This window comes from Pollicipes pollicipes, unplaced genomic scaffold, assembly GCF_011947565.3.
Source record: "Pollicipes pollicipes isolate AB1234 unplaced genomic scaffold, Ppol_2.1 Scaffold_7231;HRSCAF=8579_pilon_pilon_pilon, whole genome shotgun sequence".
NCBI classification, from domain to species: Eukaryota; Metazoa; Arthropoda; class Thecostraca; order Pollicipedomorpha; family Pollicipedidae; genus Pollicipes; species Pollicipes pollicipes.
The window spans coordinates 32,038,323-32,105,611 of NW_023597034.1; the positions used below are offsets into that span (position 1 = coordinate 32,038,323).

The window sequence follows — 67,289 nt, forward strand, 5'->3', positions numbered from 1 at the left end:
GGGAGCGGGAGGTAGGCGATTGCGCAGATGATCTAGGTGCTGACATGAGGATTGTTCACTGTCCACTTCCCATGCAGTCTGGTAAAACATTAATCTGTAGAAAATGTGATAATTACTCGTCAAATCTTTCATCTGATAATCTTCTGATAAGCGGTGAAAAGAAGCAATTTTCTGCCTCTAATTGTTCCGGTTGTATCCCAAGTGCAAGTGGAATTTGGCCAGAGCTGTCAAAATTTATACTGGCAGCGAAGCTTTCGAAAACATCATCTTAACCATCATAAAATCCAGCAATTGTTCATTAGAAGCATCGATTTATGTCTGGTCGGCGCCGATCGCTGAAGATTAAACCAGATTATCTCGTTATATGCAAAAATTCAATGTTTTTTAATGAAAATGCGCTAACCGACACTTCTTTGTAACTTTTCATTACGCAATTTTCATTTCCTTGGTAGACTTTGTGGCGCTTAAAGGTTACAACCAAGTTACGACTAGTTGAATGTTTGAAACATGCTGATCGTGCCGAGAGTTCTTTTAATGCAATGAATGGGTTTATACGAAATCCGCTCCTTCCACGCAACGCAAAGAGCAATATTAAAGGCGCCTGTCATCTGAAGGTAATGAATTATAGCTTGTTAGTGCAATACACGTGGGCACGGCTCTTTGCAGTCTGTCGTTGTGTAAAGTGAGCTGAAACGTGGTTTCAAAGTCTCCTTTTTTCTTTCTTTTTTTTTTGGTTAGATTTACAAAACCAATGGCTTGACTCATGAGAGTTCGCAGGCGGAACCTCCAACCCAGGATCCTGCTTGGGTCCTCGTGTCTGGAGTAAATGGGTAAGAGGCAGCCACCATCCTCCTTAACACATTGCTGTTCAAAGTAACTTGAAAACGGTATGAAAAGGCAGTCTTCGTGTGTAAGACTTGCTTTACCCAATCCAGGCGCTCCCCAGGGGCCGTGCCCATATCCACCAGTTGCGTATTCCTAGTCAAAAGTACCCAACCGTCATCCACCCATCCAGCATTTGAACTCCACGTTATAAGCGTTTCAGAAATGTATGGAGTTACAGAGTATACAGTAACGCAGAGTTTTGGGATCATATGTACGTTCCGCGAAGTCTCTAGTTCCAAACGTGCCTGTAATTGGTCTTTCATGCTTCCTTTCAAAGATTTCCTGTCACTATTGCATTGGAAGGTCGCATGTTACGTAGCGTCACTCGTCATTTGCGATAGGATCTTTACAAAACCAGCAGATTGTCTGTCATGTTATGACAAAATGTATTACACATCGAGATCAGATGCAAGAACAGGAACTAACCGGGTGGCTCATGCTCACCCCCCGGTTCGCAGATTTGGCATTCGACAAGGTTTTGTAGGTCGGCGCAAGGCTTCTCCAGAAGTTGAGACACGTGAGGTGTGCGCCGTATACGGGAGAAAATGACGTATGTGGTAAAAAGTGTGAGCACGCCAGCGTTCGTGCGGCTCAATGAGGAAGTCGACTCGCGTGAGCTGCGTGCTGTTGGCTCCCCGTTTTACACATGCCACTCAACGCAAGGTTCCTTTGTATGATTGCGTCGGAAGCGGTCTCAACACGTCTTTTTGCGGTAAACAATTATGCAGAAGCCTTGCGATGCGTTCATTACGAGAACCAGGAAAGACGCAGGGGCATTGCAGGTGCGGCACAATATATTTTTAGCTGGTCTCATTACACATGTCTGCCAAATAAAGGCGAATAAAGTGGCGATTGTGCAGGGATACTGACATTGTATGCCATCGTTTTTATCATCTGCACGCATGGCATTATTTTGTCTAAGTAGTAGTACGTATTTTGTTGTTCAAGCTGACAACGGTAGGGTCCGTGAGAAGTGGGGAGGTGCGTTTATGCATACACGTCGAGCCGACGATGCCTCAGACCGAAAGGTTCTCTGCTCATTTCCAGTGCACTGCTCACTGCACCCCTTATCTCGAACCGCCGGGATGGCAGGTGGCGAACACCTGCCGTGAAATCCTCGCTCTCTCCTCCATCCCACACCCCACCACTCCTTAAGCCAGTTCTGAAACGGCCTCAAACCCAAGTTCATCCTATGCTCTCGTCACCCGACTGCCCCTGAGCGCCGCGCCCGGTCGGCGCCCGGCGGCACAGGTGTAGCCGGCCGGGTGCCGCTAAGTCCATGTCAAGGCGAGCAGAGCGGGCGGCGCCGGTCGGCGACGTCGCCGCCCCCTGGTCTGGTAGCAGCCGGCAGCCGGCCCGCGCCGGACGGCTGGCTGGCCAAGCGCCGCACGCGCCTCCGGCGGAAACAGGGACCGGAGGTGAGGTGGGATCCGGAGATGAGGTGAGATACGGAGGTGAGATGAGATAGGGAAGTGAAGTGAGACCCGGAGGTGAAATGTGGACGGGGCCAGGAATCATGAGTGGAACACACCACTCACAACAAGACGAATTGTCGGGGTCAAGTGCCCGGGAAGTGGCCATAAAGGTGGCACGGAGGCCGGCGCGCATGCGTTCTTCAGAGAGTGCCGTCTTCGGGGCCAGTTGCAGCAAAAAACATATGCAATGAATACACTTTACAAATACTGCAAGTGAATGAAGACTTCATATCGATGTACGTTACACCGAAATGTGTGCCTGGGTTACCCACGGCACGTGGTACGTATTCCACTTGCATTAAACTTTTATCACAAAAGGGCTTGCCAAAACTGCAAAGAACATTTTTCCTCTGATGGTTTCGAAATTTCGAAATGTAAAAATTTCGAAAAGAGAAGTGCTGGAAATAAATGTCAACAACCCAACGAAAGCGCTGCATTCGTGATTTGAACGGCCAACGGTGTTTGTCTGGTATACTGAAGCGTTTGTCGTCACTCTTCCGCTGCATCGGAATATTTTTTGATGATATATTGCCATCGAACTAAGATGGCCTTGCTCTTTCATGCAAGTCATGAAGATTTGAATGTTGTCACAGAGTCGACTGAACAACTTCTTCTGCTGCACGAGAGTAAAATCGAACTTTTCTCGCAGATCAAGAAAGTTTGAAAATAATGTCGTGTCAGGAGGCCGAAGAAAGCACTTCGAAGAAAGATCTTGAAAGAATGAAGAAAGCGCATTACCACTTCTAGTGGAAAATCTAAGCCGTCGGGAAGAATTTGGGCAAAGTGTTTTTGCAATGCAAACCGGACACACGTAATCTATTCACGCATGTGCACGGTGAAATTCGTACTTGGAGAACGGCACTCACTCTTCAACGCACATGGCATTTCCAAGTTTTGGAAACGGTCAAAAGGATAGCGGGCGCCCACTTGCAAAAATTCTTAAAGGTTCTTAATGGACTTAGTTTTGGCCGCGAGACGCCATAAAAGCAATTGTAGGAAAGCGCTGTACGTTTTGTAAACAGTACAAGATTGCACTCGTGTGTATGGTGCTCTACAGCATTGTTGTGAGCATTATGTTCCTGTTTGCAAGATGCAAACGAATTCCGTTCTTATGAAACCATCACAAAATAAAATTGCCCGCGTCTGTAACTGCCAGTCCTAGGTGATTAAAATGTTACTGGCAAACGGAATCCCAAACATCGTAAAGATGTAATTTAAATACACAACCTAGATGGCAGTTTTACCATACCTACGACGTGCTCTTATGTTTACATCACTCGAGAATCTCATAAGCACTATCCTAGAACCGATTATTTAGCTGTTCGCACAAATCTTCACGAGCTCTTGAACCTTTTCTGAGCACTGAAATATTTCAGACGATATATCACGTTGCATAGTTAAAAGCTGTGTTGACATTGAAATGAAAACTGATCAGCCTGCCAGCAACCTGTTTTTGCTCCCTAGTGCGAGCAAAAAGTTGGGGATAATAAATCTACTGTCTTTTCACCTCCTATCGGATTGACTACAAACATAACCATTTGACATTACATAAACTGCAAGGTTCATGTATCTGGCCACAAAGTTTTGCGGATGAACTCAAAAAAGTTTTTCCCTGTAGATTTAGTCATTTTTCGAGATTTTCTTTAACACTTCGGTATAGCTATGAGCCATGTTTGCGATATTTTTGTCCGAAATTATGATCGCTGTTCCTTACTAGCAGAAGAACAATATGGCGCGATAAAATGCATCTGCCATGGAAGCCTCTACAACAACTCTGAACAGACAATAGCTTGGGTCCCAAACATAACTGCCGGCCTTATAAGAACGTTTGACGACATGGATCCAGATTCCAAATCCTGGAACCGTATTTGAGACCCAGGCACATGTCTGATTCTGCTCCAGCCCATTCGCATATTTACAAAGAAATGCAGAGCAAAAGCATGACTGTATTGGCGCTTCTTTTGCTTGTTAGTGAGTACACGATCTTACGATTTTTTCCATGTCGTCATTCAGCTTTGAGGCCTTTGAACTCCACCCAAAACTAACGGTAACAACTGCATTGCAATCATTGCCTCATTTGACGAGATTCACGCGACAAAGTAGTTAAGCATCTTCGAAGGACATACCAGCGGGTATACACCGGTTTCAACTAGCGGTAAACGGTACGGTAACGAAGCGATGAATGCAGGGGACCAGCCGGAGTGCGCAACCGATGCGCCTTCGCGTTACGCAACTCTAACGATACAGCGTTTTGGCTGGATCGGTGTTTGGATTATCCCATGATCTGTGGCCGGTCCTGATCTTCAGCGAACACTCCGGAGTGGCGAGAAATGCTGTCGCCACACCTGACCCCGCCTGACGGCTATCATGGATTACCGGCTGGGTAGAGTTCCCTCGGCGTACTGCGCGTGACGATTAAGGTCATCTGGCTGACGAGTTTGGCTGGTTTGGAGCTGAGGTATGCAATCGTGGCTGGGGGCAGCATGTGTTTGGTTGCCTTTGAATGCGTGTTTAATGTGAAACCACATTGCATGCCAGTAGGATACAGTCATGCGTTCATTTGTTGGCCGCACCTTCGGCAAGTAATGAATAAAACGCGCGGCTCACAGAGTACATGTGAGCGACTCAGAATTTGGCAAGGTAGGGAATGATATGCCCCATTGTATGAAGAGAATAGATATGGTGATAGATGTTGTTTCATGCTGGCAACTCACCCAAAACTTTTGACTTGACACAGAGTGGGCGGATTCCTTTATACAAAATATTGGAATGTGAACAAATATTAACGTCGTGTGTTGTTTTCTCTACACAACCTTCAAGCATTAACTGACTCGCGCGCTGTGTCCATTGAGTCTATGACAATAATGAAGTGGATGTAATTTATACGATTCTAAATGGGGAAAAAACGATTCATGATATCCACACATGAATCTCTAATATCCCAGCTTTGGAATGTGCTTGCTGGCAACAAGACGCTCGGTGCTGGTAAGACATAGATGACTGCTTGTGCAATATCTCACGATCTGTCAGCTTTTGGGTGCTCAATAGGTCAAACCTGTCAAAACCTGTCACTTGTTATATTTCGGCACAGATCCGACATGCGTGCAAAGAGGTCATATAAGTTCTGACATTGCTGGCATTACCCACAAAGCCACCTGTCAATGCAGTAGAAGTCAAGCCATCTGACAAACTTTGCGATGCAAGTGAATGACATAATAAATAGGCGTTAATATCCAGCTGCTCAGACTTCCAGACTTAAACGCTAATCTGAACCTCATATCAAGCCTCCAAAGTTTTGGACTCACAGATTCCAAAACAAAACCGCCGCATGAGATGCCCCAGCACGCAACTCAGATCTCTCTCCACTCCACACTCCTTACTCCGGCAGAGACTCACCGAGGCAGACGGGCTCGCCGTTGCTGACTTTGATGATGCAGGTGGCGTTTCCGGCGCAGACGACATCGGCGCACTGGAGGCCGATCTCGAGCGGCGCGGCGGCGGCGGCCGGCGCCGGCGACGCCAGGCAGGCGAGCAGCAGGATGGCCCACATGCTGAGCTGCGGAGGACGCTGGGGTGGTCTGCCCTGACGCGGCGACCGGAGGCGTCTGAGCGGGCCGGCGCCGCGCCGCCGGCCGGCTCCCGTGTCACCTTGGGGAGGAGCCAGTGCGCGCTGCGCCGGCCGCTTCCCCGAACGGAGATGAGCCGCGACCGCGGCCGCGGCCGGGGATGAGCCCGTGCCCGGCGGCGGCGGCGCGTCCCCCGGTGGTCGGACCCTCCCGGACACGGAGCCGGCTGGCCTCCCGCCCAGCCTCCCAGCATCAGGGCGAGGCTGCCCTCTGGGGGGTGAAGGTCCAGGCCGCGGGGGGTCAGGCGACCGCCGGCACGGCGGGCTCCGGAGCTGCGGTGACTTCAGCGCAGGGCGTGGGATGCAGCTCGCCGATTAGCAGCATCCGGAAACTGGGCTGGTAAGCCTTGACATTCTTGGCCATCGGTGCCCGCAGACGGCGACCTGCGGTACGGGCATCGTTCATGCCACCTCGATAAACGCTTCATTCGTGACCCACGTGCTGCCCGTCCCCAGCTGACTGTATTACACGTTGCATGCGATGCATAATAATGTGGTCTGCTGAAGTAACAAGCCTTCCAGAGGAGTTAGCCCAATGCGCCTCTAATAGGTCTTCGTCCGTATTTGTACACACGTACACAGCAATTTTGACATGGATAGATCAAAAGATGACGTATCAAAAGGACGAATACTTTGCGAGAAATTAATAACATGCTGCCTAAGAAGATCCAAGCAATGATTCCTTACAGCAGAGGACATGAAATAGACAGACAATATGGTTGATAGTAATAATTAGCATTGAATTTCAATTCAACATGATTTAAATTTTTACCACCTTTTGAAAAAATGCCGAAGAAACGATAATTTTACAAATATCAGGCAGCATGATAATGATGCACATATCGAAAAATATTTGTCATTATTACATAGCCTCATACTGACGGGGCCTCAAGTCAGCTGAGAACTAAGGGTTCACCTGTCAGTTCGGTACAAGCTATTACACATAACCCTCACAACGAGGCACCACGCTTCTTTAGAAGTGAGGAGTTTCCTGTCAGTTCGGTACAAGTTATTACACATAACCCTCACAACGAGGCGCCACGCTTATTTAGAAGTGAGGGGTTTCATGTCAGTTCGGTACAAGCTATTACACATAACCCTCACAACGAGGCACCACGCTTATTTAGAAGTGAGGGGCTTCCTGTCAGTTTGGTCCCGTTATTAAACTTAACCCTCACGCTGCTGAGGTACCACACCAACTTAGAGCTCAGGGTCCCACGTTGTCAGTTCGATTGCATGTTATCTCGGGATGGAATGATGATAAAGAGACGAGTGGAATGTTTCTAGATAGCGTACACAATCTTCAACAGCTTTACGTTGAGGCTTGAAGCCATGCTCATGTTGGGTCGTTTTGCATTCTCCGTCTAAGCTGCATAAGCATAATCCAGAAGTCTCCTCCGTAGTTACAATTTGGCGTCGGCTGAACAATTTGCCGAATTTATTAAATAGTGAAATTAACGAGAGTAAACTCAACTCGCATCATTGAAATTGAGCTCGGCCAAACAGTCGTCAAGCCAGTTACGTTTCAGGGTTTACGTAGGTCAGTGACCTATGATAACCTTACGTGACAGAATAGAGAACAAAACCATTTGTAAGACTGAATCTGAACGTTTTGAAGAGATGGATTTGTGGATCAGCTCTCGCGTTAAGCAATGCTTGGTGTGTAAGCCCTGACCCCTAACATCCTATCGTGGCATGACAGGTCAACGGCAAAATTTGGTGGCAAAATTTAACAAAGTAAAAGCGCGTCACGGTCCTTCCTGCCCTCTGACGTCAGCTAACCTATAGTGCGGCCGCTGCCACTGGCCGCAGGTCATACCAGTCAAGAACAAACAGCGAACGCCCACCCCGCGAGCGATTCGAACCCACCCGAAACGAAAATCTAAAGACAAATGAAACAGCTAATTGCGTACTTGGGGCGCTAATTTTAAAATATGAGGTAGTTTTACCTCAAGTCGGTGACCTATGGCAACCTTAGGGGTAAATATAGTCTACATTTAAGATGGTGGCGCTGTTGTGTCTGAAAGTGAATTGAAAGCGCATTATGCAACTAAAGAGCAGGTGTTTGAAAACTGGGTGGAAATGTCATCTAAGATTAATCACCTATGATGACGTCAGGGTACAGCTTAGAGATCAGATAGTAGCGCACTGCGAAGGAAATTTGGCAGGAAATATAGGCTATCACCTTCATCCGTATGCTAAGGAATAGCGTGTCTAACCTGCCCGGGGTCCGACATGATCCTTCTTAGCCCATGTTACCGCTGCTAAATATAGGTCATTGATCTGGCAATGCCGGCCGACCGTCCGTCAAAGCTTTGCTTGCTGGAGCTTAAAAGAAAGCTTATCAAAGCAATGCCGACCAATGGTCCGAAAGGCCGTCTTTATCAGACTTTCAGCAGACAGGTGTTCACTGACGAGGCGTTCGCGTGATAAAGGAATGTTGCATACAAGTTAGCTGGTTGTGGTATGACAGAGGACGGCTAATTTGAGTCGACGAAATCGAGCAGGTATAAGGGAAAAAGCTGTGCGGTGATTCACGCCGCATTTTTGCTTAACGTTGGCGTGACGTCATTGGTGTGGATATTTCGCTGTGCGGCAGACCGCTTGGCCTCGGACGTCATGCCGAGGGACAACCAGAACATCGAAATACTCGAACAGCCAGCGCAAACGCCGTTGGTTGACGGTGGGTGTATATGACCGGTGAGTGAATACGTGTTACTTCATGAGGACATGATGATGTGCCTTGCAAGCTTATGCCGCAAATATTAAAATGCAATGACCTGAAAAAGGAAGACGCACACGCGAGGCTTATTTGCAATAGGGTGGCAGGAACTTAAGGCTGTCTTCTTCCCGATAATGAGCAAATTGTTAGTGGCAGATGACTATGACCAGCAAGCCAACTGTACACACTTCAGCGACGAGTGTGATAATGTACTTGGCAACCTCAAGCGGCAAGCTATTACAATGCGCTTCGACATCACACGGCCTCGCACCCCGTGGTCGTGTCGCCGCCGGTGTTACCAGTGAGTGACGAGCGTGGCGAGTCTGTTGTCTGCTGCGGCTGAATGTTTGCGCTAGATGCGCCAGATTCACGCCAGATGCGCCGAGCTCGCTCCGTGCCTATCAACATTCCGCGGTTCTAGGTTTGTATCTGTCTGCCATGCTGGCATGCTGGGTCCGTACCTCCCCACACTCAAGCGCACTCCGTCCGTACCTGTGTGCAAAGCCGATCGTGCCTGGTTCGTGCCTGTGCGCAGGCCGACAGTGTTTGGTCCCTACCTGTCTGCTTAGTCACCGTGAGTGTCGAGCGACGTTTGCTGTGTTTTTAAGAGATGGTGCACGTTGCTATGTTTTACGTCAAGGGGGATGTGGGTAGAATTATGAATGGCGAAACCTACATACAGAGCACGCTATGTAACTGTGAGTCCTTTCTTTTTAGCCGGACCCACCTTACCTGTACAGTTGACGAATCCCTGTGTTTCATACCAGTGATAATACCCCTTAGTAATTGCATTTTACTCCACCCCTGGGCATAGTTTGCTGGCCACGGTCGCCACCAGAAATGATGCGGACACAGACTATCATGCGTACAAAGTCTCATTGGCAGCACGCGCGCCTGTGTGAACCTGGCTTGTGACTGGCTGTGTTTCGGCGTTGGTCACTGCTTGCTCAGCCTTCCGTGGCAAAATTGTTGCCTCGCAATAAAGAAGAGGCCTTTCTGCTTACTGCAGCTTCTCGTAACGCTGCTACCTAACATCGCAAAAACATTTACTATCAGCGCTTAGCGCAGGATGTTGACCGGTCCCCGCTCAAGCAAAGAGCCAATGAGAGGTGCCCTAAGTTGCGGGGATAGCCATTTTGGTTACTCCTTTCGAGTCACTCCTTTTGGCCCATTTGGTGAATGCATAATTTTAAGAAAGCTCGAGGCTCTCCTCTTGGTTAGTTTCCGCGCACCTGCGTACGCGTATTCACTTCCAACGCCCACTGAATTTTAACGCGTTCCTGGATGCAAGGTCGCAAAGCACATACTTATACTCGCCATGTAATCCTATCTGATCGGTTCGTGGATATACGCACCTACCACACCACTGATAATCCACTTGTTTCTGGCAAGAAGATAGTCCAATGTTCAGACCGCTTATCTCCAAGAGTCCGCGCGGGTACGTTTGGTTTTAATGTCATTTGCACATTAAGCGCTAGGCTTAAATTTATAACTAGCACATCATCATACTACCTATTAAACTCTACACATTTGGCCCCTAGTTACATGCACCTGCCTCCAAAAGTTTTATCGTTGTCGGTACGAAGGCAACCCAATATCCCGGCCACCCATCCCTGCAGGAGGTATTGCGTAAGGATATTCAATTTCAACTCCGATTTCATAGTAATGGTTGACCTCATGAGCTTGCAAGGCACATCATCATACTCGCCATCAAATTCGACGTAATCGGCTTGCTGGCCACATGTGCCTCCTGCTAACAGCTGTTCATTATCTGCGCGATGATTTCCGATGTTCCTCTGCCCTGCAGCGCTACGCCCCACGGTTGGTGGCCGCGCCGCATTGAAGTCTCGGCACCAATGACGTCACCGTCCCGTCTATAGCCCGTGAAAACTCAGCTCATGACAAAGCTTAGGAATTTGTAAGTACTTATTCAGTTAAATACCCTGACCCTGGTCTCTATGACTATGATTAAGGTATATACATTCATCATAACCCTGTTAAAAACATGACCATGTTTTTATATATATATATATATATATATATATATATATATATATATATATATATCTCTCTCTCTCTCTCTCTCTCTCTCTCTCTCTCTCTCTCTCTCTCTCTCTCTCTCTCTCTCTCTCTCTCTCTCTCTCTCTCTCTCTCTCTCTCTCTCTCTCTATCTCTCTCTCTCTCTCTCTCTCTCTCTCTCTCTCTCTCTCTCTCTCTCTCTCTCTCTCTCTCTCTCTCTCTCTCTCTCTCTCTCTCTCTCTCTCTCTCTCTCTCTCTCTCTCTCTCTCTCTCTTTCTCCCTCTCTCTCTCTCTCTCTCTCTTTGTATATGGCATCCGATGTCTCGCACCTATTAGGCCCCAGGGTGTTGTGTGTTGACCATTTCAAAGTGGTGACATCACCAGCCACCCAGTCAATTATTGATGCATCTAGGGGTTGAAGCATTGAGATCGCTAGGTGAGTTGAAGACGGGTTAACCGCATACACTGTGAGGTTTTCGAGTATTTATCTTCCTTTGGTTACTGAACTCGTCACGTCTTTTCACGTTCCACGTCGTCATCTTGCTCTGGTTACCAAATTTTTACATGAATCCTTGAACGATCTCGCACACGATTAGACCCATATTGTCCAGCCGTTCGCGCGTGACCGTCTGCGCAGGTGGGCCCACGCTTTTGCCGGTGCCATTGTTTGTTCCTTCCCCAGTCGATCTGCTTTTACCTGGCGTGTTTGCGACGCCCGGCAAAAGATATCTGGACCAGCCTTCAGTTGGACGTTTGAACCGCTTTCAAAGTTGTCAATTTTACGTCCGCTGTGTAAATGGAGTTGGGAAGGATAGTGTAGGTCAAATCCCAATGCAGGAAGAGAGCACAGGCACGAGAACCGAGGGGAGGGGTGGAGGCAAGGAGGCCTCCAACTTTCTGAGCATCTAACATTGGTCCAGGGGACGTTACTGGAAAGACATGACGGGAAGCGGCTATTCCCCCCTCCCACTCCCCACCCGTCAGCTAAGGCGGACATCAATGCAAGAGGAGCATATCTTATCAAACAATTGGCCTGCTAACGGCAGAAAAGTGAGGCAGCACAACCCTCGAAAAACTGAATTTATTGGGTTATTATTGGCTGAAACTGAATGCAATGCGATAATGATGCAAAAGAACAGCGTCTAGAAAGCGTGGCGTGCGGATAACGGTCCATAACTTAAGCGAAGTTTGTCTGCTAGCTCAACCAAGAGTTGGTCAGCACGTGGCCCAGCTCGTGGACGATGCATGTCTGCTTTTTTATCTGCCTGCCCATGTAAACTGCCCAATACTGCCCTTTAAGCGTATAAATGACTGAATGGCAGCAGATGGCGCATCACCACATCGCTGTATGACAGAATGTGCGTAAACCACAAGTACCTGCGTTATTTGTTTCATATCTACGGAATGTGTGCACACTATACACTACACTATGATGCATAGTGCGGTCATTGTGGCAAGGTCTATGCTTCATACTGTGCCACGCAGCTTATTTTTTCAGAGTTCAGAATTACGCTCGTTTGTTTTTTTTCTCAATGGGCCATGAGCGAACAAGATCATGGTGCGCATTAAACTAAAACGAAACTAAAAAACTAAAGGAAACTAAACTAAACGAAACCAAAACCTGGGCTCGGCAAAGAAAGACTGCTTCCAGGCGAACGCGAGAAGTTATTCCACGACTGTATCTAAGCCCACGGCCGCATATAGGAATATGGGAGAACAACTGGATCGTCAACGCGATAAATGGCTGGATACCACCTGCCCATGTGATCCCACCTCTGACAACCAGCCACATTAAGTACCTCCTCGAAAAATTTTGGTCGCACTGTGCATGTGACGTCGTGACCTAAGCTGGAGCATAAAACAAAGATTGAGAACGAGGACGGGTTTAAACAGGCTCTTGACCTCGAAACATCTTTTCAGCATAACATAGGGTAAGGATGCTATGACAATTATTCACCCTTCTATGTGAATAGCCGTTGCACTGATTGCGCGGACGTGCTCATGACGCTCACAACTCCTAGTCATTGCCAACCGGACTCTAGCCCGGACTCATGTGATGTAAGAAAGGTGACTTCAAAACTTGAGTCAACCGAGTCCTTGAGGCTCCGACTCAAGGAAACCAATGGACGCAGGCTTGCACGTCACATCAGCTTAACGTTCGGGCTCGAGGTCACATCATGATCACAGACTCTCTCAAAGACTCTCGGTTTCACGAACTGAAACTGATGCATGCTATGAGCTTGATGTAGCATGTTAGTTTGATCATTTGTCAGGCTTCTGTATCCGGCCGTCTAGTTGCGCATTGGTGAGGAAGCATGCAAGTACGCTGTCTAGTATTGTTTCCTTTAAAAAAGATCATTCGCGGCTATTTCTTGCACTTATTAATTACACTCCACGCATCCTAGAGCGTGCTTATCATGCCCCATGTTTTTGGTGACTGATTGGTTTGCTGGTTAGATTGGAAACATTTCGGAGAGTCGTGACCGCTTCAGGACTGTAGGAAGCTGGAGAGTGGGTGCCATTGGGACGAGCAATTACGACGAATCCATCGCAACACCCAGTTTATCGTGACACCCTGTTTGTCTTCCGAATAAGCACGTATCCCTTATCGCAGTATTGCAGTATTTAGAGGATAATTCTGGCTGGGTTTTGGCTTTTTAACTTGGGTATCATGATAATTCAGAATGAAGCAAGAATGAGGAAAGTATGGCGGATAGTGGTGACTTGTGTGACTTTTTCCCTTTGCGTGATATCAGTATCCTTTTTCGAGGCAGTCAGAGTTAACCACTTAGAGAAAAAACGCGGAGCCAGGTCACGGCTTCTATCGAACTAGACCTGGACTTCAAGCAATGATCGAGGCTCAAGTTTGTTCCCCTATTGGACGTTTTATAAGGCTGTTCAGTTCCGATGACAACAAGACTGGTGACTTCGTCGTTTTAAAACGGTTGCCAAAAGTGGCGCGCACTAACCACGGAGTTTAATGCCTGAACCACAGCCCTCACGTTTAGGAGGCTCAGCGCTGACTTCATGGCACCGGTTCACCTCACCGCCATATTCTGCCTCTGGCCGGTTTGGTCAAAGCATTATATTCGTCATCGGCACATCCTGTAAGGTGCTCAGTCATATCTCACGATCGCCGTGCATAAGAACCATTTCCCTTGAGAAGCTATGCAAACGAACAGCTGGGCACCCAAGCGTCGCCAGCTTTAAGAGTTCCTAGCATCTAATGCGTCTCCAAGGTCACCATCAGCATCCAACAACTGGAACGATTGCAAAGCTGTTGAGGCGTTTGTGTTTCCAAGAGCGGGCTGGCGTAGCTCCATTTTTAAGACCGGGCTGTATTTTGCTCGGATATTTTGTGAAAGCTATAGCTATAAATCATCGCGGTTTGGTGCATTAGTAAGAGCAGCGAATCCAAGAGCATGATAAAGCTATGCACTTCAAGCTATACCGAAGACAGTATGTATCAGCTAAATGGAACTTGGTTAATGCCGCTTGGAAAAGAGTTTTGATAGCAAAAAGCACGAGCAATTTACGCAGCATCTTTGCAAATACGCGGATGGTTTTCCAGGATGGTTTTAGGCACATAGGTAAACTGCAGATCCGTTGTATGATATGCCAAGACTTTACGATCTATTGCAAGCAACTACTTACTATTTTTGGATATTGCAGACTCGTAGTTACTTGGACGTACATATCAGCTACTGTCACGTGCCATTTTTACCTGGTTGGTAGTTCATCAGGGTGTACCACATTGCTCTTCGGACGGTTACTGCTTTGACTGTCACTGGCTTGTCACGGTTCTTACGGCTTGTTGCAGGCTTGTTACGGGCTTTGTTTTATCATTCCTTAGAGATCACTCATGACAACAACTCCTCAGCCTCATCCACTGCTTAGTTTGAAAGGCTGAAACAGCCAAAGCGTCGAGAACAAGCCCTTATTCAGCACGGTGCATTGTTAGTCTCAAGTGAGAACGGCTCCGCTAGTGTTGTAGAGGGGGTAGGTGAAATAACCCGGGGTGCCAAGCGTATGCCCGGGAATTAGCTAGCCACGGCTCACTCAATGTTTGTAAGACGTTGCAAACCAGCCATGTGACGATGCACAGGGCGGATCAACTTCGGAACGAGCTGTGGCATCCGTACTGTTGGCACACCCCGGCACCACTGACGAAAAGAATGTCGCCTCTGGGTGGCCTGTCTGCAGCAGGCATCTACCGCAGGCAGAGCTCATTTCGGGGCGCGCCGTTCTGGCCCGCTTGTATGACGCCACCTGATTGGTCGGTCGTGATGCATCCCGCTCATGGAGGCCGTTTTAGAGAGGTATGACGAGAACGACCTGGACTCACCTGTCGCATCCGGCTGGACAACTCGCATCATGCCAACAGTGGGTCCCTGGGCTGTGCGTCTGAAGCTACGCGGTGGAGGCTGCATTGTGGTAGCAAACACCACGGTTGTCTTAAATAGGATACTTTTGTCACTGGCATGCTGCCTTATTTTGTCGTCAAGGCTGGCGTAGCCAGCCATCTATCAATCTATCTATCAATATATGTATACATATATATATATATATATATATATATATATATATATATACATATTCAACAGTGTCAGTCATAGATTTTCCTTCGTGCTGCAAGGAAAGCCTTAAGGCTTTTCCGGAATGACTTCGGACCATGCTTAAGCCCGCTGTCATGACCCTAACGGCTTATGATCTATGAAATACAATATTTTTAGAGATCATGACGGTGGCGTGCTGAAAAGCGACACATAACGTCATTTTCTCGCAGGAAATGCCCGAAAAGAAATTTTCTGGACAGCTTTTTTGAACCTCATTGCTCTGAAGACCATTCAAAGCGATATGACTTTTTTTCAAGGCCAGGTGGACTAAAGTCAAAATAGGTAAAACTTTACCTTTGCGTCAAGATGTGACCTTCTGAAGTTCATTACATATAAACATTAACAGGACATTACCAACTGCTTTAAAAGGCATTTCACCGCTGCTGTCGTCACCTACGTGACCTTTTGTGACACGACCGGACAGACCAATGCAACAAAACCTTCACCTCTTTGGCCTGACACATCACATCACATCACATCACATCACAGATCACACCCGTCAGTGTACATTGGTGCCCAACTGATGGAGCTTTCTTCAACATATAATGAACGCCGTTTTTCGCACTGTTGTAGCAAACGTAGCACTTGAGATAGCAAGAATCTATGACTCACTGTTTTTACTCATGTGACCTTATCTGGCCTGTCAAAAGTCACATCCACAAGCGTCCCATCCAACTGACGTAGCTTGACGGCAGCGCTCAAATGCCGATTTTCGTGGGCTGCTTCAAGTTTTTGATACCTTAAAGGGCCTCTGAGCTTACCGCGTAGGACGGAGGTAAAAAAAAAAATGTTCGCAGCGTTGAGCTGAGTGGATGACCAACAGCAGGCATTCCAAGTATTGTGGGGCCCATGGAAAGTGCGCGTTTCCCGTGAGTGACGTATGCGGAGGCAGCGAAATATGCTTAAGCGGGCTTTCAGAGAAAACTCTGAGACAGCTGGGACAGCTTTTGTTCATCATGCGTTTAAATTCCCCCGACGGACAGAGACAATTGATCGTATATCATCCTGCGACAAGTTATGGATACCGAGGAGAACAGGACATCACTCATCGCATAATAATTCATGCTCGTATCCACCTAAATCTAATACGCCGGAACTGCTTCCCACAACAGCGCTGCCATCGTCGTTCTCCATGGCCATAAACAAGGCTGAATCGCATCAAGACCTACAACACAGCTGCTTCGAGCCCACCAAGACGTTTGCAGGCTCATAATTTGCACATACACAGCGGCAGCAGCCCGGCACTACCTTCCACTGACAGGACCTCTGCATAATCTTGCTGGAGGCACGACAGGCTTCTAAGCACAGGCGCACTTCTATGGGCCGCTGGAGTGACGGCCTTACGCGAGCTGCGCCCTAAACCGGCTCGAGCCAGATGGACTGCCCCGCGAGGTCACGGCGGCATTGGGCACCACCGCGCCGGTGGAGACGCTCCCAGGCGCACGTGAATGGCCGGGATGGGCGGAGGATAGCCGGCTAGTGGCGGCAGATGTGCCAAAGTCTGAACAGCGTGAGAGTTTCGGAACGCCCGTGCCGCACGCAGTTCACCGACGGAAGGGTGCAAAGGGGTGCTGGACCACCCGTGGCATACACACAACGCGCAACTGGTGAAGCGGTGGGTACAGTGGAATTCTAGGGCACACAATCGGTAAGCAATGCACCTGATGACAAGGAAGATACAGTGGGATCTTGGAACACGCACATACACGCACGCACCGCACGCACGCACGCACGCACGCCGCACGCACGCACGCACGCACGCACACACACACACACACACACACACACACACACACGCACACGCACACGCACACACGCACACACGCGCACACACGCACACACACACACACACACACACCACACACACACACACACACACACACACACACACCACACACACACCACACCACACACACCACCCGCACACCCCCCCCCCCCCCACACACACACACACACCGTGTGTGCGATGGGTTCCTAGACCACTCTCTCCACACACAATGCGCTGGAAGAGGGTCATAGGAGAAGTCTGGGTTGCCCTCTCCGCACGCCACACAGCGGTGGAGTGAGCGGAACACCTTGGGTCAAGGAGCGGCTCGCAACAAGCGACGGTTCTCTGAATTGATGCGTTGTGGGAGCAGGTCATGATGCAGCATCATGATGAGCAGATCAGCAGGTCATATTTGTCACGCGAGAAATGCGAGGGTGTATCCTGCCCCTGTTGGCGGCCTCTGCGTGTTGCGTGGGATCGGTCTGAGTAGGGTCAGTCTGAGCCCGGTCGGGCGCCTAGCTGTGTCCGCTCGGCGTGTACAGCATCAGAGCTGTGCCTTATATTGCAGTGTTTGATGTAACGTATCGTGCCAAATATGCACACACACGGTTAAAATAAATCTGGACACTACTGTGGCATAACGATTTATTGATAATGAAATCGGGCAGTCTACGCGTGTAAATACATTAGGGCGCTGGCAGGCTTTCAGACTGTCCGTTGGTCGCTTTCTACGACTAACTATTGCCAGTTGGTTGGATCACCAGATATAGAAGAAGTGTGCGCTATGTATAATGTTAACGTCATGTCCCTTATTCCAGGACTCGGGTATGACAACATTGTTTTTTGTACCATTGACAGCCAGGAAATAAGCTTCAAATAAACTGATATATCTGAATTATAACTTCGAGTGTTGGTGAGTTCGGGCATGACGGGTTGTCATGTCTTTATCTGTAAATATATACAATTTGCATTGAACTCTATTCTAGCATTGGAGAGCACACAGACACCAACAAAATAGTCCCAGTTGTATTAAGAAGCACTCATCACTCACACACGAAACTGCTTCTAACTGATATCATTTATAAATGGTAATCACTGCATATGCTTAAGAACTTCACGCGTCTCATCCACTCCCTGAACGACTTCATATCAAACAATCCAGGCTATCCCCAGGCGCAGACACGCATCTCACACGCGCACAGGCAGTCCACGAACTCTCGTCGCCGCAGACGCTACGTCTTTATCACAATGTCCTACGTTCGCGCGCGGGCCGCGGACCGCGGGCCGCGGCCTCTCTCCACCAGGGTGGAGAGCAGTCAGCACTGGGTGCCACCAGGGTGCGGCCGCCTGGTCCCAGCTGCAGAGCATCCGCGACACGCGGCTGCCAGGGCCGGGCCCCGAGGCTGGCGGCGGACGGGCGCGGCAGGCGGTACACGCCCGGCCGCCCGCGCTGCGCCGGTGTGTGAACCAGCTATGGTCCCCGGCTCACGTCTAGCCTAAGCGAGTCTGAACGACAGAAGATCCTGGCTTATGTAAGCGCGGTACGGCAGCCAGCCTATGATAAAAGAGCTCGGATTCCGACCTTTAAAAACGGCGTTGTTTTGGCAGAGCCTGGATTCCGGCCCTGAACAGCCGGCACTTCCTTGGCAGAGTCCGGTCTCCAGTCCCGGACAGACGGCACTGTCCCGGAAGAGTCCAGATTCCGGCTCCACGCGGCCGTCATAGTCTCGGCAGAGCCCGGACTCAGACTCAGTACAGCCAGCACTGTCTCGGCGGAGTTCGGATCCGGATCCGACGCTCTTCAGCCGGCACCGTCTCAGCAGAGTCCGGCTCTAATACTCTTCAGCCGGCACGGTCTCAGCAGAGCTCGGATCCGGATCCGGAGCTGTTCAGCCGGCACCGTCTCGGCAGAGTCCGACTCTGGCGCTCTTCAGCCGGCACAGTCTCAGCAGAGCTCGGATCCGGATCCGAAGCTGTTCAGCCGGCACCGTCTCGGCAGAGTCCGGACCCCGACCCCGCACAGCCGGCACGGTCTCGGCAGAGTCCGGACCCCGGCCCCGCACAGCCGGCACTATCTCGGCAGAGTCCGGTTGGGCACGGGGGTCGCTCGTCCGCGCATCATCTCCTCGGGAGTCGGCGCCGCCACCGGCACCCTCCGCATGCCTGTCGTGGAGCGACTGCGGGCAGAGGGGAGCCGTCAGCCGTCAGCCGTCAGACGGCCGCGGCTGATAACGCGGCCCGTCGGCTGCCTGCTGACGTATGACAAACTGACAGATGTGACCACGCGCTGTCACATCCGTGAAGGTCACATCCTTGACGGACGACGGTCAGACGACGGACTGGGTTGCTGTTACGACAGTTACTGGTCATCTCTGACCAGTAACTGTCGTAACAGCAACAGTCATGGCCAACCCTGGCCATCACTCGTGTCATCGGAGACCGATGGCATGATGTCACATTCCCCACAGATGAGGGACTGATAGCATTTTCTGGCGTCCGTGACTGACGGAGTTTGACACGTCTCTGACTGGTATTAGTTGACTGAATGCAGACAAGCGTACGGTTAGCGCCACCAGCCAATGGCCACCGGGAGTTATGTGTTTCACGACACCAGTTTACACGAAGAGCGCGGGGCGTACATGGCGTTAGACATGCTTGTAATTCGAGCGAGAACAATTCGAGCGAGAACAATTCGAGTGAGAACAATGTGACACCACAATCACGCAGACAGTTTCTAGGAGCTAGAGCGGAAGAGAACGAGCTCAACGTTAGTGTAACGTTACCTGAGCGTTGGCAGCGACTCAGGCCCACTGATCGCTACGTGCGTGTGTTACCTACGTGAGGACTCCTGCTGGCTGTAACGACGATCGCGTGACGTATGGCGTCGGATATCTCAGCTTCTCCTTGACACCTCATGTCAGGGAGACTCACCCAGCAAAGCCCTTTCCTTTCGTTGCTGCTTCTACGTTTAAGCAAGCTTATGGTAGCGTTCACTAAGTTGTATTAGACATGCCCGGAAACCATTCAGCTTTGTATCCGTTTAAGTTGTTCCCAGACCTCTCGCCAACGCTCATGCGGGAACATGACGTTAAGTTCAAGCACTCTTTACAGACAGAAAACACGAATGTCTGTAATGTTTACATGTATTGGATACGAAAGAACTGTTTCATCGGGGTAGCTGTGGCTCAGCTAAAGCGGTGATTATGACGCTGATGAAATTCCACGTTTTGACGGTTGTGCCCACATTTTAGGTGTAAGGCGGCAGGAGGCATTTGAAGATTTACACCTCCAAGGCAGCACTTTCTCCTTTGCCATATCCCGAGTAAACCCCATGCTATTTTACCACGGAGATTTTTCAGCAGAGGGGTTGCCAGATACTTTTAGGGATTAGGGATTATTTCGGCGGATCTTCATCACAGAACAAATACCACCGAACGAAAAGTCTGCTAATCCCAGTGCGCCCGTCGCTGGATCGTCCCTGGTCCGTACTTACCCGTGGTATGCGCCGATAGGTCATGGTCCGTGTGACCTGCAAAGAGGTGATAAGCTAAGCGGACGCCGAAAACTCGGCTGGAGAGCGGGTGTTTGTTAGCACAGCTGCAAAGTGCAGGGAAGTGTTGCTTTGTGAGATGAGCGTGTGCAGTGCTGGGTGGTGTACTGTTGTGGAGGTTAGCGCGCAGAAGCTGTCGCGAAAGAAGTGAGAAGAGAGGCCTCGGTGGCCAGAGAGGAACGAAGGGAAGAGAGCGATAAGCAGAGTGCAGCACAAAACCCCACACACAGACACACAGAGGCTGCTGCCAAGTCTAGAGTACACTTTACGGAGCTTCTTGGTCTCCAAGTTGCATATAAGATACAGTACTTTGATTGAAATGCTTTTAAACTTTTTGGGCACGGTTGGGCAAACGCGTTAAACATTAGTTTGTTTTATACGCCTTTTTTCATATTACAGATCCCCATTCACAATCGAATTCACGTAACACCGTGATATTTGACCGAGGGAATCAAAAGGCGTTTGGTCTAGGCCATACCCTGCCCAGGGGCATGATTTTGGCGCCGCAACTTTCAAATAAAACTCTACTAGCAGCATTCGCTTCGTATTTTATGAGGCACCCTGTTCTTGCTCTTCAAACGAATGCTGTGATAACATGCCTGTGCCTAAGCCAACAAAAGCAGACGTAAACTGTGCATTGCGCAAAACCCCCACAAGCCAGCAGCGTTCGCGATGCTAACCGTTTGGAGTCCTCTTCCTCCTTCCTTGCGATCAGCTGCCGCTTCCACGGCGGCAGTGACTGGATCTTCTGCTTTTCCAGGTCCTTGAGACGCTGCTCCTCGGCCGCGGTTTTGGCGCGCTCCGCTGCCTTACGCGCCAACATTTGGCGCTTCCACGCCGGGATCGTGTTTCCGGTGGCGTCCACTTCGGGGATCTGCCGGAAAAGGAACATCTTTTTATGTTTCGATGACGACGTGATGGGGCAGCCCGGGTGGGCGCATTTGGGGGAGAGCACGAGCAGATTTGGACAGCAACGTACCACACAGAAGGCATGGAGCATATCACAAAGGTGACGAAACGCAACCAAATAGGCAGCGACTTCACATCCCATTGCAGCACAGAAGAGAAGTTTGAGCATGGAGCCAGCACAAACCGCCTCAGTCAGCACCGTCACAAACAACATCAATAGCTTTGCAGACAGGCCATTTTTCATGTTATGCTGGTTCTCAGCTCGACACTTGTCGTTCTTATGGCTTTACGTCGTGACGGCTCGTGTGGTTTTAGCTCCGTCAGAGGCGGGCTATTGCAAGGCGAAAGCTGCCTCGATGGATGGCATGGTGTGATCGTGACCATGACACGCGCCGGACCGTCCATGGACGGGAGCAGGATGCCAGTCGTCACACCTCGCTCAAGAAGGCGTCGGCGGTGAACTCCCTGACGAGCTCCTTGCTCTCCTCGCGCAGGATCTGGACGGCAGACTTGGCGCGCTCCTCCCGCAGCTTGCGCACGCCGTCCATGTCCTTGCTCCGCTTCAGTTCGGCGATCAGGTCATCCTTGCGCTGCACGTTCACCAGATCGCCGCCCGCTGCCGACACAGCACCGGTGAGGGCAGGCCGTCGCCGGAGGGAAGCCGGCGGGTGGTGAACGGGCCGTTAGGAGTTGCGTACCAGGATGCACGGCAGGGGTAACAAGCCAATCAGGCCAACGGCAGGACGGGATGTGGACGCTCAGCAGATCCCCGAGGGACAGCGTGCACTTCTATCAGGCTGCTGGGAGGACACGGCGGTCATGTTTGCCAGATCAGCGCCGTGACTGAACGGGTGTGTTCGTCACGGCGCTGCTAAATCAGTGGAGTATTGACTAGCTCACTGGCAGGAGCGAACAAGCACATTTACCATACCAGCCACCCGACAGAACACGAAGCTGCAGACCCCCGGCAGCAGCCATGGAGCGAGCTCGCATATGACGGAGCATTTGCCGGGTCAACCGGACGACAGATTAGACGGCTGTCAGACGGCTGAGAATGCGGACAAGGACATGGCAAGCTCGCCATCCTAGCGCCGATGATGTCATAGAGTCGGCACTGACTCAGGATTAAGTGGAAGTTATTCACGCCAGACGAAGCAGCGATACTGTTTACATTCCCTTCTAGGTGGACAAAGAGCACCGATAGCGTTCGCCATTTTGAATGCAAGGAAGAGGATCTCAGTCGAGACACATAAATCAGACAGCAAAGCATGTACCATACATGCTCAAATCATGGCAAGACGGTCTCCTAATTACGTGCCCTTCTTGGAGGCCGCTTATCAGATCTATTATGACATTGCCAGTGGGAAGGTTAAACCCCTTGACAACCTTCACCGTTACAGATATCGAACAAGCACAGCGGGCAGAGGCTTAGTGAAAGGTGAAGGAGGATGCCTTCTCAACACAAAGGAAGCGAAATCCCACGCCAAACCAGTCGCATAACGTCCACATACGACGAAATACGTGTCACGTGACGCCACCTGTTGGCGACGCCACACCACACACCTGGAGCGCCGGTGGCACAGCCGACGGGCGCCGAGTACGTCTTGGTGAGCTTGTCCGTCTTGCGCAGCTGCACCTTCTGCAGCTCATTGGCCGAGATAGCGACCAGCGGCGGCCCGGCGGCGGCCGGTGGCGGCGGCGCCGGCGGCGCCTCCTGCGGCACCTCGGGGATGGCCGGCAGCGGCGGTGGCGGGGGCGGCGGCTGCGACGAGGCGATCGACTCCACGCCGCTTGTCGGAGCTGAGGCTGGCGGGGCCGTCCTCGCCGGCCTCACCGCCCGCCGGTGGCGCCGCCGTGCGGCCGCCAGGCGGCGCCACCGGCCTGCCGCCGATCGAACGGAGGTACTCGGACGGCTTGATCAGCTTGTTGGGTCGGCCAACGATGGGAACTTGGGCGGGATGAAGGGCAAGTGCCATGTGCTTGGGCTTAGCGGCCGGACGTAGGGTGGGTTGGAGCCGGCGCCGCCGCCCTGCTGCAGCTGCCCGGCCAGCTGCCCAGCCAGCTGGTCAGCCAGCTCGATCGGCAGCGACGTCGGCCGACTCAGCTTATCGTGACCTGAGGAGCAACACGCAAGGGGTGTTTGTGAGCTACTAGTAAGTGCGGCCGCACCATAAACCGTTAGTTTGGCTGTTGAGCTGTTATGAAGTGTGCATGGGTGATGAACAGCAAAGATGGACGCAAAGCCAAGCAGTTAAACAGAAATGAAATTGGCATATCGGAAAAAAACAGTTGAAACACGTACAATTCAAACTCTACCTTTCCGCGCCCCAAGCGTTCACGTTATTGCCATTCGTGTGCAGCTTCAAATACGTACGGGCTTCTCGCAACGTTGAAAGACTCGTGTTGTCCGAATTCTGCGTGGTGCGCTTCATATGGCTGGGCCGCAGTGTCGGCTCTTCCGTAGTGCTGCCCTCTGCCGGCGCCGGCTCCGCCCCGATCTGCCACGGCAGCGGGGGCGGCGGAGGAGGCGGCGGCGGCGGCGGCGGAGGCGGTGGGGGCGGCGGCGGCGGTGGTCCCTTCTGGGCGGCTGCCTTGGGCGGCGGCGGCGGCGGCGGCGGCGCGGCCGGCTCGCGGCGCTTCTGCTTCGGCGGCAGCGGCGCCGGTGGCTCGTCGGCCGGCGCCGGCGCCGCCGGCTTGGGAGGTCGCGGAGCGGGGACGCCGCCGGCCCCGCTGGCCGGGCTGGCTGTGATCAGGGCTGAGCTCGGCGAGGAGAGAGCATGTAGCCGTCGCAGCGGGCTCTTGTCGCGGCTCGAGCCGCCACCGTCGCCAAACTCTGCAACGGCGGACCGGCAGCGGTTAGCTGGCCCGGCAGAGGTGCACGGGAAGGGTGGGAGCCACTGGACTTCTTCTGGTGTTATGCATCATGTGAAGTGGTCTTGGTTCTAGCACTGTTACACATGTGCTAAAGAAAAAAAAAGTTGCTATGCTGGGAAGAGTATGAAGGATGTGTATAGCTTCGTTGATACACCATGAATAACAATTGGAAAAGGAGCGTTAACTGTAATGCAGCGTAATAATGTACAGCTTCGTCACTCTCCGGCCAAGTACCATATCAGTTGCATCGACTTTCAAGATTGCTAAAATTCTTTCACCCTTCAAATTACTTCCGAAAATGTGCAATAGATCAGAGTATGAGCAGCGATAAGCCATGACAAACATAGTTAAATCGCTGTGCTCAGCATTAACGTCTGGAGGTGGTGACTATACCACTCGTCTTCACTACATTTGGCTACGGTTGGTAAAGCGATAACTCGATAAAAATATGTGTTGGTAATAGCTGGAATAGTCTTAAACAGTTTTGGTTTTGCACTCGTCCACAACAGCCATAAAAGGTATAATCCAACGTGTCATAGTATCTGATCATCTACCCGCACAACCAGTCTGTACCTCGCCAAAGTTGGTGCGGAAATGTGGAAATAGAAATGAGAGTGACTGAGGACCGTTTGTCGTGACACAAGCCAAAGAAGGGGGAGGGGCCATTTTTCGTGATACAGGCCAGTGAGAGGAAAGGAGGAATCGTTTGTCGTGACACAGGCCAGTGAGAGAGAGGGAGGAGGGGGTCGTTTGTCGTGACGCAGGTCAGTGAAGATGAATGTCGGTCGCCTGCCGTAACACAGGTCACTGGGAGGGAAGCAGGGGAACCTGAGTCGACGAGCGGCAGTGAGTGACCATACCTGGCGGAGGCGGGATCGATTCCGCATCCGACACCTGCTCGTAGACCTGAGCCACGGTCTGGAGGCTGTGTGCCCCGACTAGCTTGCCGTACAGGTCTGCCAAACACACGGCTGACCAACTGAGCGTCCCTGGACTGCCGGATCGCGACAGCCTGTCTGGGTGCCCTCGTGACAACTGACAAAGGTGAACTGACATATGACACTGCACCATATGACATTCGGTCGGTTAAAGAGCAACAATGAAAGGTGCGTGTGCCCTGTACACGCAGCTCTGCCCAAGACGGTCCCGTGATTAAGTCCATGGGGCTTTGACTGAACTCTTGGGGATGTCTTTGAGACAACAAGACGTCTGGTGGGTTAGGTGACGTGACATATGTTTTTGTCTGTTTGCACTCTGTCTTGACTTCAACAGACTCTCCAGGCTTTTCAAACCGCGTAATCTGAACCTTCCAATGACGTACACAACCTCTAATACGGCACGCGCGTTACAGCATTCGTCTTGTTGTCAAGCACTCAAGATATAGACCAACTCAGTGAGCCGAATACCCATCGTGATGTCACCCATCGTAGGTGTATACGGAAGTGAACTATCAGTGAGTGATACCTGGTGTCCACGTGGAAACGAAAGATAAATGACTCATCCAATCTAGGACGAGGGCGTGGATGACCTAGAGTTTCACCACGGGGCGGGGCCTGTAGATAGCATTAAGGTTCTGAACAAACAAACATATTATCGAGAAAGGCCTGGCATGTTGACGGACATTAGAGCCCTCAAATGGTGGTGAAATAAACAACAATTAAAGGAGGGTTTCCATTTGAATTTCAGCACCATCACAACAAGATCATCAGCTCGTTCTTGGTGAACAGGAACTTGGCCTGTACCTTCTTCGTGTTTTCCATGGCTGTCATCGGAGCGTGAAGACGCATCCGTTTGCTCGGCGGGGCTGGGCTCGGAAACCGTGTAACTATTCTCGGATTTCGTCGAAGCTGTGAAAGAACGAAACGGTGACGTTTTCTGCACTCTGAACAACAACGTACACAAAATGATGCAATATTTGTTGCACTGTTGTACGACATGCAGCTCACAGACCACGAGTACGTATATGGGTACAAACCTCAGTTCCATGGATTATAAGCAGTTGGGGGGTGGGGGATAACTAGAAAATACTGATATGGTCCCTAATCACTTCTCGAAACGTCGTGATAATGCACTGGCCAAATTTGGCTACGAAACACAGTGAACGAACTGAATAGCGTAGTGAAACAAAAAAAAACATTCGCCTTTTCTAACATTATTTACAACACCATCCATAACATAGAAAAACAACAACAAAAATATATTTGACCAAGTCGTAGGTCCCCCCCCCCCCCCAAATAAAGCATTTGCAGACTAGGCCCGAGTCTCGGTGTAAAAACGCCGTGGTTTTCCGTGCACAACGCAAGGTGGAAAGCTTCTTCTGACGCAGCAGAAATTGATCGGACGAGGCATTGCCGCGACTGCCCACAGCACGTCCGTCCCAAACCACGCACGACAGAAAAAGAACACCATGCCTTCTATTCCACCGCCTGACTCGTCGGGAGCACCACCGCCATCAACAGCACGCACTTCCTACCTTGGGTCCTCGGTAAACTTTTGCTGGACGTCGGCGCTGGTGGCGGCGGCGGGGGCGGTGGTGGCGGCGGCGGCGGCGGCGGTGGCGGCGGAGCCTGTGCCGCCGGCGCCGCGCGCTTCAGCTTCTGCTTCTCGCCCTCCTTCCTGCGGCGCGGCGCCTTCTTCTCGGAGCGCTGCTCGCTGCCCAGCGTCAGCGAGTGGAAGAGCTCGTTGACGCGGTGGTACACCGAGTCGCCCGGTCGTGCAGGTAGAAGGGCCGGTGGCCGGCGTTGAGGGTCTCCGGCCCGCCAGGGGGCGCGGCCGAGCCGGCGGCCGGCGCCGCGGACGGCGCCGGCCGGTGCAGGTAAAACGGCGAATGCTCGCCGTTGGAGCTGCCGCCGCTGTAGTAGTGCGACGACGCTGATTCGGTGGAGCGGGGGCTGGACGGACCCGACGAGTCGCCTGCCGATGTCTGCGCGGCGAAGGCGTGCACTCGTCAGCGCCAGCAGCGACGGCCAATGGGGAAGCTGATTACAACGGACACTGTCAGAGGCCTCCATCCAAACGCACGCTCGCTAGCTTACTGCATATCAAACGCACTTTCCCTAGACTTAAAACCGTCTGACGTGACAACACAAATGGTGAGCATCGCCAGCTCAAATAGTCGGCACATCAGCAGCACATGTAGCCTGCTATCACCCAATCGAAGACCAGGTCAATGACACGCGCTCGCGCGCCGCGCGCGGGGCTTCGGCAGTGTGCTCGCCTTCTCTCGACAGCAGCACGGGTGCGAGTTGGTGTTGGACTGGCGGCCGCTGTCCGTGTCCTCGTCCAGGTCGTAGTCCGGATCAGTGCCGTGCTGCACCAGCAGGGACAGGCACTGCGGGGCCGCGTCAGAGCACTCAGGCGAGGCCGCGAGCGAGCGACGGCTTGCTGGAGCACTGGGCAAAAACACTTCACGAGGCATACCTAGAACGGACTTCTGCTCTACTGCCAGCGTGCAGTGCCACAAAGGAAATGCCAATTTGCATTCAAGCTGGAGGTCGGGACATCGTTCCATCTCTGCTATCATCTTCCCACGTCACGGTGACTTAGACTCATAATAAACGTGAACATTCTCCACGCCGAGGCAGGGATTAGAAGGTGTGCAGAGCCGAGGACATTCAGCAAAGGTAAGTACATTCCAGCTCAGAATAACTTCAGGTATTCCATAGAATAACTTTGCCAAGAGCAGAACGGCTTCCGGTCTAGCCCCTTCTTCCCCGGCCTAACCCACCTCTATCCGCTCGTTCTCGGCGGCGTCGTTGATCGGCGACTTGCCGTACTTGTCCAGCACTATTTTGGAGCCGTGGCGCAGCAGCCAGCGCACCATATGCGCGTTGGCCGCGGCTGGCGGCGAAGTGCAGCGGCGTGGCGCCGTCGCTGTCCTCGCATGTTCACGTCCACGTCCTTCTCCAGCACCTGGGACGAGCAGATGATGCTCACGATGACGCGGCGATGACCGCCGATCTTTGCGATGACGAACGCTTGTGGTCCCCACTAACCCCATCAGTCTTTCAGCACAGCACCTAATGCTGTCTTTTGTCGACCTCTCCACCCTTCGTCTTATCATCATAGCAAAATATTTCTCTCATCGTTTCAGGCTAGGGACTGTTTGTGACGTGCGCTTTTGCCGTGTAGACTACGGAAGCCTGTCCCCGATGCATCCGTAGTCGGTGTGCGTAAGTCGGCCGTCTCGTCGCATCGCTCGACCGCATCTCGCCCCGAGCCGGGGTCGGGGTCGGGGCCGGGGCTGGCGAGCGTCGGCGGCGGTGACCGGCGGTCATCAAACCGTGACCAACCGGACACGCTCGACCACGGGGTCAGTCGGGGCCATCTGACCGGACGCCCACCGCACGGCACAGCCCCTGTGAAAGGAGCACAGAGGGACCGGCCTCTGGCTCCTCCGGGAGTACACGGGGACAGGGGGTACAGACAGACTAGACCACTGGCTCCCCGCAGTACAGAGGGGCCGTTGGTACAGAGGGGCGGGGACACTGGCACCCCGGAGCACAGATCGACCCGGGGTACAGATAAACTAGACCGCTGGCTCCCGGAGTACAGAGCAGAGTAACTGTACCGACTGTACAGAGTACAGTTGGTAGAGTGGGGTGGGGTCACTGGCACCCCGGAGCACAGATCGACCCGAGGTACAGATAAACTAGACCGCTGGCTCCCTGAAGTACAGAGGGACGGGGGTACAGACGGACTAGACCACTGACTCCCCGCAGTACAGAGTTGGTACAGAGAGGCGGGGTCACTGGCACCCCGGAGTACAGATAAACTAGACCACTGGCTCCCCGCAGTACAGAGGGACCGAGCGTAAAGAGAGACTAGACCACTGGCTCCCCGGAGTACAGAGGGACCGGGGGTACAGGGGGATGGGTCACTGGCTCCTCGGAGAACTCAAAAACCGGGTCATCGGCATCGTGGAGTACAGCGGGGCCAGGTCACCAGTGGTCAGAGATACAGAGGGGCAGGGTCACTGGCGCCCCTGAATTCAGAGAGTCCGGGTCACTGGCGCTCATGAATACAGAGGGACTGGGTCATCCATGCGCAGGCCAAATATGTAGATTGTACCATGTATGGCGGTTTCAGAGGTCTGGAAACCAGCTGCTTGAGCGGAATGTAGGTGTGCATGAGATGTATAATTATGCGGCAAGCAATTGGTTATGTGGACCGGTCCGGTCTGATCACAGCCACTTGCGCACAGAGAGCTGGCTGCACAAACGCCTTCGTGTTTTTTTCTAAAAAATTCAATCCAGTAGCTTTTTATATTTCTTCAGATCACCACACGATTAAGCCGGCTTGCTTCTGGGAAGGGAGCGAGCCACGGCCGTCAGTCTGCATGGCTCGCTGCATGTCCCAATGGGTGGCACCCCGCACGCTCCCCTCCGCCGGTGATCAGCGGATGACTCAGCGGCAGGTGAACCCCATGTCCCGCCCCTCAGTCATGGGTGACTCGTTCGACGCTGGGAGCTGGCTGAACGGCGACTGGGTCGCCCGTCCAGCCCCACACCGACGCGGAATGGCAGCGGGGTTGGAGTGCGGCTAGGTGTTTGATGCGGCCTTTCGGAATGGTCAGAGATATTTAGGCTAGAAGGCCTTAAAAGGAATGTTCCACATTTTTATGGGGTTTTGAAATACACTTGCTTTTTCGGAGGAAATTCGGTGCAGTTCACACCCTGCCTTTGTAACGACCTACTCTAGTTGCTGAGCTATATGCCCGCGAAGATGTGCAGACTAGTTCCAAGGCCATTCAGGCATGCATGACGCGTAGCAAATTCATTAAAATCCTGCCATCCTATATGCCATGCGGCGTTCAAGGCAACTGAAAATGTGCTCGTCAAGCCGTTCAGAACTGGCGTCCGAGGGCACGATTTTCTAATACAATGGGCATGAATCGGTTCTCCATCAATGTTGAGCAAGTTGTGTAAGTTTCTCTGACAGCTGGTTAGTTGGATTAGAGCCTTTTCGAACAAATTCATAATTTCAGGGCTACGGGATGAATGAGAATGGATAATAGTTATGCCCCATAATGGTGGGGCAGGACTACATGTGCCTGGAGGAGGGGGCAACCGCCGAGCTTTAGCCCACGTGACGACCCCTCGGCGGGGCTTGCGCTGGGCCACCGGTCGCGGTATCCCTCCAGAAGGCCTCTTGGCCCACTCATGGCTAGCGCATGCAGTTCCGGATAAGAGGGGTGTCGTGAAGATTCAGGATAAGGTGAGAAAGAGGATAAGAGGGTTGGAACCTACGAATCACATTTTGTGCGACATGAGATAAAAAGTTGGACCTAATTGCCAGCTATTACGAAAGTAAGACCAATCGTGAGGTGACTTAATCACAGCGCCACAACCGAGAATAGGAATACAAGGAAATGTCTAAACTCGCAGGTAAGTATGCAAGAAAACCACGAAAAAGGGACAGCACACGAAAACATATGATAGTTGGCTCAGCGAACACTTCCAGCAACGCCACTACCATCTCTCGGCGAGCTTAAGTACTCCTTGTGAGTGCTTGGGTGGCAATTTCGCGCGTTCAGGCTGCCAACGCCACAAACTCATACAAACGCAATCAATGATGCTATGACGCAATCAAACAATGCCGTAATGAGGAGCATATTTACTACATAGAGAAATATTGATGTCTAGTGCGGTCTTTCCATCTTAAAGGGATAGTTATAATTATAAGTGAGCTTATTTCGTCATATCTGATGCCTCTCTCAACATTGTGAAATATGGAGCATTTCCTTTAATTGTGAGTTTGGTGTGTATGTGAACAGCGTATCGACAGGTGTAATGAAGCGGGGTAATTACCAATATCATAGAGCAGTCATTCGACGGAATAAATGCAGAACAAACCGTATCAAGCTTCTTTTTACCCCTTAAAAACGTTTGGAAAAATACTTATAACTATTCAAGTATATAAATGACACACTTGGGGTTTCGGGGACAGGATCCATCCGGAACAGGTTGATGCACAGTCAGCCATGCAAGGTACGCTCGAACGAAGACAGTAATGGATCCGTAATCATAAAAGCAGACGTCGGAGCAAACAGCCTGAACAACAACAACCATATACCCCACTCTTTCCGCCGACGCAATAAAAGCCGGCCTGCAGCAAATGGCCCAACGAGAGGCAACATCAAAACTGTGCTTGACGACTCGCACCGCGCGTCGATTCCGACTCCCTCGACCCCGATCCCGCCCGGCGCCGCAGATCGCGCTGGGTGGCCGGGCGGACCGGTATTTGGGACGGGCGGGAGGAGACATTCACGGACCTCGATCGCTCGAAAGCATCGGCCGCCCGGTGTGAAATGTGAGCCGCGTTACGGTCGGGGCGAGGCCCAGATTGCGACTGCCGACTGGTCGGCGCCGCCTCTGCGGTTGCATGGGATGGCCAGCTGAGTGACTTGTAAAACGACGTGTGAATAGAGCGGAGCCGAATTCAGGCGATGGATGGCGCCATGTGATTCATTGCAGTCGCCAAGCGGCCACGGCCCGGGAGCTAGTTTGGTTCCCGCAGCTCCTGGTTCAGTAATATATGACTGTCTTTGACACGGCTGGATAGCGAAAGCCTAGAAACACACATAAGGGGGTTCAATACGTGCCTAGAAACCCATGCTGGGTGAAGAGCGTGCTCCGTTCAAACTGGGTCACCGACGAGCATGTGATTGCCGACGTAGTGGCCAAATGGCCGGGCGGTTGCCGTTTTCTGGTCGCTTGCACGTCACGTGATGTCGGACACTTTCGAATTACATCGGCTGGCCCTATTTCCATATTGTTCTTTCGTGAAAGATTCCTTGGGCACATCTCCGGGAGATCACTAATCGCTTACTTGGGGCGGCAATTAGACCTGATCCGCACGCCACCGTCTCACCCGAGGCGAGAGAAAGCTCTATGTCGAGCGCGGCATCTGCCATGCCGACTTTCATTAACATTAGCATGATTTTAACATTTTGCTGTTGAGATAGGCTGATTCTGGCAGCTTTGCCATGGCAGCTGTTGTCGGTGTTCTCACACCGTGGTGTAGCACTTTACCCGAACGCAGGCTCTGCAGTTTGTAAAAATGTCGATTTGGCTAACTTGACAGTGTAAAAAGACTACTCGCTTTCAGAAAACGTAAAAAACTGACCACGAGGATCACGAGACAGAATCACGCGTTATACACGGAGGTGTAATAATATGCCTGATATAGTAAGGAATAATTTCATGATCATCGAAAACTATCTAGTTCATCATCAAATAACAAACTCCCATTTTGATTTTCATTACTCTTACAAACATATGTAGTATGGTGCAGTTTTGGCTTATCATATATGTCAACAATTAAAAGGAAAAATAGCATCCTTGGCTTGGTATATCACGTAGATGGGCGCGTCTCATGCAATGGAGAATATTTGGGAAAATGTCAATACCTGGGATTGCAGCGTGGTATGCGGCATACGCACAGCGCCCAGGGGGTAGTGAGCATCGATAATCACTAACAATGCGCTAGAATAAATGAGATGTGCCGGTGCCATTAAGAGTCATTACGTAGTCATTACGGGTGAGCCCGCAGTCTGAATGTGTCTTACTTGAACTATGAGGGAAATTTGCATGATGGGTGGTAAGTCCCGACCGACTCGTAGGCTCGTGCACGTTTCATCACCAGGATGCGTAATTCCCCGGAAAAAAACATTAATTGTCAGGCCTTTGTGTGTAAGTTGTTTGATCACGCTGTCTGCCTTCCATGCAATTTTCAAAATATATACAACATGCACACACAAACATAAGACCAGCGAATAAAGAACGGCATCTGACTGACCATCCACTTGAGGCAGCTGAGGCAGCCCATCTGGGCGCTGGCGTGGACAGGAGCCATGCCGTCCTTGGCGGGCAGGGTGAGCGAGCCGCCCTGCTCGTCCACCAGGTAGCGCAGCACCTCCAGGTGGCCCTCCTGGGCCGCCAGGTACACTGGCGTGACGGCGTTCTCCATCTGGCTGTTGGCGCTGCGGACAGAGGGCGGCGGTCAGAGGCGGTGGTCAGAGGCGGTGGTCAGAGGGACGGTGGCCAGAGGCGGTGGTCAGAGGGACGGTGGTCAGATGCGGTGGTCAGAGGCAGTGGTAAGAGGGACGGTGGTCAGAGGCAGCGGTCAGACGCAGTGGTCAGAAAGACGGTGGTCAGAGGCGGTGGTCGGAGGCAGTGGCCAGAGGGACGGTGGCTAGAGGCGGTGGTCAGAGGCAGTGGTTAGAGGGACTGTGGTCAGAGGCAACGGTCAGAGGCAGTGGTCAGAGAGACGGTGGTCAGAGGCGGTGGTCAGAGGGACGGTAGTCAGAGGCAGCGGTCAGAGGCAGTGGTCAGAGAGACGGTGGTCAGAGGCGGTGTTCAGAGGCAGTGGTTAGAGGCACGGTGGTGAGTGGCAGCGGTCAGAGGCAGTGGTCAGAGAGACGGTGGTCATAGACGGTAGTCGGAAGCAGAGATCAGAGAGATGGTGGTCAGAGGTGGCGGTCGGCGGCGGCGGTCAGAGAGACGGTGGTCAGGGACGGTAGTCGGAAGCAGTGATCAGAGAGATGGCGGTCCGAGACGGTGGTCAGAGGCAGTGATCAGAGAAACGATGGTCGGAGCAGGACGGGGTGATTAGACCAGGTTAGAGTGGCCAAAGGGAGGGATGATCGGAGAGAGTGGCAGAAGCGTCAAAGGGGGATAAGCCAGTGATCGGAGGGGAACGTTATTTGTAAGCACTCGCGCGGACGGTAATCATCAATGCATTCTCACCAGCCAAATTCACGAGGTGAGGATATTCCAGTGGATTCGACAAGTCCTATACGGATCGACTCCCAGCGGCGTAGGGCCCCTGTCGTGTATGCTAAGGTATCATCTAGCTGCATGGTAATAGCAATTACGTCCGCTACTACCTCGCTCGTCGCACGTTGCAAAAGGCGTCTTACTGGTTTCACATTCCTGCCCTGCAGTGGAGCGATTATCATAACACACTGTTTTCGGAGTGGTAATTCCCTGGTGATTAATTACCCATTAAGATAAAATCGCAAACTGCTAACAAATGAGGGTAAATTGGCGTGCTAGAATATGTCCTCGCTGTTTGCTTACACCTTTGCGGAGTTCAGTAAGCAGAACACCGCTTGATGGAAGTTGCAAAACGAATTTGTAAGACACTTGCAGAACTACTGAGTGGTCACAGCGAGTCGTTTAAGCAGCATTGTGATGTGACAGTTTTGAAAAAAAAACAAATGCGGCATTTTGCAAGACATTCAACCTTAAGTCAGGGACACGTAGCACGATTTCCAGATCGGAATAATTCGAAAGCAGACGTAGTGCCTTACAGCCAACCAGAGCTGTAAATCAATCATCTTTCAGATGACATGCGTGACGGCTTCATCCCCATCTGATGAATCCATCATGTGTGTTTCGATGCTTCGACAAGCATGCATGTATCTAGCCACCGAGTCACCGAGGCAAGGCGTTGAAGGAAATGACCAAGCATACCATCTTCTACATGGGCTGAATGGTCTAAAAAGTAATCGCTGCAATCGATCACACTTTCGGGGAAAGTCGGAAGGGTGCTGTTTAGCAAGGCTGAAGGATTAACGATGTTTATTGAGCTTCGAAAAGATTGTTCAGAAAATTTTGAGCCATTGTGGTAAAAGAAAAAGTGGCGACCGACAACGCCTGTTGAAAGAAGAAACAATCCACCTTCACATCCAAATCGAGCTCAAAATCGAAAGACTTTTCGAAGAATCGAAAGACGAAAGTCATCCCGTTTCAACCGCATGTAAAAGAGCTGGAAAAATCTACATCAGTGAGCGGTGTGGTTTCCCCCAACTACGGTGTGAATTCCTCCCTGGCTCCGCGCCGATTGGGGTTTCCAAATCGGGCCGGACGGAATGTTACACCACAGCATGACGGCGGCCAACGGCGCGCCAGTTTGGAAGCCGCCGGCGCTGCACCTGGCGCGGCGAACTGACGGGCCATTCAGGGGTCACCTCGTTCTGGGCCAGCAGACGGATCGCCTGCCATGACCTGGGCGGTCAACCGTGCAAGCTCTGTCACCTGCACACGGACGGAACGACATAAGCGTCAGGAGAGTGGGGCATCGAGCGACGAGGAGGGTGAAATGACGCCGAATGGTGCGGCTCGGGGGAGGGGGTGGGCGGTGCCAGCAGGTCGACGGGTCAGCAGCAGGTCAGCAGCAGGTTAAGGGGTGTTGTATCTGCCGTCATCCATACGGCGCAGACGTCGCCAGAAACAGGGAGACGGGAGAGTGGGAAGGGGCGATATCGAGAACAGGTGGCGGTGGGGAAAAGTTTGCAGATATTTGAAGGTATTGCGTTTGCAGTTAGTCCAAAAAAAAAATCACGTGAAGGTAGAAAATGTGGGTGGGTGAGTAAAAGACAAGCGGAAAGAGAGATGGAGAGGAGTGAAGTGAGAGAATGAGAGAGGGGGAGAGAGAAAAGAAGAAAGAGTCAGAGGGGCCTTACCTATATGAAGATAAAAATATCTTATCTATGTTAATATCTTCATTAAAAGAAAGTGTGAGCAGGCAAGGAAGTATACATACTGACATGGCGATTTTTAAAAAGGACAAGACGGGCCAATCGGATCCGAAGCCACAGGGGTTACTGAGAACGGCCGGGGAAAGGGAGATAAAACAGATCATTTGCCAGAGCGGGCCGAGCGGAAAGAAGATGGGTTCAGTCAGGCGCCAACAGGGCGTGCTGAGAAAGGAGCACAGATGGGCGTCATGGATGGGCGATGAGCCCCTCCATGCATAGAAACAGAAGTTAAAGAGGTAAGCAGAGGTGGATCAGTGGGGTGCGTAAGTGGAGTGGGCAACTGACTACGTCGGCAGGTATTTGGCGTCGGCCGACTTTGTCGTCTTTTTCCGTCGCTCTTTCTCTGCGTGCCAAAATAACCGTCAATGCCGATTTCTTGTAGCGCACCTGTATGAACCGCGACAGTGCCATGGGCACATGACTAGCTGCACATTGGAGCTCAGTAATGGTTGCGGCTGCCTCATATTGGCGTTAAGGGAATGACGCTCCATTTTGGGGACAACTGAAGCCTCAGCGCCTTTGCACAACCTCAGGCTGATCAATGGGAGTAGCCATGGGCAAGGCTGTATTGGGAGCTGCGGTTTGGCCCGTTAATAAAGCGCGCTTTATCTTCATTAGTTTTGGCGCACTCACCAATGCGTGAGAACAAATGGACCATAAAATTTGGCAGATCGCTTCCGTCGCTCTCGCCTGTAAAACAGAGGCCAATCTCATTCAGGGATGTAGGTCATCCATTCGGCAAATTGGCATATGCTAGATTTCTTGAGACAAACGGTTGGTCCAAAATGCGCCACGCGACCTGGCGGCATTATTCATGCGCAACGGATGTATTGGCAGCGGATAGAAAATGGTTCTTGCTGACCTCAGAGGCGAAGCACTTAAGGTGGCGCATAGCCTGTTATATGGTCGGCATTAGCGTCGGTTCATTGGAGATTTCAGCATAAAGCTGGTTTGTTCTCACGACCTTCTAAGGCTTAATCCTGGCAGAATGATGCCATGACCAACTCACCCTTGTAGTATAGTCGATCGTATTATAGGCGTCGCTTTGGACAGATAAGGTGGTATATGTCCAAACGTCCAGCATAAATGACCATAGTACGTGTTACAAATACTCTATTCAAACCTCGAGCACCAGTGCTCAAGTTCAACAACCTTGCCGCCGGCATGCATGACTTCAGGTGCTTTCTTATGGGCTCGACCCACTGGGGTATTCAAAGCCTGCGTTGGCATGGATCGCCGGTTCTCATGATCTCTCTTGATCTCATTGGCACGATCGCATGGTTCTCAGCGGCTTTCGATCTGTTCGCACGCGTCCGGGTAGCCGGTCGAATACCCTTCACCCGGGTGGGGGTCAATATGACCCAGTGAAATCTCAGAAACTAAAGGAGCTGAAGACCACAAAATCACAGGGTGTGTTAGCCTGTATGTGATCTCACTTTTGTCGAAATTTGAGGTTCCTAGGTCATGACTTTTGCGTTAAATAAGGTCAAACAAGGTCAAAATGCAGATTAGTGTCCAAACTGTCCCAGAACTTAGACACTGGTTCTAAGCAAAAAATCACTGGTGCTCCTTTTTTGGTCAGGGAACTTGTTTGACCTTCAGGATGTCATGACGACCAAAATCACATAATGCTGCTTTGAGTTTTGCATTTGAATAAGCGTTCGAGATTACGCTTTGCAGTATGCTCCTAAAAATAAAAAAGGTTGGCACGGACCATTTTAGGTCAGTGGCCTATCCTTACTCTTGAAAAGCCTATGAAAAATGTATAATGCATCAATAAATTCGAAATGAGCACCAGAATTTACCACACACAGCAAGCTCTAGAGTAATAAAGCAGGTTTATTTTGGCCTAGGTCTGACCTTCATACCGGACACTAGGTCCTAGGTCAATGGAATCTGTTGATCAGATTGTTGTGTTGACTAAGAAACTATTGAAGCACTCCGTTGTTGTATCAGATTGAACGATTTCCTAGAAATCGTCCTCGCTGAGTCCATGTCATGACTTTGGCCTGTCGAAGATCAGCGACCTTACAACGTACATGCAGATTTTTGAAACCAAACGATCCGCTATTCAGTTGTCTACAGTATCCAAAATTTGGCGCGGCTACGCCGCGCCGTTTGGAAATCGTTCAGGAAAAAACTTTGAAAGCGTCAGTTTGATCCCCACTCCAGCGTGTGTTAACGGACAACGAATCATGGAAAGTTGGCGCATGAAGCTAAAAATGGGGGTAAAATAATAATCTGGGACGTTCGTTTCGCTACTGACAGGGTTCACAGCCCAGTACAGCGTCCCCAATTGCTAAGCATAGTAATTGTTACACGGCCTCCAAGTAAGAGAGCCTCGGGAAAATGTTATTGGCACGACTTTAGACGTCATTTGAGTGCCTCCGGTAGTCAAAGGAGCTAATAGCCACGGAAAAAGGCTGACCGGCCAGGGCCTCAAGCTTGTGCAGATGAAAATAGGTCATCAAGGACGATTGATCGATTGATTATTGGCGCTTGCGGACTGTTGGGGTCGTTTTACGCCTGAGTCGTCAAGGGAGAGCAGAAATGCCAACACATTTCTTGTGATTTGTTTCAGGTGATAACGTCAAGTTGGGAGCTTGTTACATAATTCCAAAATTCCCACACATTGTCCGGCCTTCATTTGCTGCAGTAAATTAAGGCCGATGCCCTGTTCGATACCGAGGCTGCGCCATCGATAAAACTCTCGGCTGGCAAAACAAGAATGTCAAAGTCACCAGCATGGGCATGCTTAGAAAGATCACTGGCGTGCGCATCGGCAATCAGGGAGCGTCGAAAGAAGGGGCAGGCAATGAAGAGCTCTCCTAACCTTTAACGGCATCCACCACAACCATCAGCGCGGAATCGGCTGGTGGGGAGGTAAGTGACAACCTGCGCAAACAGCAGCGACATGGGGCGCACAGCCCAGCCTCTCACCACCAAGGGGATCCGCGTGCAGCCGAGTGAAGGTACAGATACCGTGCTGAACACGCAGCCCCGAGCGGTCCGCCAGTCTCTGCCGCTGGCCGCGATAGTTCCCTCTCCCCACCACCCGGCTCCAGCCGGCGGTCTAAATCCCGCCGCTGCCGGGAACTGCGGATAGTTTACGGGCAGAAACGCCGCGGAGCTGGGTCGGCGCGAGACAACGGCCTCGGGCCGCAGCCTCCGCGCGGCCAGCACCATTCCCACGGCGACGCGGAAGCGACGACAGTCGTTCGCCCGCGGCCCGCTCGCCTGCGCCGTGTTCGCCGCAACGGCGCAGAAACGGCGCACGAGCGAGCGCGCGCGCGCCGATGACGCGCCGCGTCGCCAAACGCCGCGCGCGCGGCCGGCTGTCGGGCACAGTTAGCCGCGCAGAACATCTGATGGCCGCGTCTGCCCGCTCTCGGGGCTACAGTTGGCTGAGCGCTAAATCCGCCGGCACCGCGGCGCCGGCGGCCGGCAATTACCCCCGCCGGACTGAAGCCAAAGTGGCGTGTCTAAAACGCGTTCTCAGGCTACACAGCGGTGAGGGCTAAGTGACGTATCCTATCAACACAATAGCGCGGTTGGAGGGCACTCGACTGGTTTGGCGTCGGCTAACGGACGCACGTTCCGGCTGTCAGTCCCACAAACTGGCCGCTGCGTCTATGGTTTGGAGCTAGTAGACACACCATGCGGCTCACACGGACTTACATGGATAGTTACATGGAAATAGCACGTGTTTCATTTCCGACCTTGATGGATGTTGTCTGTTTATACGCTCCTTACCAGCTGGACGTTGCATGATTCACCACAAAAACTTTCCTTTAGCAGCTGGAACGACTGCGTTAAAGATGCAAAAATTATTCAAACCCAGCGCCGGCCCCGCGCTGGCAACGGCCTAGGCGTACGAGTGCCGGCTGGAGACGGCGACTCTTAACTCTGGTACGGCACTGGTACGTGCTTTGAATGTGCTCAATACAGGCCAGCGTGTTCCGGTTTCGGAAAATGCAGGCATTGTCTGCTCCAGTACCAGCCGCGGGCGCTGTGAAACCCCGATTTTCCACGTCAAGTCTACACGCGTGAGTGCCGGTAGCCGCTCGCTCCATTTCCAGCTCGCTTCCTTGTTCGCCAGCTTGCTCATTCCTCCACCTGCCGTTCCTGCCTCTCCGCTCTCTTGGCTGACGCGTTTCGCACGACTAGCACGTCTTTCCATGGACGGTGAGAACGCATCCGCCCCTTTCTCCGGACGGCACAGAGGCCGCCGCCATGTCAACGTCGACCGAGAACGAGCGTGCGTGCCCGCACCTTCGGCGTGGAGCTCTTCGGGACGAGCGCGCACGCGACGCGTGACGGCCCGCCGGATCCCCCCTGCTCTCCCAGACAGTCAGATCGATTTCGCCAGGCTCGAGCCGCGGGGCGGGGAGCCATGCTGCTGACGGTCTATGCGGCCGGTTATTTTACTGCGCTAGAGTGTCGTTACGCGTCATATATATATATATATATATATATATATATATATATATATGCATTACTGCGTGTTATATCATTGAATCTTTCGGTACTTATCATGTTAAGGAATCGGCAGTTGGTGTGCAATGTTCACGCCATCTGAAATCGTTTTCAGCCATAACGTTGGCGCTTTCGCAAGGAGTGAAACGTATAGTGACACGGCACGTAGCAATCTATACGTGTTGTTGCAGCATTACGGTTTAACGACGCATTCAACAGCTAAGGTCGGTTAGTATCAAAACCTCCGGCGCTATTATGGCTGAGAGGCGCGCACTCCCCCAGCTGAGCCACATCGTCCCTGTGGCGGTCGAGAGCTGTTAGCAAATACAACGCCAAATGCGGTACCTGAGGGCGGCAATAGTTGATAAAAGTCTATACAGACGAGGCTATCTCTGCTGTTCTCCTTCATGCATTCATGCTTAAGAACTGACGGGCCCAGGATGTTCAAGTTCGGAGAGAAAAAAAAAACGCCGAGTTGTCAACTCCAGAACGAGCGGATCCCTCGTGACGAGCTGTCAAGTCCGGATCGAACAGATCCCACGCGGCGAGCTGTCAAATCCAGATCGAGCAGATCCCTTGCGGAGAGAGCGAAAGTGAGGAGCGCTTTCAAGCTCCGGGATGCGAAGTGACCCGGGCAGGCCAGCCCGGAGCTCACAACGCCAGGCTAACGAGCCCCTATCCCGGAGAGCGGAGCGGTGACCGGCGCGTCGGCCACCTGCTCCCAGAGCTCAGCGCGCCGGCCAGTGCAACGCCGCCCGACCGTTGTGCGCGACCATCTGGCGGCCAAACCGCTCACCGCCCACCGCCCACCGCCCACCGCCCACCGCCCACCGCCCACCGCCCGTATCGCTCGAGCGAACACTGCCTCGCCCGGGCGCGGTTAGGGCGGCTGCGCGCCGCCCACGGCGTGGCTGCAGGGCCGAGGGCGAGGGAAAGGACCCTTTCGTTGACCGGGTTCCAGTTCAGGCTGGGAGGCATTCGCGTGGCTTATTGACCATGACGGAGACGAAACGAGAGGCGGTGTGACAGACCCAAGGAGACCAAACGCGCAGAGCACCACTTCGACGGTTTACAGCAAATTATCACCTCTCTTTAGAAATTATTTTCGCGCAACAATCCCAGCGCCCAGACCCATTCGGGTGTAAGCGCTTTACAACGTTTTCAAGAGGCATCCGCTCTTATTTGTAGCATCCAGGCAGCACCGAATCCTAGACGGCTACCTCGCCTTCCTTCCGGACTGCTGCCGAGACTGAGGGAGGAGAGGGGAGGGGGGAGCGGGCGGCGCCCCGCAGCCCGGCACGTTTGTGCCCGCTCAACTCTCAGCCCGGCCTGTACCCGGCTGACTGGCGGTCACGTCCCAAGCGGACTGGGATGGCGACGGCGGTCCGTGGTCCGCGTGCGAGCGGCGCATCGATGCGGCGTGGGTGAGGGCGGCGCCAAACGTGTACGGCGACTCCGTGGGAGTCGGCATTGCGGCCAATGGGATCGACCAGGCGCTCAAGAGCTGTTGAAGAATTTCAGGGAGGCGTTTTGCGTGGGAACTCCAGAAGCGGAATATCACGACCGTAACTAAAAGTGTTTTCTGTGCGTGCACGACGCACGGTGTCTCCCTGACGACTTCGCTGTCACTTCTGCAGCAGGCGGCCGTCGAACGGCCAGCGCTGGGGCCCTGCCCCGACATTGCCGCGGGCGTCGGCCGGTGGCGTGTCAGCGGCCCACCAATACAGAAAGCGCAGCGTGGCGCGGTGCCGCGGCCGCGTCCGGTGGCTGGCGGAACTGACGAGTTCACGAGCGACCAACAATGCCCGCGCGGCTGCAGCAGAGCTGCGCAGGCTTGCAAATAAACCGACCGCGACGCGCGGGCAAACGCCCGGAATCTGTAGCCCCGCTCGACTGTTTCAGCAATTTAAACGCAAAAATAAAAGTATACCTGTAGTGATAAGCACACTTACAAGGTCCAATAACTGCATGAGGGCCGAATTTGAACAGGGCTTCAAGGCCATCTGACGGGCTGAGTGCAATCGCCACGGCTCGCGGGACTCGACTGCGCTGTATCGGTGAGCGGGCGGTGCTCAGGCTCAGCCGCCAGAGTGCCGGTCCGTCGCCTCCGATGGGCTGCTCGTGTTACGCCCGGTGCGGTGAGGGCGACCGGCCGTCACTAACGCCACTTCATCAGCCGCGACGAGCCCGTCAGAGACGATCAAACAGCGGTGATGAGGGGTGGCGACGGACGGAGGCGCTGCCGCCGCCAGTCTGTCGTGGGCCTAGCGCAAAGATCTGCTCTGTTTGATGTCACGCTTACTTTGGACTAATTTGGAGTTCGCGGATTCTTTTTGCTTCGCCCTTTTGCACGACGTGCTCCCGTCGGTAGGCGGACTCCGGCTGTCTCGTGAACGAACGTGGTCAGCGACGTTTGGAGCATTTACTGGTCACGCCATATCGATGACGTGGACAAGCCTTCACGGCGACGAGCTCCGGCTGAGCCGATGCCGCGTAGCTGGTTCATCTCACCTGAGCGGCCGCCGGTGAGCCCTGGAGCTGGGTGCGTCCCTGTCCGGCCGGCTGGCGCGGGAGGAGGCCGTTTCGGGCCGGTCCTGCCTCCCCGCGTCCGCCAGCGGCTCCTCCGCGCCCTCATCCGCCTCCCCCCAGGCGGCGGGCTCCGTGGTGGCGCCATCTAGCGCGCCCGTGGCGTCGCTCGTCCCAGCCGGACCGGGAGCGTCGTCGCTCGGTCCGCGGGCGTCCATCACGCCGCTCAACTCCGCCAGCGTGGGCGCAACGTCGCTCAGCTCTCCCGACGAAACCTCGAGCGTCTGGTCGAGCGGCGAGCCCGGCGCCGACGACGCGCGGCCGTACACGCTCTCCGCCGCGCTGTCGGCGCCGTCGGCAATGCTGTCCGCCAGGTCCACCACGTCTGCCTCGTCCGCTGACCCCCCGTCGCTCGCCACGACGTCGACGAGCGTGGTGTGCGGCGAGCGCACGCGCACCTGTTCGTCGGCGGCCACGCGCTCGCAGGAGGAAGCGGGCCGCAGCGCGCCGGCCAGCCGCGCCTGAACCTCGAGCGCTGAGCGCACCGGCAGACTGTTGCGCCGCTGAAAGGCGCCGCGCGCGCCGGCCAGCGCCTCGAGCGACCCGCGCGCCCCCGCCGCCAGCCGTGGCGACGACGTGGCCAGCGGGCGGGCGAGCGGCTGCGGCGGCGGCGGCACCGGCGCGCGCGCCACCTCCTCCACGCTGCAGTGGACCAGCGCCGGCATCGAGACGGACGCGGTGCGCGGCGCGCCGTCCGGCTCGGCGTCGCTCTCGGAGCTCGGCTCGGCACCGCTCGGGATCGTCTCGTAGATGTTCTCGGCGCCGGCAGGCTCGGCAGACCGCTCCTCAGCCGCCGGCTCCGCGGGCAGCTGGCGGCCGGCGAAGCGAGCGCGCCGCGGCGGCCGTCGCCGCTGCGGCAGCGGCGGCCGCTCGTCGTCCGTCGACGGCGGCGCCGGCGGCGGCCGCGGCCGCACGCCGCGACGCGACGAGCGCGCGCGTGGGTCGGTGCGGCGCCGCGGCCGCTCCGACTGCCGGCCCTCCAGCTGTAGCGCCGGCAGGGAGTCCAGCGAGTGCGACAGCAGGCTCGGTCCGCGGAAGCTGTGCGAGCGCGGCCGCGGCGGCAGCACGTGGTTCAGCGGCACGTCAAAGGCCGGCTCGAAGCCGAACTGGCTGGCGCCGATCAGCCGCGCTCGCTTGACGTGGATCGAAGGCCGCAGCACGGCGTGCCGTTCCAGCCGCCGGCTCGCTTTGCCGTGCTTGCCGCTGTGCGAGTTGCCCATGGCTTGCGCGGCGCGACGCCCTCACTCACTCACTCATCTCCGCGGCGCGAGCGGCGCACACTGGCGATCGGCGCCGGCGGACAGTGTGGACGACGGCGGGCACGGCGCGGCAACTGGCCGGTCCAACGGTTCGCTCGGCGTCCACGCGCCATCTGGCGCGCGGCCCGCCGGCAGACGGCTGGTCAGCGCACGGGTGCACTCAGCCGCGACTGCAGCCGCCCGCCCGCCGCCGGCCGCCCGGCCGCCGAGTCAGCAGGCCAGCATACAGAGTCGGCGGTGTGGCATACCGAGTCGGCGTTGTGGAATACCGAGTCAGCGGAGCGCGTACCGTGTCGGCGGTACGGCGTGCAGAGTCAGCGGTATGACGTGTGGAGTCGGTGGCGTGGCGTTCTGAGTCAGCGGTATGTCGTGCAGAGTCAATGGTATGGCGTACCGAGTCAGCCGTATGGCCTACTGAGTCAGCCGCATGGCGCCCAGAGTTGGCGGTGTGGCATACTGAGTCGGCGATGTGGCGTACCGAGTTAACGGCATGGCACACAGAGTCGGCGGTGTGGCATACTGAGTCGGCGGTGTGGCGTAACGAGTCAGCGGCATGGCGTACCGAGTCAGCAGTATGGCGTACCGAGCCGGTGGTATGGGTTAACGAGTCAGCGGTATGGCATCCCGAGTCGGTGGTGTGGAATACCGAATATATGGTGCGACATTCTGGGTCTGCGCGGCCACATGCGCTGTCGGCGGAGCGACATATCGAGTCATCACATCGGCATGTCGAGTCAACAGACCGAGTTGCAAGTGTACAGGACATTGTGTTGAGTCAAGTTGTCAATTGCATTGAGTCAAGGAAGAGATATCAGTTAGTTTTCTAAAAGATGCAGCACGACCGCCTTGCGCTGATGGATTTCTGGGATCATAGATCACGCCAAGCAGTGCATGTTGCGGGAGTCCTGGTCTTTGCCATCCTAACGTGCAATTTTTGGTCAACAGAAGCATTTGGCGGCAAAATTTCAGCGCGCTGCAGTGCTCAGTACGGTCCGTTTTCTCCCCTAACATCACCTGACCTTTAGCTCGAACGCTGCCACCGGGCGCAGGCCATCTCTGTCAAGAGCAAATAGTGAGCGCCTAAAGCGGTTCGAATCCACTACGCCAGAGATGGATGGATCGGAAGCCGGACGCTCTGACCGACTGAGCTATCGGATCGGACCCCGGCGGGATGGTTGGCATGCTGAGTCAAAAGCGTGGCAATTTGAATCAGCACGTCGAGACACCGGACCCAGCGAGTAAGCATACGGGCTCGTCGACTTGACATGTCGGCCTACTGCGATGAATGGTAGTCGGGCATATCTCTCGGGCTCTATGGCGTGGTCAAATGTACAATGATAGTCACTTTCCGTTCTTAAACGCAAATGGCACGCCACTTTCCCTGAACAACCCCGCACCCTGCTTCATATTTAGCGTCATGCGATGCGCGCACGCATGTACCCCCACGCATCGGCATACGCATGTTCACATCATACGCCATGGCGAGTCGGAAAGCATGCTCGAACGATGCTCCCCGAGTCGGAGACGATGCTATGGTACACTGTCGCGAAGCAGTCCCCGACCGACCGCCTGGAACGGACGGGGGCCAGTGGAGACTTCTGACAAGCGTGCTCACCGCGGTGGTCTGGCTTTTGCATGCAACCGAACGTAACGCCACTGGGACGGTTGCGACGCAGCGGATGTAGCGACTGTGGCAACAACAGGGTGTGGCCAATGGGATAGTGTTGCGACCAGGCACTCGTGTTTCTGCAACCCCTTCAGATCAAGACTACAAAACACGGAGGCCAGCGTCGATGTTGTTACCGAAAACTACCGAAAACCATAGGCACGTGACCATCAGGTTTCAAACATCTAAGCTTCGTAGAACAATGTGGCGAACAAACTAGTAACGTTGGCAGCACTCTGCACTTAGAAGGTGGAGCCATGTGTATGGAAGTATCAGCTCAGAGATGCGCAAACGCACAAGTCGAATAGTTTCTGTTGCGAGGGCGCATAATGGCCCGCTAGGCCTGTTTTGAAAATGGCGATTACGGAATCGGCATGACATTGCTTTATTGATGTTTGTTTGCTTCTTGTCGTTCGTTTGTTTATAGTTGCGTTTCGGCGAGGTGACATTTTTAATTACTTCTGGTGCGGTGTAGGTGCTGGCTCGATTTAAAACCGCCACTACCCGAAGCATGTGGACAGTAGTGTGTTCAACGAATATTTTAAGCGCGAGCTATGCAATGATCAGTGATGGAGTTCTCGCACCAGCCGAAAGTAATCGTTCATTGCTCATTAAGAATTCACAAGGAAATCGATGACCAGCAGCTGCTCGCAGCCTTCGAAGCTCTCGTTCGCCAGTAGTGAGCAGGCTTTCCATTCAGACCTGCATCCATTTGTTCCTGCTTTTTACAGGCGTAGCCAAACATATGGTGCAGCTGAAAGTGCTGCGATACGCCGCCAAATTTATATAATTCCTACCTGATGGTGCGTGTTTCCACGCCATAAAACTAATCACAACCACTTAGGTTACAGCACAGTCTGCGCTCTCCAAAGGCTTAGAGCCGCTGATGCGAGACGAGCTGGCTAGAGATATTCCGATAAGCTGGACGAGAAGGAGACGGGACAAGAGGAATGAAATGGCGTGAGAGCACCTGCCGACAGCCACAGAATCACCGACGGCCACCCGTGGTGCTCTGGATGTCCCGCACACGGCCTTCGCCCGCCCAGCCAGCGGAATCCAAATCATCGCCGACCGCGCCCCGGTAGTTACGTGCGGCCGGGGCCGCACACGGCTGTCGCCATGGTAACGGGACGGGCGGGGCCGGCGGGCGCCGATGGCTCGTGATGCGACAGTTATGTGCGGAGGGGGACGGGTCGTCCGGTGGCCGCCAAAAGGGCCGGGTGTGCCCACCGGCAGCCGGCCGCAAATACGCGAGGACACCTGGCCGGGACGCACGGGAACGGATGGCGATATGCCGGCAGCCCTGATTAGACAAGGTCGCCGGAGGGGGACACGGTCTGTGGTTGCATCCGTAATTGACAGGCTGGGTCCAGCGATAGGGAGGGCCCTACAAAGGGGGTACTGGCTGCGACAGCGTCACAAACAAGGAAACGGAATGGCCGATAGTGTTCCTGGCGATGTGTGTGGCCCCAAGAGACGGACCTGAATCCGGGAGGTAGCAGATGTGAATGAAGGTGCGCCTTCGATCAATCCAGATGACTGCTCTGTTCTCCGTTCGTGTGACAACTGAGAGTGTGTGTTAGCGCACATGATTAAACCCTGTGCGGCCAATAACTGCAATGGCTGCGGTGTCCGACTGATACAAGCAGCGACAAACCCGAGTGAGCGATTATTGACAATCGCCGCAATTAGGTGACTCGCCTCCCGTTACCAATGCTTCCAAAAACGCATCGTGACAGCGTCGGTGCATGCATCCGCCCAGCTCGCCTCCACTGGGTCTGCGGTCTGATCGGATTTTGTAAATGGTCTCGCGTCGGCTAACGGACCGCCATCTGAGAGGAGCACTGGTCCGTGACGGTCGTCCAGACGGCTCCGGCGGCGCGGGCGGCGGCCGAGCGTCGAGGCCGGCCGGCCCGGGGCCGCTCGCAGCCGACGAGGAGGTTTCACCGCTCACAGTGGGGCGAGAGACCGCCGCCGATTCACCCAGCCGTGGGCCGTGCAACAAAGGGTTCGAGTGCCCGACTGGGCGGCAGGCAGGTGGGCAGACGGAAGGAGAGGTGCAGAGGGAAACTGGGGCGAGGCGGGAGACGGACATGCGGCAGACAGCGCGGCGTGAGAGGGCGGAGAGTGAGAAGATCCGGACAGAGGGCAGAGATAGAGAGAGGGGAAGGAAAAACAAAAGGTTATTGAGAGAGAGGATAGGACTAGAAGGAAATATGGGGAGGACGGGAGTAAAGGGGAGAGGTGGACATAAACGTAAAGCAGAGGAGAGGGACATGGAAGGGAACGATGGCGTACATGGGAATAAGTGAGGAATGGGGAAATAAAGGCAAGAGCACAGCGAAGGCAAAACAGTGAAAAGAGTCAGATCAACCTGCTTACAAGCAAATATATGGTGCTGTGCAACAACGGAGCGAGGAAAGGAACGTAATGGAGGGCAGAAGAAAAACGCAAAAGAGGAGAGAAGAGAGCGCGAGAAAAACCCTGTGCTTTGGGTGCGCACCCCACACAGTCAAGTACATATCCAAAGATACAGACAGTGGAACCGGAGACACAGACACTGGCAAACGCCCACGAGTCCCATGGCAGAACGCTGGCCGGCCACGTCGCGGCGGTCAACGAACTTTGGCCGCGCCGCCCGTTCCCCACATCCGCCTGGGGCGCTGCCGTCGGCCGAATGGGTCAAAAAATGCCCGCTGGTTAACCACGTCCGCGGCCCGCGGCCGGGCTCAAAACAAGAGCACAATGGCGCCGGCGCATGGTGAAACCCCGCCACAGTTTCACTCTCGGGTTGCAGGCATGGTCGCGCCGGGCCGCCGGCTCGTTGAGCTTCGAACTCGAGCGCTGCTGTGCACTTTCACAGCGCATTCACATGTGGAGAACCCGCCGCGGCGCGCCGTGCACAGACCTCCGCGGGCGGACAGATGTCGTTGGCGTTCAGAGCGATGGAAGACGGATGTGACGCGGCGTTATGGAGAGCGGTGGGGTGCGGACACTCCTGGATTTCGAACGATGGCGACGATGAGTACAGTAGCATATACTTTGAGCGGTCAGTGGTCAGGTATGACTGGAGACATAAGACAAGGCGATGCGGAGACAATGGTTATGACTGTTGTGGGTTATAGCTTCTCAGGCACTACTGGCGATGAGCGTTGTAAAATATACGACACTTTTTCAAACATGCTACAATTTTGAGATAAAAACTTCTGGCACGTTGGTGCCACGCTATTTGGAAATGACGAACAAAATGGTCTGTCATACACAGATCGTTTCAGTACGAACGCGTCGATACAGGCTGTCGTCAAGACTTCGAGAAACACTTTCAGCCCGTTTTGATTCTGCAGGCGCATTGATCTGAAGCTGATTAGAGCTGTGCTTTGTACGTTAGAGATCTCGATGCAAATAATTTGTATTCCTGCCAGACACACAAGCTTCGAATGCATTGAAAGGCTACTCCAATACAAACAGCGGCACAGCACACTCCTGTTCTACCGCAGCTCGATCCCCGCGAGACTCCGGCGGCGGTGCGTCGCCGCTGCCGCCGCCGTGCGGCCGTCCCGACGTCACATTGGACGACAGGTGCCGTACCGAGCCGTTGTGCTGGCGGCGGCGGCTCCGCCCCGCCCCGCCCGCCCGGCAGGGACACCCCACTGTTACATCACACCTATCTGGTGTATTTTCACTCACTTTTTCCTCTTAGCGGCGGTGGACGCGAGGTGCATTATGGACGTAGGAACAGGGGGACAGGTGGGCTCAGTTGGTGAAAGTTTGGTGTTAACCCTGTGGTCATGTCTGAAAATAATAGACCTTAAATAGAGTTGGGCCACCTTCATTTTCGGACGCTCACACTCGCATGTGCCACATGACACGCGGACAGTCGCCGGTGGACATACACCATCATGTCAGGATGCTGCTGCTATCGGGCGGGACAGCGTGGCAAATGCGCAAATGCGTTCGAGAAGTGTGCGCGCGACACTCAAAGTCGCTTTCCCTCAATCACGTATTCACCATGGGTTTGTTTACCTTCCTTAGTGTTTCCGCGCTCATTACAGTGATTTAATGAGAGAAGCCAGCTTGGAGTCTGTGTACTGGCGGAGTCGGCTGTTCCTCGGCACTACGAAATGGACACTGCAAGCTTCAGGAAAGTCGAAGAAATATCAAGAGAAAAGCATTGTTCTAAATCAGGCAGCACTCGATATGCAAGAACTTTTAGTACGGAACTATACGTGAAATCGACTTGAGAATTATATTGTACAGATTTCCGCCAAGGAAAAACAAGAACGCATAATTGAAGGGATAATAATGTGTGTTTATGCCGTGTTCCGCGATGGGATATCATATTCAAGTATATGATAATTCGCCAAACGAGCTCTCTGACAGCACCTAACATGCTGAATTCGTTCACAGGTTTCCGCAAACAGGATGATTGATGAATAATGCACCACCTAATTAGCCCGTCTTCAGCTTAATAATTTGTCCAGGGATTTTGGTTATGACTGATGATACAACCGTTCGTATGCATATTTCATTTCATCATGAGGATGAAATTGGATGACAGTTGTCAGTTGACCTGCTAGAAACTTTGCTACGGATCCGACACGAATCGTCGCTCGAGTTAGAAGCTACTGATTACCTTGCTGATATCTCCAGCCGTCCGTGTTCACCCCTTCGGCGAAGAGAGCCCTCTCACAGAGCCCTAAGGCGCAAAGTGCCATTAAAGCCGCCTTGCAAACGTTCCGATGTTCTCTCATGAGCAGCAGCAATCACCACCCCGGCGGGTTCTCCACCCGGCAGCCGACAGCAGGCACCGGAGGCAGGCAGGCGCCGAGGGCATGCAGCGGCGCGAGCAAACCATCTGGCCCGATCAGAGTCGCTGATTACGAGTCGACTCTGGGTCGAAGGCCTGGGGCGCGGCGGCGCGGCGGCGCGGCGGCGCAGCGGCGGCGGCTGCCCCAGTGGCCTCCTGCCGTCTGCAGAGGCGGCCCTGCCCGCCGTCCGGCGCCGAGGGCGCGGCCGTGGCTGACCGGTTGGCCATGCAAGGGCGCTGAACCGTGACGAGCGGCCGGCCGAGCGAACGGCGCAGCGGGCCTGGGACGCAAACCTGCCTCCGGTGGCGGACCTGGGACGCAAACCTGCCTCCGGTGGCGGACCTGGGACGCAAACCTGCCTCCGGCGGCGGACCTGGGAGGCAAACCTGCCTCCGGTGGCGGACCTGGGACGCGGACTTACCCGCAGCGTGGGGGGCCTGACCGGACCAGGCTCACAGACACGTGCGTTGTAGGTCATGTGAGGGAAAGATGTGGCACAGTTGGGAAGGGGTTTCCCTAGCAACCGTGAGGTGTGGGGTTCGAGTCCGACACCCGGCGCAGGGTTTCATCGCCTCCGCGTGAATCAGCGTAAGAATATTCGACGCTCAATGACATAAGCTATCAAATGCGGTCATGAATTCCAACAACAGTAATAATGTCTGTCTGATGGGGCTTGGAGAAGGACCTAAGTGGCATACTTGTACGACTCAGATTGATTATGACTAATCCTAGTCTGGCGTAGACATGGGGCACGGACCTGCGGTGTGGTTGGCCTGATCGAGCCCGAGAAGACAAACCAAAGGTACGCTTCATGGTATCGTACCTGGGACACAAACCAAACCAAACCAAGCTGAACGTGAACAAAGGCTGGTCTGAGTGACCTTGAGGGAACAGACCCACGGCATGGTCCGTCGTACTGGACCTGGAGTACGGTCGGATGGCATGGCCTGGGATTCAGGAATTTTTAGCCAGACCTCACGCATGCTCCATCTCCAGGGCGGGTTCAAGCGGCCCAACTGGGTCATGCCCCTCTTTAGGTGGCCAGGGTGAGCAAAATGAGATATATGCAGCGAGCAAATTTCACTAAGAAAGGCTGTTTTCAAAGACACCCTGATAAGTAAGGATAAAAACAATCGATTTTTTTCTAAATCAGGATAATTTATTGGATCCATCCCCCTTCGAACTTTAGTTGCTCCCCCCCCCCTCCCCCCCTCCCTCCTCCTCCAAGGTAGTGGCCTGAATCCGCCCTTGCGGATGTCCCACCGGACCCGGAATGCTTGGCCAGGGCGTGGGTCGTCATCCAGGCCGAGGGCCACATCTGGCACGACTCATGAGGCTACCCGTGGGAAAGGTGCATACAAAAGATCCGGCCGCGACCAAGTGACGTCATCGGACGACCATGACGAGTATGACATCACACGCCGGCGGCCGGCGGCGGTGCTGGGGTAGGAAGTGCGCCCGGCCACCGACAGATGGCAGCCTGGTCGGCCCACGGCGCGAGTCTGTGCATCCCGGTAATGACCTGGCCCATTTTGGCTGGTGCGAGCCCCGATCGTCCGGACCAACACCGGTGTTCATTAAGCGTCTAGAATAAATGGCCGGCATGTCGTTAGGAAAGACGGATGTGGTGGCTACCGGCAGCCAATATCCTTTAGACCAACACCCGTCTTTTTGAACGTGGAGAGTCTCATTTCAGAAGGCGTCGGCAGGCGCGCTGGAGCATGGCTTTTGGTAGATATCCTTATTGTACTCTTTTCACTGAGCTGAGTGGTTTTAACGACAGCCGAGGCCATTATATTCGCTTTGATTGTGCGCCAGACGGTATGGTTTTTATCAAACGAACAAGCATTTGGATAGTCACATTGTAAAAAACAGCTATATTTCAGATGGCTGATGGCAGATCTATGACACACAGTATAAAGCAGGCTGTATAAATGGAGGACATGAAACATGACAACCTTATTATTTCCACCGCCCTTTACCTGTTCATGAAACCGCAGTCGGGTCGTATATTCAAGCGAAAAGTCAACCCTGTTTTTCTTGCCAATCTGTTAATGGTTAGGGGGACGTAGACCAATATCGCCAGCTTGCAATGCAGCCAAAACAAGCCGGAAGCCGCAAGCCGTTTCCTCACCAACGACAAAGACAGTGCCAGCTGCTGGTACCGTGGTACAAATGTTTGGCCTCTCCACTGTCGATGCGTTAACATTACTTCAGATTAATCACCTCAACAACCAAGATCAGTGGGTCAGTAATATCCTAATTGATTTCCCGTGTAGGTAGCGTAAGAATATCGTTTGGGTCTATCTATTCAGGCCTCAGGGATCTAGCACATGGAGTCTACGACGAGAGGCGTTGGCATAGCGAGACCGGCCTTACAACAGCACCGCCGATATTTCTGAACGGAAACGTGGTTCCTCCGATCACCACGGTTAGACGAAAACTATGTAAACGGCGGTCAACTCATGGCTCCTTGTTGCGTCACATGCTCGTCGCAATTGCCGAGCACGTTCGTGACGTGACGCCATATGGTCGCTCTCAGATCCCTGCTCACGTCACGCCGGCAAAAACGAACACACGAAAACCACTTGCCAAGCCGAAAACCTGCATCGACAGCGTCCCGCCCCAAAACCTCTCACGATCTCCAACCCGCAGCGCAGCAAACGCAGAGCGCTCTGGGCGCCCGGCCCTCCAGCCCACGTTCACCACAAACGTAATGCTCCTCAGCGAACGCAGTATCAACCGCTGACCTGTGGGGACGGCGATGCGCCGCCGGCGCCGACTTACCAGTGGCAAGAGCAGATCAGCTCCTGGGCCGGCCAAGGGCAGGTCACGCGGCAATCGCGGCCGCCCCGCATCGCGGCCGCGCTGCACTCTGGCCTCGCTGCGCCGCCTCCCCGCGCCGCCGCCGCCGTCGCCGCCGCCGCCGCTAGCCGGCACGCTTCACACTTTCTGCCCGCGAACGTGCCCGCCCGAGTTCCACGCCATTGGCGACCGCTCGCTCGGCGCAGCGAGTCGTGCAGCACGCGCGGATCAGCAGACAGGTCAGCGGAGGTCAGCGGGGGTCATCGGGAGTCAACAGCGCCGCCGGCGGCGAGGTCGGTAGGGAATGGTGCGAGGAGGAGGCGGATGGGACGATGGATTTCCGACCGTGGCTCAGTAGATGTGCCACTATTCTGTGTACCATCGGTATTTCCTCTGACTGAGTCTGAGAGCATCCACCACATTGCCAGCTCTCCGCGCATGTTTGGAACAGTGGCAACGCTCTTCAGCCAAGTGCGACAGCTTTACAGATAAGGCCTACTGTAAGCCAGATAATGGGAGATGTTAAATGTGTGCGTCTTTGGGTTTGATTGTACAGTATACCATGATCATGGGGTAGAAAAATACGTCACATCCTCATTAAGCTGGTAACAGTTCCGGACGAGAGGGCTGGGAGCACTCCCTGAGTGAGAAAGCAGATACACTCCCGGGTGAGAGAGCGGGAGGAGACGCGCCACTGATCGCCGCATGGTGTCGGTAATAACGCCCTCAGTACCCGGTCATCAAGGCCCGCCTTCGGCGATCCAATCACGCCGCGCAGCGAGCGAAACAAACACGCACGCACTGAAGTCCGACCGCCAGAGCGCATCCCGCCCCCAAGTCGTGCCCGCGGACATCCGGCGAGCTGCCCGCCCGATCGCCTGCGTCCAGCGGGGCGGCGGCCAGCCCCGGGCAGTGCGCCCTGTATGCAGATGGGCACCGGTGGCGCGCGACCGGACCAGCGTCCGGCCATCTGCCCCGGACGGAGGCGCCAATTATCGACACAAACAGACGGTGCACGGCTCCGGGCGGGGTTCACCCAGCGTGCGCCAGCGGCCGGCGGCGCGGGCGCCGCGAGCGCGCGCGTGCCCGACATCGGCGCTCGGCTGGGATTTGGGAACCACAGGCTCAGCAGCCAGGCTGGGAGAGACGTCGTGTGACAGCTTTGCCAGGTCGTGCTCGGGATAGGGTCAGCGTGCGCACTGCTGAGGCTCAGGCGTAATTTTCGGTTCATTAGCAAGGTATGAAGCTGTAAAGCTTATTAGCATCATCCCTACCCATGGCAGAGTCTCAGTGCGGGAATGCTTGTCAGTGACTTTAAAAGAATCTGTTAGCTTTGCTGTTAACGCCATAACTGGCAGCTGTTTCCGTTTCTGAACTCTAGACCGGTAATGAGCAGGTGTATCCGGTCGCTCGTTTAAACAGATTTATCGGCTCACTCAAGCACATACATTTGACAGGTCTTAGTGGACTAGGGATGACTTCAAACACTTCTTTCCTAACCATATCCAGTACCAAACACAAGCATCCAAACTTTGAGGCGGGATTCGGCACCCCGGACATCTACCTGGCACCTCCGCCTGCACAAAGAGCCAGTATCAACCAGCCCTCCCGGCAGCTCCCTGAACCCGAAGCTCGAGCCCAGCAGCTCCCTGAACCCGAAGCTCGAGCCCAGCAGCTCCCTGAGCCCGGAGCTCAAGCCCAGCAGCTCCCTGAGCCCGGAGCACAAGCTCAGCAGCTCCCTGAGCCCGGAGCTCAAGCCCAGCAGCTCCCTGAGCCCGGAGCACAAGCTCAGCAGCTCCCTGAGCCCAGAGCACAAGCTCAGCAGCTCCCTGAGCCCAGAGCACAAGCCCAGCAGCTCCCTGAGCCCGAAGCTCGAGCCCAGCAGCTCCCTGAGCCCGGAGCTCAAGCCCAGCAGCTCCCTGAGCCCAGAGCACAAGCCCAGCAGCTCCCTGAGCCCAGAGCACAAGCCCAGCAGCTCCCTGAGCCCGAAGCTCGAGCCCAGCAGCTCCCTGAACCCGAAGCTCGAGCCCAGCGGCTCCCTGAGCCCAGAGCTCAAGCCCAGCGGCTCCCTGAGCCCGAAGCCCAAGCCCAGCAGCTCCGCAGCGGTGACGACCGACGGCGACGTGGGACCGGCGCCGTGACCCCGTCGCCAACGCTGATTGGGAGCCCCTCCCAGCCTGCTGGTGGCCTCCCTCCGCAGTGGCGTTCGGAGCGCGCCACCGGCGTCGGTGTCATTTTTCACCGCGCGCCAGGCGTGTAACGGTGGACTGAGCCACTCAACTAGAACTGGGCGGCGCCGACCGCCAGATGATGCTGCGAGGGATGCCGCGCGCGGCCGTGGAGCGGCCGGCCGCCGCGCCACCCGGCAGAGCACAGCGGCGCCTCTGGCGGCAGATCTGGGAAGCAGTGGCCGGCGATGCCCTCGCCGATGAGAGGGTGGGGAGAGAGGATTCCGAAGAAGGGAAATGCGGGGACACCAGAGGGCTATCGGTTTAAAGCCGCTTTGTTAGTTGTAAATAGTATGTCGGGGGAAAATAAAGCAACAACTAATACGATTATTCTTACGTCAAACAAGCATCCGGTTGTCGGCCCATTTAATGACGCATGAACTCCCATGATAGACAACATTTTACCACCCTACAGTTCGCTGTTCGCCCGAAGCTAAAAGTTACAACTTGATTACACTTGCGTGTGTGTGTGTGTGTGTGTGTGTGTGTGTGTGTGTGTGTGTGTGTGTGTGTGTGTGTGTGTGTGTGTGTGTGTGTGTGTGTGTGTGGTGTGTGTGTGTGTGTGTGTGTGTGTGTGTGTGTGTGTGTGTGTGTGTGTGTGTGTGTGTGTGTGTGTGTGTGTGTGTGTGTGTGTGTGTGTGTGTGTGTGTGTGTGTGTGTGGTGTGTGTGTGTGTGTGGTGTGTGTGTGTGTGTGTGTGTGTGTGTGTGTGTGTGTGTGTGTGTGTGTGTGTGTGTGTGTGTGTGGGTGTGTGTGTGTGTGTGTGTGTGTGTGTGTGTGTGTGTGTGTGTGTGTGTGTGTGTGTGTGTGTGTGTGTGTGTGTGTGTGTGTGTGGTGTGTGTGTGGTGTGTGTGTGGGTGTGTGTGTGTGTGTGTGTGTGTGTGTTTGTGTGTGTGTGTGTGTTGTGTGTGTGTGTGTGTGTGTGTGTGTGTGTGTGGTGTGTGTTTGTGGTGTGTGTGTGTGTGTGTGTGTGTGTGTGTGTGTGTGTGTGTGTGTGTGTGTGTGTGTGCGCGCGTCGTGAACGATTGTTAATTTAGTTCAAATCTTCCTTGCAGTCTATTCGTCACATCACTCATGAACTCGAGAAGCTGCTACTGAAGGGTATATATCATGAACGATAGTTATTTAAGTCAGCATCGTCCTTGCAACGCATTTGCCAGCGTAACAGTTTCTTTCTTTAAAAAAACGACAACGAAAAAGCAGATTCCTGCTAAATCCATGTACGGCCATACTAAGAAACGCACTGCCAAAGAGAAATGTATGATATTTTTATTTAGCTCTTCGCCGACAGAAGCAGGAGTCCAGGCAAGGCACACGGTAGAGCAGAGTTAGCGAGAGGAAGAGGCAGGTGGTGAAGGTAGGTAGAGAGTTAGAGGTAGTTAGAGGTAGCAGAGTTGCTGTACTCCTAGTGACGTGCGAGGCCATGGCCACCTTAGCGTACGTTATAAATAACTGCATTGCTGTCGCACCCTCGACCGATCTTATCATCGGTATGCCATTCGCTGCTTAGTTGTTGACAAGAGCGGCTGGCGGACTCTTCGCTGCACCCGGGGCGCAGCAGTCGGTTTTCCACTGCGCATCCCTTAGCGCGTGACGCTCGTGACGTCATAAAAACGAGTGACGCTTCCGCACGGTCCGACGCGCACCTGTCATCAACTGGATAGCTAGAAAACAGACCGTAACCGCATCCACTTACTTGTAGTCGGCCGAAGACTCCATGAGAAGCTGGACGCAGTCCAGACATCCCCTAGCGGCGGCATAGTGAAGCGCTAGTACGCCGTTTTTGCCGTTGTTGAGCCGGTCCCGGGCGGCGCTAGTGTGCGTGGGAGCCGGCATCTGGTCGGTCTGCCAGAGCAGCCAGTGCAACACGTTCACGCGACCGTACCTGGAGAGGTAAGAACGGAAGCTGGTCAATAAACCGACAAAAAGATGCTTAACTGACGCGAGCAGATTGGCAGGATGAGTGGGGACTAGTGAAGCTTGACCATCCAGGCTCCTCAGCGACGGCGGTTTCGTGGTTGATGAAAGAAAGGTCGACAAGAAACTAAGGAAACAATGCAAGGGTACTGAAAATACTCTTGAGCGCCCAGCATTTTCAGGATGGGTTGAAAATAGGTTCCGAGCTTCCATTTCATCGCAGTTATGTGAAACAAAATATGTTCTACAGAAAGCGGTTTTCTTGATCTTTCTGCTTAATAGCAAGCGACTACGTTCAGAACATCACTGTAGACTAGAAGCCGTAGGCAGCGCTTTTTAGATACCTATGGAAAAGCCATTGCTTTATAGAGCCTTTGAGCCATAGAGAAAAGGAAAATACATTGTTGTTCCTTCACACTCATGCTAAATAAAAAATGGACGCATTCAAACAGATACAAAGTGAACCAAAATGTGCTGCAGCCAAAGCAGACCAAAATGTGCATAAAAACGAAGGGAACTGGGTTACGAGACATCAACATATTCTGATAACATTACACAGCAGGTAAACGCGCTGACAGGAAAATTGCATGGAAAATTACATGGAAAATTCGCTCTTCAGTCGGTACATCCACTTGTTCAGAACATTGAATTATCAAAATCCATGGCTGTTTGAAATACGAAAGAAGCATTGGTGTTCCTCGGGCTTAATCGGGTCTGAGGAGAACATTGTTATGTTTTTTCGCCACGCGATTACAAACTTCAACATCATCTTTTTATTTAGTAATCTACTACAAACGGCTTGAATATCCTGACTAGGCGTAAAAAGAGAAGTACGAGGATGTATGTCCCATTTCATGTCTATTAAGCATAAAGCAGTCACTAGTGATCGAGTCTTAAAAAAACAACTATGGTCCGCATAAATAACTACTGGTGTGTGAGTATGACGCTGTCTAGAAACTCCAAGACAACACTCAAGTATAGTACACAAATGAGCCGTACAGATAATGTCCTATAGAATACCCGAGATAAGATCAGAGGAGTCCATTCAAAACTAGTCCATCCTGTCACGGCTGTTCAAAAGGCCAGGTGACGGAGCACTTCAAAACGGAGGCACACCGGCGGACCGTGACCGAAGGTCGACCCGGTGACCTCCGTGGCTGCGAGCAGGACCAGACCGGGGCATCCGCCTCCTTTCGAGCCGACCTTAGCCCTAAATGGCCAGCGGACCACGACGAGAGCACGCGCGCACTCAGACCGCTCCCAGCCTTGAGGGCTGACAGTGACACACCTCCAACTGTAGACTGCCAACAGCCCTCGGGTGTGCGTAGGGCACGTGCGTAGGACGAGAGCACGCGCGTACTCAGACCGCTCCCAGCCTTGAGGGCTGACAGTGACACACCTCCACTGTAGACTGCCAACAGCCCTCGGGTGTGCGTAGGGCACGTGCGTAGGACGAGAGCACGCGCGTACTCAGACCGCTCCCAGCCTTGAGGGCTGACAGTGACACACCTCCAACTGTAGACTGTCAACAGCCCTCGGGTCTGCGTAGGGCACGTGAAAACAAAATTGATCTCAGCTATGACGGAAAGTGCAGTTGTGGCGGCTTATTTCCAAGTGTGTGGGTGATGCTTAGGTGTTGAAAATTTCAAAACGACATTCCGTGATCCTCGATATGACCTGAGAAGGAAGGTAGTTAATAGTTGATATAACTTGTCTCCTAATTTTTTGGTAGGTGTAAATAGTCACGGATTTGTGGTATTATCTGTTACAAAGGTAAATAAAAACAAGTAAGGGCTTCTGTTCGGTCACCAGGCTCTTATCCGGTAACAGCTGGATGCATCAGCTGTATTCAGAGCCAGGAAAATTTAATATGCCAGTGTCCCAGCTTACAACGGACAATTTCTTCTTGTAGTGATATGACCGTGTATGCGTCGGCAAACGATCTTGGGCATTAACAGACATTTTTCCGCAGACGGCGAAAAAAATGACTCAGATCCAGATCCCAGATCCGGACACAGATCTCACATGGGCGAAAGTTCTGGGCTGGAGAAAATGATTACTGAATGATGAGACATTCTCAAATATTGCTGTACTAGAGAGCGCAGGCCATGCAGAGTTGCCCCAGGTCTGATGCTCTACGCGAAGCACAGCAATGTTTAGACAGAAATGCGAGGACATAATTGCGGTGACAGGTGGAATATTTGTATCTATAAACTGCTTTCATCTTATATCAATTTATGACCACAAAGAAGTGCAAATATTTTCAGTTGAAAGGCAAGCTTTCCAACTGCTCCGTCTGCAATCGTTTATAAATATTGTTTTACTCTGTGTGGCGCCTCATATATGGTCTCAAACCTGAGCAGACAGCACCGCAGAGCACAAAATCATTTTTGAAGGCTGATCGTAGAGGAAACGTTTCTTCCAACCCAGACGCTCTGCCCATCCGGGATCATTCATTTGTTTTGACATTTGCCTCAACATTGACATTTTTCCATATTCGGACGAAGCAGACATTTTGTTAATCTTAGGACTGTCAAATCATCAAATGTCATTGGTTCTGCGTACCCCCTGCAACCATTATGTGGACTTGTGTGCTTTCTCTCATGCGCACCATGTAAAATACACTGCCACGTTATCGTGTACCTGTTTGCTTCCAGATGTTTTGCTTTATTGCACGAACGTCTTATCACGAACAATGTCTGTCATGTGAGCTGGATTTGTTTTTGAAATATAGTCATGTTTTGGTAGCATTGTACTTTACATGACATCACGTGTCATGCCCTGATCTGATTATGATATCCTGACCCGATTATGATCTGCAAGACCAGTGGAACGTTGACCGAATGATTTATACGGAAGTGACAGCAGCTGCTGTGTAATCAATTGAGCTGTCACTTCTGTATATATATATATATATATATATATATATATATATATATATATATATATATATATATATATATATATATATATATACATGTGTGTGTGTGTGTGTGTGTATTGTGTTGTGTGTGTGTGTGTGTGTGTGTGTGTGTGTGTGTGTGTGTGTGTGTGTGTGTGTGTGTGTGTGTGTGTGTGTGTGTGTGTGTGTGTGTGTGTGTGTGTGTGTGTGTGTGTGTGTGTGTGTGTGTGTGTGTGTGTGTGTGTGTGTATCCATTAGAATGGCAGATTGGGATAATATATGATATTCAACATGAAAAGGAAACCGAATTATCCGGTTACAAAACCAGCAGGAGAAAAAAACACTTTCTCGTGAGCGAGTCCAAACGAGGACGATCGCCAAAGAGGCATTCACGGAAGGCCAAGATTACATCTCGCTATGACAAGCTCGAACCGAACGCGAGTGAGGGCATGCACGCGTGGTTAGGCAGCTTTCCTATTTCGTTTGACAGTAATGGGCACATTAATCCGACGTCTTTACAAGGTGGCACAGCGACAGCATGTTAAGCGCCTCCGACAAACCGGAATGGTTTCACATCTTGCACACGCGGCTAACGCGAGAGCACGCTCCCGCCGCCGAGCGTCGGCCGACGGTGACCTCCCGCCGGCGGCGATCACGTGACCCCGACCGGCCGGTGTGTGTGGCGACACGCCGACGCCAATGGTCACTCACGCGCCGATCACGTGACCACGGTCAGCGGCGCGAGGCGAGCGGCGCACTTTCGCCGTCGGCGGCGAGCGACACCGATGCGCGGAGAAGCGTAGCTAGGTGGAGACTGCGATGCTGCATGATGCCTAGCTGGCGGTTTTAATTGGGCGCCGTGAGTAGAGTGTAGGTCATGGTGTGGTGCTGTCGGCGTTGCGTGATTTAGAGTCCATCCCCTCGTCCATAAGCTCCAGTGTCGTGCAAATCACGATGCTTGGCTCGGTATTCTGTGACAGTGGGAGCCAGTCGTGAGCCATATTGAAGAATTAGCATCCCTAAAGGTTGTTTTTAGGGGGACACCATGCACGTTGTCGCGCACTCTTTTAGGCAGCACCAGCGACCGAAGAGGTTGGTGTTAGCGCTCATGGGTCATGGCACAAACCCCTACTTGGAAGATGAAGGCACTAATCACTCGGCCATACTCCGTCATTCATTGCCCTGTCCCTGCCTACTTCTACGCATAGTCCTCAAGTAAGCCGCGTTGGACTTGTTCGCCGTCGTTCAAACATGTGAGCACATGAAGCCAACGAAACAACCGCGTAACGGCCAGAGCAGTGGTTGCATGAGCACGGATAACTCCGCCGCTGGCAAACACGTCTTCATCACAGCTTGACCGAGGAACCGCACATGACCCCACGCCACGAAGGGCGTCAAGCTCTCCGAGCACGGCGAACCAGGCTCAGACACTGGCAGTGATGGCGACCGCCTCCGACGGTGAAACTGCGCCGACAGATAAACTGGGCCATGTGTCACGCGCCACGTCCTCCGCTCCGTATCGCCAGGTAGGTGTTGGTAGTCGCCGGAAATGCCAAGGAACACAAGGCCGCCGCCAGGAGCGCCGGAGTCGGGCATGGCGGGATCTGGCCGAGTCAGGCTGGGAGGGGTCCGGCCGAGTCAGGCTGGGCGGGGTCCAGCCGAGTCAGGCTGGGCGGGGTCTGGCCGAGTCAGGCTGAGCGGGGGGCCGGCCGAGTCAGGCTGGGTGGGGTCCGGCCGGGGTCGGGTGGGGTCAGGCCGGGGTCGGGTGGGTCCGGAGGGACGTGGGATCGCGATCGTGTGCCTGGAAAACTCCTGCCGGAACGTGCCCTGGCTGCGCCTGGCCAGGATGTTTGGAATCGCGTTCCACTGGGAATGGTTTAATGCGTTGTGGACGTGAGGAGAACCGAGGCTGGGGCCGGCAATCGGCGGCGTACAGGATCAGGTACTTGGAGACGACCCCAAACTTGAGTCCCGCGAGCTACGCGGGGGACATTCCGGGGCTGACCGGGTGCACGGGCGTCGATTGTAAAAATAGCGGATACTTTAAATGCACTTTGCAGAGCGTCGTCAGATATTTAGAGATATTTCAAGAGAAACAGAACTCCATCTACGTCAAATTAGTTGCAACGCATTTCCACTCGTAACCATGCAAGAAAATCGACAGGCTGGTGGAGCCTAACCAATGCATAGCGCCCGCGTAGGCTGGATTTAACATTTCAACTATTTCTTAACGAGAAGTTGAGAAATACAACCCCGAGTGGAACAGCTGTCATAGCGGGGATCTGCGTGGACCGCTTTGTTCGCGCACTAGAACCTGCTGCAGGGTCAACAGGCGTGACCCCGTGCGATATTGTCAAGCGCGGTCATTGTTCCCACATTTCGCACGCACTTAGATGCGCTGGGGCCGGCGGAAACAGGAACACTTATAGAAAGTGATGACTGGCATAAAGAGCTGCGCGGCATTCAACATGTAGAACCTGAGCGTTTCCTCGGCAACGAAACGGCTCTGAATAAGCCGGGCTGCAGGACAAAGAGGAGCGTGCAGCACAAAGCCTGGTGCTCTGCCCACCACGCCGGCAAGACGGCTGGGGCAAACCGAGCTGGTTCACTCGCGCAACGCTGCACTTCCGTACAGGCTGGACTCATCACTGAGACTGGACGCCAGGGGCGTATACAGAAACTCGCAGCAGGTGGAGGAAGGGCGCAACTAGTACAGAATATCAAAGAATGGTACAGAGCGCCGCAGGGGTGCGAAATTCCATCAAGCGTAAAACAGCATCACATGTGCTTTCCAGCTGTATTGTCTACCTCGAATTTGTGATGGTCACGATGCATTCATGGATATATATATAGTATATATATATATATATATATATATATATATATATATTCATATACTATATTTCATAGGGGGGCCCAAGCACGCACCCTCAAAGGCCATCACACGATTGTGCCCATGTTTAAACGCCTATGTAAGCTTGTGAGAACGTGCAAGACTGCACGCTTTTGTGAGGCTGAAAGCTCATACAACGCCGGACGCTTGCACAGGACTGAACGCCTTACAAGCCTCGACGCTTGTTTAACAGTGAACGCTCTTACAAGGCTGGACGCACATGCAACACTGAACGCTGTTAACAGCGCTCACCAGCCCAGTCCCGTCAGCCCTCTGTCGACTCCGCGGACAGGGCCAGAGGCGCCGTCATCAGGAGGCGCCCGGCTTGCGCGAGCGCCCAGCCCGCTACGCGGCCTGTCCGCGGACAAAGCGGACACGGTGGTAGCCGGGGGACGTCCGCCTGGCGCTGCCGGCGCCGTTTACTATCGGGATAGCTGGGAGCCCAGGGCCGGGGAACGACCCTGGGTTCAGCAACCCGGTCTTCTGACGGGGGACAACTGACAAAGCAGGCACGCGCGCGCGTGTCTAAGCACACTTTCGGGTGTTCTCTTGTGTCCCCTCGCTCGCTCCCAGAGCGGGTGCATGGCGAGTGACACCCCTTGTGAGCACCCATCACGAGAATGACGAAAATTGATGGTTAATGAACCACACAGGAAGGCGAAAACGAGCGCTTGGCAGTGTGCAATGTGCACCTTGCACGCTTCGCCGCGGCGTCCAAAATGGCCACTTCCTCCTCGTCTACCAACGTGGCGCGCGATTTCGCATAGCGGGCGCATTTCGCTGCACGTATGTTCGAGGCAGTGATGTGATGACGATGAAATAGCGTATACACGGCTCGTTTCCTACAAATTGAATATGACTGTGTACCGTTTAGTGTCAGGACTGTGCTCCTCGTTGTCACGGCAGGCCTGTGAGTTCAGGATACTAAAATTCTCCATCAGACGGAATCATCGCGCAGGATGCCACCTTCATGCATCCTCCGTGTGACCTTTCTCCTCGAGGCGACCTTCACGGCCTCGGAGAAGGTACTGGAACCAGAGTTCCAGCGGTTCTGGTCACGAGTCCTGGGCCGACTGAACAGTGGATAGGTCACGTGACAACTAGCTTTTCCATGCCAGGTCTTTGCTCTTGACCTGGCATCTCTCAATGTCCATCACTTGCGAGTCGTGCCCTTCAGATGTTCCATATCAGTTGAAATCGGGCCGTCGCCATAGCAGCTTCAGGCTTTGTACGAATATATGTGAGTCAAATGCAAACACACGTAAAAACATGACTCTGCTGATGCTTTTATTTGTTTATTAATTACGTAAAGTGCTAGCAATCCACAGGCAAAAGCCCAGTTACGGAAGCAGCCCAAAGTTGACAACAATAAATGTGTGATATGCTGGAAAAGTTGGTCGGGGGAATGCTGAAGAAAACGATTGCGGACAATGAATAGAAGTGTGACAAATCCACTCTTAACAGTGCTGACCTTGGTAAAAGGTATATGGAAAGGTCAGTATGGCCGGGAGCACTGTACGGGTGTAGCCAGACGGATCAGTGGTGTCAGCTGAGCACAGTCAAGCCTCCGGTGATACACTTTGTGTAAGAATAATCGGTCACACTGAGTAAAGCGTCCTTGAAAGATGCTACTTTAAAATAAGAGAGACGGTGTTCATCATCCAGTGGAAGAGACCAAAGCTAGGTACTGCAACCCAACCACATGAGAAAAATGCGCTGTAGTCATCCAAACCGGGCGAGATGGGAAACGGCAGCACCGCTCCAAATAACTCCACCGTGCTATATCAATGAACTCCCATGAGCGCTGAAGGCACAAAACAAAATCTTATGATTGAACCGCGCTTGACAAGAACGTGACGGCATTTTTATGCTACGTATGAAAAAGGCCCGGCATTCTGTTTGTTTTTTAGACAGTCATATGTATGTGATTGGCAAAGGAGGAGCGTGCCTATCCATTTTAGTTGGAGGTGAATCAGCATGCAACTGACCTCAGTCTAATTCCCGGACTTTAGTAAGTCAAGATAGCAGTCTGATAGCTCCTCGCCGATGCCGTAGTTGCACGAAGCAGTCACAAAGCTCCAAAAGATGGAAGTGCCAGCTGAGATATGACGTTTAGAATCAGAAGGATGATGCAGTCAAGGTGCTATCATCGCTATACTCGTTTCCGCATGGTTGCGGTCATCGGTATTTTCATCGCCTCTGGTTATACTCATGCGATTTCTTAGAAGCCAGCTGGACAGGCCGGGAAGGCAACTGTCGTGATATTACTTCAATTGCCACCACCGCAGTCCGCACGATGGATGCTCTGTACCCCTAATGTAGCGTCACAGGGTGCGAATCCTGGCATGGTGTGCCCCCCCCCCCCCCCCCCCCCCCCATTAGGAATGAGAAAATCAGTTGCCAGTGTAGCTGATGAAGGACTTGGCACGGAGGAGCCATGTCAAAGCGGCACGGAAATAACTCCTATGCGCCGCTGGCTGGCTCAAAGGACCCGGGTAAAGGGACAGCCGAACTGGAACCGCGTTAATTAGGTCATGGGTCCGGGGTGCATGCCACGGGATCTGCTTGGCATATTCTCCGAACCCGAAACCACTGCTGCAAACCATCCGGAATGCAATTACATAAAAATATACTGCGATGACCTCAAACACTCCCTCTCAACTGCATTGTGCTGTCGGGTCGCTAATGCAAATCCCAAGGCTTGACGGCTGTCTTTGCAAACGCCGCCACCGCGCTTCGAGACGCAGAGAAAGTGATGATGGCGAGTATCGCCGTTACGGGGAGACCGGCCGTTCCCCGCAGCGCAGGATGTTTTGGCCAGTGTCGCAAAGATCCCAGGAGCCAGCCATCCATGGCGCCTCTCTGGCCTTCTTCCCGTGGCCAGTGACGCGCGCGTGATGCATGGCGTCACCGACCCATGGCTCATGGGGATAATCTATCAGTGAAGTGTTGGGGTGTGTGAATGAAAAGCCTCACGCGAGAGGAAGTCGGTCGTCCCGCCCGCCGCCTAACAATCCGAAGACGGCATCATTATCCACGCGAACCTCCCAGTCGGCGCCCCGCACGACAAAAAGCAGCCTCCGACCGGGTAATTGCACGCCTGTCTGCCTCTGGAAATGTGAGCACACAACAACAGCGGAGGGCTAATCCAGAATCTACAGCACACCGCATGCCACGCATCCGACGGCAGTGGAGCGCACCCGATGTTTACCCCGGGGTCATTAGATGCGCCGCCCCTCCCCTGGCGGCCGGGCGAACCACAGTTTCCGCGCACCTGTGCCGGCGCGGCCAGCCGGGCACGGAGCGCACGCGGCGGCGGCCCCGCCCGGCCGCCTCGGTCGACTGCGAGCCCGGTGCCGCAGGGCTCGGAGACTGCCGCCGGCGCGTCCGCCGCAATCAACAACGCTCGGCAGGACGAGGAACAGCGCGGGAGGACGGGGAGCAGCGCGAGAGGACGGGGAGCAGCGGGGAGGACAACAACAGCGTGGAGGACGGCGAGCAGCGCGGGAGGACGGGACAGCGCGAGAGGACGGCGAGCAGCGCGGAGGACAAAAACAGCGTGGAGGACGAGAGCAGCGGGGGACGAAACAGCGCGAGAGGACGGGAAGCAGGCGGGAGGACAACAAACAGCGTGGGAGGACGACAAACAGCGCGGGAGGACGGGGAGCAGCGCAGGAGGACGGCCGAGCAGAGCGGCCGGACGGCGTCTCTGCATGCAGCCGGCGGCGGGATCGCAGCGCTGTTAACCCAGTTATGCGAGCC

At 53.6% G+C, this 67,289-nt stretch overlaps 3 protein-coding genes and 1 long non-coding RNA gene across 4 annotated transcripts in view; 1 reads left to right on the forward strand and 3 right to left on the reverse strand.

Annotated features, from left to right (window-relative positions):
* LOC119109593 (WAP four-disulfide core domain protein 3) overlaps positions 1 to 5,942 on the reverse strand; it is a 22,306-nt gene extending 16,364 nt beyond the window's left edge. Inside the window, exon 1 of the mRNA XM_037233281.1 lies at positions 5,757 to 5,942. Within this exon, the coding sequence (XP_037089176.1) occupies positions 5,757 to 5,910 (154 nt within the window). The 5' untranslated portion in view covers positions 5,911 to 5,942. The remainder of the gene's footprint in view (positions 1 to 5,756) is intronic.
* Positions 5,943 to 18,612: 12,670 nt separating this feature from the next.
* Positions 18,613 to 43,473, reverse strand: LOC119110010 (espin). The gene is made up of 12 exons (XM_037233757.1): positions 42,976 to 43,473; positions 33,243 to 33,426; positions 28,325 to 28,355; positions 28,171 to 28,283; positions 27,661 to 27,774; positions 27,247 to 27,366; positions 27,017 to 27,121; positions 23,133 to 23,265; positions 22,004 to 22,185; positions 21,341 to 21,534; positions 20,604 to 20,639; positions 18,613 to 19,287 (listed from the first exon to the last, which is right to left on the reverse strand). Exons 1-11 carry the CDS (start codon positions 43,206 to 43,208, stop codon positions 20,624 to 20,626), a joined length of 1,425 nt encoding a protein of 474 aa, XP_037089652.1. The 5' UTR covers positions 43,209 to 43,473; the 3' UTR covers positions 18,613 to 19,287; positions 20,604 to 20,623.
* On the reverse strand, positions 25,379 to 27,147 carry LOC119110591 (uncharacterized). The gene is made up of 3 exons (XR_005095514.1): positions 26,917 to 27,147; positions 26,186 to 26,290; positions 25,379 to 25,399 (listed from the first exon to the last, which is right to left on the reverse strand). It is a non-coding gene; the product is annotated as an uncharacterized LOC119110591 (long non-coding RNA).
* An 11,391-nt stretch (positions 43,474 to 54,864) lies between the features above and the next one.
* LOC119110011 (pectinesterase inhibitor 10-like) lies at positions 54,865 to 55,729 on the forward strand. Its single transcript, XM_037233758.1, has 2 exons — positions 54,865 to 54,878; positions 55,204 to 55,729. The coding sequence occupies exons 1-2, from the start codon at positions 54,865 to 54,867 to the stop codon at positions 55,727 to 55,729; spliced, it is 540 nt and encodes a 179-aa protein (XP_037089653.1).
* The last annotated feature ends 11,560 nt before the right edge of the window (positions 55,730 to 67,289 follow it).

Excerpts from the sequence above, each read along its gene's own strand:
- LOC119110010 (XM_037233757.1), bottom strand. The coding sequence starts at position 43,208 with ATGGACGCCCGCGGACCGAGCGACGACGCTCCCGGTCCGGCTGGGACG. Across the intron at positions 27,122-27,246 it reads CGTTTTACCTGCACCGGCCG|CTCTTCCACTCGCTGACGCT; the intron begins GCGCCGTCCGCG and ends CGCGTCAACGAG. Across the intron at positions 22,186-23,132 it reads CTGTGCCACCGGCGCTCCAG|CGGGCGGCGATCTGGTGAAC; the intron begins GTGTGTGGTGTG and ends CTGTGTCGGCAG.